This window comes from Oncorhynchus tshawytscha, linkage group LG12 (genome assembly GCF_018296145.1).
Source record: "Oncorhynchus tshawytscha isolate Ot180627B linkage group LG12, Otsh_v2.0, whole genome shotgun sequence".
Lineage (NCBI taxonomy): Eukaryota > Metazoa > Chordata > Actinopteri > Salmoniformes > Salmonidae > Oncorhynchus > Oncorhynchus tshawytscha.
In genome coordinates this window covers 57,331,828-57,393,108 of record NC_056440.1, presented here as the reverse complement: position 1 = coordinate 57,393,108, position 61,281 = coordinate 57,331,828, and the positions used below count along the sequence as shown (strand labels likewise).

Genomic DNA, 61,281 nt, shown 5'->3' with positions numbered 1-61,281 from the left:
TTTTACTAGCATTTAAAAGCAGTTGGAGGCCACGGAAGGAGTGTTGTATGGCGTTGAAGCTCGTTTGGAGGTTTGTTAGTACAGTGTCCAAAGGTCCAGATGTATACAGAATGGTGTCATCTGCATAGAGGTGGATCAGAGAATCACCAGCAGCAAGAGCGACATCATTGATATATATATACACAGAGGAAAGAGTCATCCAGAGAACTGAGCCCTGTGGCACCCCGATAGAGCTGCCAGAGGTCCGGACAACAGGTCCTCCGATTTGACACACTGAGCTCTGTCTGAGAAGTAGTTGGTGAACCAGTTGCTGCATGGGGTGCTGAGGTGTTGGCCGGGGTAGGGGTAGCCAGGTGGAAAGCATGGCCAGTCGTGGAAAAATGCTTATTGAAATGATCGATTATCGTAGATTTATGGGTGGTGAGAGTGCTTCCTATCCTCAGTGCAGTGGGCAGCTGGGAAGAGGTGCTCTTATTCTCATTGTGCCACATGCTTGGTGGTGCCCCTTGTTGAGTGGTGTTGCAGACTCTGGGACTCTTTCAGAACAGGTGTATATGTATATATGTATATATATATATATACACACACACACACACACACACGTTACAGCCTTATATATATATTGAGACCATGTGACACTTAAATACAGTCCACCTGTGTGCAATCTAATTATGTGACTTCTGAAGGTAATTGATTGCATCAGATCTTATTTAGGGGCTTCATAGCAAAAAGGTGAATAACCCTATTTCACCAATTTGGACTATTTTACATGAAATCCAAATAAAAATGAATTTAAATTACATGTTGTAATGCAACAAAATTGTAAAAATGCCAGGGGGGGTTGAATACTTTTGCAACGCACTGTAAGGTCCCATAGTTGACAGTTGGAATTGTCCGTAGAGCTTCGAGACAGGATTGTGTCGAGACACAGAACTGGGGAAGGGTACCAAAACATTTCTGCAGCATTGAAGGTCCCCAAGAACACAGTTGCCTACATCATTCTTAATTGTAAGAAGTTTGGAACCACAAAGACTCTTCCTAGAGCTGGCCGCCCGACCAAACTGAGCAATCGGGGGAGAAGGGTCTTGGTGGTGACCAAGAACCCGATTGTTGCTCTGACAGAGCTCTAGGGTCCTTCTGTGGAGATGGTTCTCCTTCTGGAAGGTTCTGCCATCTCTGCAGCGCTTCACCAATCAGGCCTTTATGGTAGAGTGACAAGACAGAACCCACTCCTCAGTAAAAAGCACATGACAGCCCACTTGGAGTTTGCCAAAAAGCACCTAAAGACTCTCAGACCATGATAAACAAGATTCTCTGGTCTGATGAAACCAATATTGAACTCTTTGGCCTGAATGCCAAGTGTCACGTCTAGAGGAAACCTGGCACCATCCCTACGGTGAAGCATGGTGGTGGCAGTATTATGCTGTGGGGATGTTTCTTTAGCATCAGGGATTGGGAGACTAGTCAGGATCGAGGGAAAGATGAATGGAGCAAAGTACAGAGAGATCCTTGATGAAAACCTGCTTCAGAGCGCTCAGGAACTCAGACCGGAGTGAAGTTTCACCTTCCAACAGGACAACGGCCCTAAGCACACAGCCAAGACAACGCAGGAGTGGCTTCCTGGACAAGTCTCTGAATATCCTTTAGTGGCCCAGCCAGAGCCCGGATTTGAACCCGATCAAACATATCTGGAGACCTGACAACAGCTGTGCAGCAACACTCCCCATCCAACATGACAGAGCTTGAGAGGATCTGCAGAGAATAATGGAAGGAACTCCCCAAATACAGGTGTGGCAAGCTTGTAGCGTCATACCCAAGAAGACTCAAGGCTGTAATCGCTGCCAACGGTGCTTCAACAAAGTTGAATTAGCAAACATTACTAAAAACCTGTTTTTGCTTTGTCATTATGGGGTATTGTGAGTCGATTGATGAGGGGGAAAAAAACAATTTAATACATTTTAGAATAAGGCTGTAACCTAACAAAATGTTGAAAAAGTCTAGGGGTCTGAATCATTTTCGAAGGCACTGTACTTCAGTCACACATTGCTCCCTGATAAAATCTTCTCTCTGTTCTCCTCATACTGGAGGATCATCTTCTGCAGGTCATCGTCTGCCGAAATTACCTGAAAACATAGAAATACAAATACACTGAGTATACCAAACATTATGAACACTTTCCTAAAAATTGAGTTGCACCCCTCCCCCATTGCTCTCAGAACCGACTAAATTCGTCGGAGCATGGAGTCTTCAAAGTGTCAAAGGCATTACACATGGATGCCTGCCCATGTTGACTCCAATGCTTCCCACAATAGTGTCAAGTTGGCTGGATGTCCTTTGGGTGGTGGACCATTCTTGATACACACGGGAAACTGTTGAGCGTGAAAAGAAAACGGCATCGTTGCAGTTCTTGACACAAACCGGTACACCTGGCACCTACTCCCATACCCCGTTCAAAGGCACTTCAATGTTTTGTCCTGCCCATTCACCCTCTGAATGGCACACACACACAATCCATCTCTCAATTCTCAAGGCTTAAAACTCCTTCGTTAACCTATCTCCTCCCCTTCATATACACTGATTGAAGTGGATTTACCAAGTGATATCAATAAGAGATCATAACTTTCATCCGGTTTTGTATCCTCAGTGTATATATCATTAAATGCTGTGAAACTGCCTTTACAGATTATAGTAACATGATACAAAAACAGAACTGTGTTTAACAATCACTTACCTGCATGCCTGCCTTTCTATTGAACAATGGACTATTTCCCAACAATGAAAAACAAGGAATCCTCAACATAGATGACCAATACTCTGGCGCTTATCACAGGAGACACTAGAACGTATAAACAATGTTCCTCATTAATTGACCATTGTCCTCCAAAACGCACGCCTGAAAAAGATTGATCACTCACAAGGACTGGAGCAGGAACATTGAAGGACGTCTTCTTTATCAGCCAGTCTTCATACAGCTGATGGATTGCCTCTAAATATTCCTTTAAAAAAAAAAAAAGCGAGAAAGATAGTAGGATGAGAGAGTAGGGCAAGAGACGAGTCTTAAAACCCCTCTGAAGTTAGACCAAGAACAGCACTGAGAGTTTGTCATTCTTCTACCCTCACCAAAGGAATGATCTTCTCCTCCTCCCTGCATCTCTCTTTTAGCCTCTCATGGCAGGTCTGTGGAGACGACTGGAGATAAACTGAAACAGAGGAGGAACTAAATTAACAAGATTCTACCAAGGACGCAACATCATCAGAATAAAGTAGAAAGCTTGTGTTTCTGCACAGCTTACCGATAAGATCCACAGGAATGGCAATGTTCTGAGTGATCCACTCAAACCACTCACTAAGAACAGCAAAGTCCACCTCGGGCATCTTCCCACTGCAGAGAGCAAAATATTGTGAAGTACATCAAATTAACTAGATTGGGCACAAATGAGAACCAGCTATAAGCTGGTGTGAAATATACCATGTGCATTACCTTCTGTAAAGATTTTCCACAAAGATGTACTTGGCACTGTAGATGGACCTTTCCATCATTCTCATTGGGGCGGACTGGAATCAACAAACACAAAACAGACCATGTTAATTATGCAATGTAAAATCAAAGTCGTCGTACTTGGCGAAAGAGAAATCTGTACTATTGATAGAAAACATGCAACAGTAGTGAAACAGTAGGATATCAGTGCAACCTGTTCTGTGCAATGTTTTAGAGTGCCTACTATTGTTGAGAGGTGTTGGTCCAGCATGGTTAGCTGAATATAGGTCTGTAGAGTGATGCCCCATCGAGTAGGGTCCTGGTACATTAACCCCTGCAGGATGGGAGTAGATCTAACATCAGCATAAAATATGTCATTTTCAAAATGAACCATCTTCTATAGAATGGTCACGTACCAGGGGGTTGTGCCCTCGAACATTCCTCCATTTGGAAACTGGCTCAGTCAGCACCTGAGAATTCAAAACTAAAATTGTGATTTCATTTGACCTTTTGTTTTACACACAGTGCAGCACAAGGGATGAAAGGAAAATGAAGGAATGCAAAATGTTGAACAAGCGTGTTGCATGTTTGTTTTTTGTTTTTTTTACCTCAATGTTACTGGTTTTGCTGAAATACTCCAGGCATGTTGTCTTCCCACTAGCAATATTCCCCTCTATACAGATCTAAACAAAAATAACAAGATACATTGTGTTGACTTCTCCCTCAGGTATATAGGCTTCAAATGTCTTAGTATCAATTTCAAAGATTTTCAAGGATTTAAAATGACAGTGTACCAGTACATACCACTAACTTATTTTTCTCCCCATTCCGCACCAGCTTTCCTTGGGAGGAGTAAGACTGCATTGTGAGATAACCTGACTTCTTGGTTTCAGCTTAAGTCAGTACCTATGGTCAAGGCAAACAGAGAAGGGTGTTAATATGGGTGATGTATGCAGGGCGATAGCATTCTGCCCTGGTTTGGTTAGAGCAAATTGATGAGCAAGTAGCCTCACTGAAAGTAGTGGTAGATAATAGCAGTGCTAATGGATGAGTCTGACAGGAATGGCCATGTCTAATTGGCAATTATTTTTACATTTGTATCACATTTATTGGTGGTAGCTGAAGTGAGCTCAAAGTACAAGTGTATTGTTTCTAACCATTTTCTGTCACATTGTATTGTAAACTTGGCAATTCAAAATGTAACAGTATGAGCAGGCTATGTTGTTAATATGTTCTGTTGTTCTGACGCAACATTGTAACTCACATAATTTGTAACATGACATTGTAACATTAGTCTACAGGGTGTTTCATTGTATCACTCTGTACCGAAACAATGCTTCAGACCAGCGAATAAATAATCCTTGTGCAAGGGCACCTACTTGAGACGAGCTGTGTGTTGTTGCTATGGCCTCTCGTCTGGCAGAGCTCACCGCGCGCATCACCAAATATTTTGCAGGGAATAGCCACTAATCGCGCTGACCTCACAGCAGTGTGGGAATATAGTCGTGTAGCATATCTCCACAAATTGTTAATACAAATAGATGTAAAGGAAATCTCGCATAATTATCTGAATCACACACAGCGTTCGACCGTGAATTGGCACTCCAGTTCCGTGTGTCAAATAACCTCTTCCTGGTTCATGATATGGAGATGTAGTTTTTTTCTATTGGTTGAAGCGCTTTATTTGTTCTGAGACCTGCATTCCCTCCACCAACTGCCATCACCATTGAGGGCAAAGGGACTCGTGTATAGGTAACACTGCTACCGTGATTTATGCCAGACTATCAGTACAGCAATGATGAGGATCATTAAAATATATAGGGCTGCTCATAATGTTTTTACGCCTCTATGTCTGTAGGCCTACATGAGAAAGTCAATCAAATATTTTCTGATTGTAATATTCTATACAGATTGATTGACATTTTCAGATCATGGTTAGTTTGTTTAGTGGCATGCAAGCAGTATGATACGGCCTAGTATGTTTAGAAGTGATTGCAACGAACTGTAATTTCCTGCAACTGAAAGGAAATTGCTTCTTCAGGAAACACAGACTCTGAGCTGGTTCTTTTGAAACGTAACATGACAGGCGACTGTTCCAAAACAACCAGTAACATACCTTCATTACCCATGGAGGTTGATACTGCTTTTCTCAGATCCTTGAGGGGTGTCCTTAAATTAGCAGAGATGGTGAGACATTTTTTCATACTTTGTTAAACCACTGGGTTTTGGAAAGACTTATCACCCCAGATAAAGCCATATATCTGGTGTAAATTTGATAAAAACAGCAAGAATGTATTACACAGTATTGTTACAGGATATTACAATAGCTTACTCTTACAGAGAGATTATGTTGATTTACATTATTTCCTAAATATGTTGTTTATGACAAAGCAGAACTAGAAGTGAATGTCAGAGCTGTAGTTCCTGTGAACTGTACAAACGTTAAACCCTGTAGTTGATGATAAACGGTAAACAAGATACTGCATGCCCTCTAGTGGACATTACATTTTAATCAATAAAAACGACCCTAATTTTCACAGCTTTTGGTGTGAAACAACCATTTCAATTTGTAGGATTAGAGACTGTCCTTAAATATCTTTGAATGGAAACAATCAATTAGCATTTCCTATAATTTCCTAATTGCCAATGCTCTCTGTTTCAGGGGACTATGTTTGTAGCATGTGTGTGTTTTGCTGTAGCATCCAGGCCCAAATACATTGCAGCTACATGCATGGAGTTTGTGATCACATTCTCCCTGCTTCTGCTGTACACACTGAAGTTGAACAAGAAGCTGACTCTGTTCTTCTGGCCTCTCGTTGTAAGGAACCTATTCAATTACAGTACAGTGTTTACTGTAGGTCTTTCACATTGATTAACTGCTGTGAAAATGTCAGGCAGTCAAGCTTTCTGAGTAACTTCCATTATCTTTTCTTCTTCAGGATTTGTTCAACTCACTGTTTGCAGCAGTCTTCATACTTATCCTGAGTCTGATAGCAGTGTCCACTTACACAGTGACAGGGACCCTGGGTGGAGGGGTGAGATAAAAACAAATGTATTCCTTGTTGACCTTCTATTTGGGGGCCTTATAGAACTGGGTTTCTGGGTGAAGCCTCATCTTACACACCGTCCTGTCAATAATGAACTGCCCGGAGGAAATACAATCCTTATGAACATTTCCACTAACGTGAATATATACTGTAATCCCACATTTGGCACCCAGTACAACTAATGAATGAACTATTACAAAAAAATGTCAGCTATAATTCTATCTTGTAGCCTATATCTGATATTAACACTGAGTCTTGTATACTTTCCCTATCCAGATAGTGGGTTTCATAGCAACAGGCCTGTGGTGTGTGGATGGTTGCATGCTTTTCAAGAGGGTCACATTCAATCAACCAAGAACATCAGCAACTGGCACTGTGAAGTGAAGACACCACAATTGTCTCTTCAGATGCTCACTCTCAGAGTTACTCTGTCCAGTGTCTGTGTTCTTTCGACCATCTTTTTTTTTGTGCACCAGGGCCTCCCACTCCTCTTTCTACTCTGGTTAGAGCCAGTTTGCGCTGTTCTGTGAAGGGAGTAGTACGCATCTTCAGTTTCTTGGCAATTTCTCGCATGGAATAGGCTTCATTTCTCAGAACAAGAATAGACTGACGAGTTTCAGAAGAAAGTTATTTGTTTCTGGCCATTTTGAGCCTGTAATCGAACTCACAAATGCTGATGCTCCAGATACTCAGATAGTCTAAAGAAGGCCAGTTTTATTGCTTCTTTAATCAGGACAACAGTTTTCAGCTGTGCTAACATAATTGCAAAAGTGTTTTCTAATGGTCAATTAGCCTTTTAAAATTATAAACTAACACAACATGCCATTGGAACACAGGAGTGATGGTTGCTGATAATGGGCCCCTGTACGTCTATGTAGATATTCCATTAAAAAGCAGCCGTTTCCAGCTACAATAGTCATTTACAACATTAACAATGTCTACACTGTATTTCTGATCAATTTTGTTATTTTAATGAACAAAACATGTGCTTTCAAAAACAAGGACATTTCTATGTGACCCCAAACTTCTGAAAGGTAGTATATGTGTAGGTTTAAAGGGGCAATCAGCAGTTGAAACAATAACAAAGCTTGGCCCTAGCCCATTTTGGTAAAAACCTGAAGGATATGGGGCTGGATAAATGTAACCACTCTCAAATTCATAGACAGAGCTATGTATGCAAGGACTGACCATCAATGAAATCAACATTGTAGTTTTAACCATGTTTCGAGGCTATATAGTGTTTGTTTACACTTAATTTGTTTACAATTATTGGAGTAAAACAAGCTTATATTTTGTGTTCTGATGGGGTATGGCAGTAGAACTAAGCTCATGAGGCATTTATATGAGTACATATATCATTCATTTCTAAATCCAAAAATTGATGTATCAACTGTAGATTGCCCATTTGTTTGTATAGCCTAATCAATGCAATAACACAATTATCATGTATAAAAAAATAAATACACCTTTGAAACCTAGGCCTGTATCATTTTTTAAACAATGTCAGATTACATGTAGGCCCAGTCTATTTCTACTTTATTCTTAAGTAATGTTTCTAATGCATTTTGAGTTGTTTATGACGTTCCCATAAAGTTGGACCATAGCCCTATGAAGTTAAAACAGATTATTTATAAAACTTGAGGGATACATCACAACAATTTTAACAAATACATTACAGTATTTTAGTTTTGACGCATGCACTTAGCCCAGTCAACTAACATCTCTTCTGGAATGCAGATGTTGCGCCTTTGTGAACTACGTTTTCGCACTGTCATTATTTCCGTTTCCACTTCAAGAAGCAACACTCTTTTTTCGGGGCTTTGCATTTTCCACTCTCAACTCTTCCAGCCCGCTGGATCTGTAACCATTACTCAAGTCAAACGTTATCTTTGAAATGGGGGACATCGAAGCTCCCGGTACGACTGGACCGCGCCAAAGTGTCCTTCAAACGATTCTCCCAATCGCAAAAGAATTCGCATCTTCACGGAAAGGACAACTTCTTATTGCAGAAGTGGTAACGTAGCATTTCAAAGAATATATTAGTGTCTTTATTTCCATTGTTTCTTCCGAATACTTTTCTTCAACGCTGCCAAGACAAGCAGATGCGTAGAAGTTTAGTTGGCGGGGGCGGGGTGCACTCGATTTAACGGGTTTGTGCTATTCGGTGTAATGCTTTTGAACGCTCAAAAGTATGTTTTTGTTGGGATTAATATATCCTATCCTAACAAAGTCTTCAAACAGCTGTTTAGGTTAAACTATATGGTAAACACATCCATTGATTTCTGCCCATTTCTATTGAGGTTAATGTGTCCATCACACGGTTCTCATTTAGGCAAGGGAGCGTTTTGTTTTCGTCAAAGGCGCTAAAAAAAGTATTTATGAATTAGTTCGCCACATATATTTTTTTTTTTACTTTGGAAGGTTTTAAGTTTACGACTGACTACCTTTTCATTCAGGTGAGAATTGTGATTTATACCAGTTAAACGAAAGACATAATGCATATGGATCATTTTGGAGACATGTAGCCTGTAAACTATCATTCATATTCATGTAGCCTAGTGTAGGCCTATTCATGTTTACACAAGCAAGCAATAGACCTTACATACAACTGTAATGTGTTCTATACTTCATGTGGTCAGTCTACTGTCGGGGGTTCTGCTTTGTATTACTAGATAACTACTAATAGGTTTTGACATGATGTGCAGTAGCCTATTGTGGGGACACGTTTGCACATGCAATTAAACCAAAATGGTAATGGTAAAAAATACATTTTAAAAGAGGGAGTTTGCTAAAAAAAAAATACAAATCGTTGCAAACAAATGACCTCCATTAATTCTTCAATGAGTATTGATTATTTCAAACCTCAGATATCAGGAAGTGAAACAAGAGTGTTTCTGCTTAGACATCTTCACTGTGGAAGGGGTCATCACCAAGGATTTGAACCAATTGAACACATATGTTATTATCATGGACTCTCCCATGTATGTCATGTGAGATTCAGTTCCTGGATGTGCTGCATGAAACAATGATCAACCCTCTCAGTCTCTAACTAACTGACTCTGCTGGAGGGCATGTAGCCCAAAAGATATACTGTATAGAATAGAGGGCTTTATTAGAGGGCTCTGGCTGACTGGCCCTATAAGGTAACGGAATCAGTCTCCAAGAACAATGCAGCCTCTTTACACACACTTAGAATATGATCCTCTCCCTTGTTAGTGCTAGAAACCACATGGGTGCTACTATGACTTTAAAAAAAACTCACAATGAAATATCCTGGTTTTTAGTAGTGGCTCAAGACAGCTGGAAAACATACATACATAGAGTTTTTCGTGATCGTTAATAGCTGGAATGACAATAATGCTGCTTAAGTCATTTAGTTTGTCGCTCGTAGCATCCAATTGACAAGAAATGTGTTGTGCCAGAATTCTCAGAAGCCAGTTTTAGATTCCAAGATTCATAGAGAATTTACCTTGTTGCTTTACTATACAGAAACATAGCAGTGGGTGTCTGAGATGAGAAACGTTAGCCATGTCGAGGTCAGACAAAATGTCTGATAAGCAGTTCTGCTGTGCGTTACGAAGATATTCAACGTTATTCAACGATGAAACACATTCTAAGTGTAAGATAGATGAACAGTGTGCTCAGGGTTGTATCTATGAAAGCAGCAGTAGCAGTCTGTTGCATTTCGGGGAGTTCCCACCCCAAGGTGAGCCTTGTCTATGGTTTTGATGGCCCAGTGTAACAAATACAAGATGGCTCTGTGGAGATAACAGTGCCTGGGCTTGTCTCGTCCAATGATGTTGACCCGGAGGAAACTCAGGACAAGGGGATGTAGGAAAACATGCACAATCACCAGAAATACGTTTACAAAGAAAAAATAAACTTTGTGATTCGTGGAGAGACTGGATGCTGATATTAAAGACTTATGGGCGTCTTTGAAATCACAAAGACAAGTTGCATCTTTCAGGATTTGTGATCAACCAGACAAACATGTTTCATGATTAGCTAAAGTGAACAGTCATGTTAATACATGTGTGTATAAAACAAGCAAAAACTTTTGAACTCACGTACAGTATAGGCTTATAGTGTGTCTGTGAGAGTCTGTGTAGGCCTGTGTATGTTATTTGTCATTCAACAGCTGCAACTCCTTACAGCTTGAGACAGGAAATGTAACTGCTTCAGGTCACTGCAACATTTCTTGAAAGGGAGATTTTGGACCAAAGTAACTTTAGTACGCCTTGCACTCTATTAGTCACTGTCTCTATCTCTCCCTCCCTCTGTCTTCTCTGTCAGGCTCTGTCCCTCATCGCGTTCATCTGTTTTGTGGCATCCACGGCAGCAGCCTTTGTCACAGCACCCCTCATTGAGTTCCTGGCTGCCCTCTTCCTCCTTTTTGCCTATTCCACCAAATTCAATGAGCGATTTAAGGGATTCCACTTCCCCCTCATGGTGAGTATACACTGAGTGTACAAGACATTAAGAACACCTTACTAATATTGATTTGCACCCACTTTTCCCTCAGAACAGCCTCAATTCGTTGGGGCATGGACTCTACAAGGTGTCGAAACCATTCCACAGGGGTTGCTGGCCCATGTTGACTCTGACGCTTCCCACGGTTGTGACCATGTTGGCTGGATGTCCTTTGGGTGGTGGACCATTCTTGACACAAGCAGGAAATTGTTGAGCGTGAAAAAACATTTCTACCACCTACCACAATTCAAAGGCACTTCAATCTTGTCTTACCCATTCACCCTCTGAATGACACATATACGTAATCCATGTCTCAATTGCTTCAAGGCTTATTTTTTTTTTATGTATACCTGTCTCCTCCCCTACATTTACATTTGTTTTAACCTTAATTTAACTAGGCAAGTCAGTTAAGAACAAATTCTTATTTACAATGACATCTACCCCGACCAAACCTGGACGAATTGTGTGCCGCCTTATGGGACTCCCAATCACGGCTGGATGTGATACAGCCTGGATTCAAACTAGGGACTGTAGTGACCCGTCTTACACTGAGATGCAGTGCCTTAGACCGCTGCGCCACTCGGGAGCCAGAGTGGACTGATTGAAGGGATTGAAGTGGATTTAATGAGTGACATCAATAAGGGCTCATAGCTTTCACCTGGTCAGTCTATCTGATGGAAAGAGCAGATGTTCATAATGTTTTGTACACTCAGTATATTTATAGTCCACTTGGGTACAGTAGGGATGATAGCCAATTTTAAAACAAGTGTGAAAACTACATTTTAATTTGTATTATCTCTCTTTTAGGATTTTCTGCGCTGTGTCAGTGCGTCCATTATCTTTTTTATCATCTCCATAATATCAGTTTCCAAGTTCACAGACGGGGCCTCTAAAGCAGCAGGGGTAAGAAATGCTCTTTGACACTATCCACACATCTCTCATCAAGCCCATGCCACGATCGGAGTTGTATCTCCTCAGCATTTACAGCACAGGCGTCAAACTCATTCCACCGAGGGCTGAGTGTTTGTGGGTTTTCGCTCCTCCCTTGTCCTTGATTGTTGAATTTAGGTCACTAATTAGTAAGGAACTCCCCACACCTGGTTGTCGAGGTCTTAATTGAAAGGCAAAAAAAACAAAACACCTGTAGACACTAGGCTTCCCATGGAATGACTTTGACACCCCTGATGTACAGTATGTATACCCATTGAACTCTGAAGTTAAGGTTGAACTCAGAAGTCATGTCTGGTTACTCCGCTGCATTACTTCATTGTGTCTGGATATCATGTTACAGCTAGCTTCTGTCAGACAATTCACCCCCTTCTGGATTTACTAGCTGTTTCATGTTGATATCAAAGGTTTTCTTTTCTTTCATTCCCTCCAGGTGTTTGGGTTCATTGCCACCATTGTTTTTGCTCTAGATTTTTACTTCATCTTTAATGACCTGGCTAATTTCCTCAAACAAGGAGGGGACTCAGGTGACGAGCCACCAAGAACCTCAGGTAAAGTGTTCTTTCAAATCATGTCTAGTATATAGTCTGATGTAAATCTACATGTCTCAAATGCTGCATACTGTACACTCCTCAGAAACATTCAGTCCTTCCCTGTTCTTCCCACAAAATGGCTACAGGAAATATAGAAATGAGAACTTAGTGCTGACCCTCCATTCAGGGTTTTTGTTTCTGTCAGTTCTAATAAAATTTGTTTGGGCAGTTTAGGAAAACAAATAAACTTGCAGTTTGCTGATAGAAATCATAAGCCACATTGTGGACGACATTGCTCAAGTTCACTCAGCCAAGGGTCCCATAGGTCAGTGGGAGTGAATACTCATGGAGTGTGTTTGGGGAGTCAGCACATCGTCTGTGATAATCTTTGCAGATTGTGCTTCGTTCTGACCATGCTGAGTAGCTAATCTATTCAATAAACAAAACATGGTAACATCTGAATTATGATTTCTCATTTGCCATGAAACTGTATCTGATCACAACCTAGTTGTTACTATGTTAATAACATTTATATTAAATCTTTAATCATCTATGTTGTATGTGTTTTTACCTATCACGATTGGCTTCCACGATTATATAGACTTTTATATTAATCTCTAACTTTAATTCCTGATCATTGCATAAGGAGGGCAGAGACCACAGGCCTTCACTTCCCTCTTTGAAAGGGATAGGCACAGACAGACAAAGACATGCATTGCTTATACCCTCAGTGTAAAAGTTTTTTTTTTCTTCTGTGTTATAGAGTACAATGACTCAGACTCTGACTCGGACTGAAGAGGTTCTAGCCCAGGGTCCATGTGTCCACCATGCCTGGCAGGAAGACATCCATTCTGCAGACGTCAACGGCATCCCGAAGGATTCACATTTCATTTTAAACCGACGTGAAAACAGGTCTTTAGCGCTTTGGAATGTTGGCACATACAAATGATCAATTACAGTTACATTATTCTTTTCCAAATGCTCTAAAATTGCCCAAACCCTGAAATACATTTCTGAAGCTGTGAATGAACTGTGGTATTTTTAGTGATGGCTATTGGTTTACAGTTGCTCAGCCTCCATAATACCAAGAGGAGCATGGGGAACAAAGGCAGATGACACTACATTTTTACACAATTGAAAAGATTGGCAGCTGGTTGGCTGGTTACACCGTCTGTCCGATCATCATACTTGCTTTGCTTGATTTTTCATTTTCTGGTGTCCTTTATTGAAAATGTTGCTGTATCTGATGTGATATCCTAGCGTTTAAATCATTTTGTGATAGATCTATGTTCACTGAGCTGAGAAGACTGACTGTGCATGGCACTTAGCTACTTCCTAAATGGCAACTTCCTGTTTGAATTTGATTTGTCAGCAGAATATTGTCTTCTCTTTTCTTCCAATTCCGAAAGCTTTTAATCACGGAGAAGCACTGGGAGACTTTTGTGATTGTGTTTTGAAATGTAAACTGCAAATGGGGTAGGACTGCATTCAATTATTGAAAATGGTACACCAAAATGTTTTCCTATTCAGAAGGGTTTTCTTACCAGGTTTGTACATCAAACATTTGTCAATTTGCAGGTCATGTAAAGAAAATAAGAAAGAAATCGGTTGATTTTCAGCTATTTGTAAGCTTTAATTTGTTTAATAAAAAAAATGAAGACATGTTCAACAGTATTTCCAAACCCATTTATTTTGAGACAAGTTTGTCACCACAAACTATAGTTTTGTTAAATCGACAGAAAATTCTTTACATACAACAATACAGACTTTAATACTGCTTCCTAGAGTACAATAAATACTTGTATCAGTGACCGAGCATTTAAGAAAATCAAGGTCAAACCTTAAAAAAGATAAAGAGCAGTTAAGTCTTCACTTTATGATAAGCCATTTCAGATGTTGAGTGGTTCAAAACCTTGACACAAGCAATAACCTCTGCACGAAGCACTGTCGGTAAAGTTGTTTTAAGGACGTTACTGTAAGATAAATACACCCATCTCAAAATATTAGGTTATATTTACAGTGTGCTCTGGATTGTTAAGGACATCACGAAGCATTAACTTGTATTGTTCCACTATAGTCACGTCATTTCACTACTAGTTAAAGCAAGGATTACATATGCACTCACATGGCCTATTACTGTATGTTAGAGCATAATGTATTGCTAGATAAAGGAGATGGATCCACTACTGTGAAGTCAAGGCATAATATACGACTTAAAACAATCAACCGAGTCCTGAATAGAGAGACATAAATACACACATTTGATTGTCTATTCTTCACACAGTTTCAATCATAATCAACAGTGATTATGGTCAATTCATTCAAATTAAATCTGCAATTTGAGATGTGCAATGTCCCTGCCCTCACCTACAAAGTCATTAATGTAGTTAGGCCTTAAGTTTGTTCCCACTGTCCTCACAAAGAATATTGGTTCATCAACTCTGAACACAAAATATGATCACTTTGACAAAGATGGCATCTTTTAAAACATTTGTAAGATGTCCCACAACTAGGAGTGGGTGCACTTCAGTACACATAAAGCATCCACCATGAGCAGTTCCTCTGAGGGTATCTTTACCATAATCCACATATACATACGGTATCACCAGCAGGGTCAGTGGGATACAGAACACCCGGAATCACAATGTTGTGTAGATGTCAACACACAATACTATTTAGAACAAAAAATACAAAGACCAGAACGAACACGTTAACATTTCTAAAAGTCCTTCATCCGAGACACATTCAGTACAAACTTGCACATATGAACAGGCTACATCTCCATAAATGTGAATTCAATGTTCCTTGCTCTGTTTGTCTGTACCAAAAAAAAAAAAATCCAGGAAGTTAAATTGACTGCGAGGGTGTTTTATGAAATAAGATATGTGATTATGTATGCTATATAAGATGAATAAGATCACATATTCAACTGAGATACATTGGTGCGCCATTCTGTGAATGAGTATGCCGTGGACCCAATTATTAAGGCGGCCACATTTAAGTTTGAAACAGACAATAGAACATAAATGATGAGTCAGCCAATACCTGAGATGTGCTATGGACGCTGACCTCGACCAGCACCCGTTTATCAGTATTTCGCTCAATTATCAAACGTACCACCATGTTAGTAATGTACCACTGTGCAATTTGTCTGTCACTCACTAGGCCAGATATACTATAGGTACAACGCCTATACACGTCACATTCATACTCTTACAAATAGCACCCACACAAACTACATTGCCTTCAAAAGTATTCACACCTCTTTACCTTTTCCACATATAGTTGTGTTACAGCCTGAATTTCAATAAATTAGCACAAAAAAAAAGTAAAAACATGTTTTCACTTTGTCATTACGGGTTATTGTGTGTAGATGGGTGAGACAAAATCTATTTCATCCATTTTGAATTCAGACTGTAACACAACAAAATGTGGAATAAGTCAAAGGGTGTGAATATTTTCTGAAGAAACTGTCAATCAAAAGTCCTTCAATAAAACAAAATAGTAAAAAACAAATACCTTCAATCTTCCTTCAAACGTCCATGTGGTTCGGTTGTTGTGTATTAGTGAGATACACTGAGGAGGGTTACTTTACATATTCTACAGAGAGAGACAACTGAGCTGTAATGGCATTGTGGAACTGAACTGTGTTGGGAATGTGTTTCAGGAGTATCGGAGTTCATAAAAACTTAATAACCGGTTGATCCGCCGTAACGAATAGGCCTAAGCTTTTGGTCCTTTTTTTTCAAGTTCACGTTACAAAAAAAAAATCAATCAATTGAATTTATTAAATTGTTGTTCTCTTTGTGTGTCAGATCTGTAGTGTTTAAAAAAAATCCATATCTAAACACAGTGCTACCTGTACGTATTGCAAATAAAACAACCACCAAACCCTGTACAGTACGTGCTGGTGGCCATAGATACCAAGTCACACAGACAAGAGCATTTACCAAACACTGGTGCAAGATTTCAAACCACGCTGAATTCAAAACCAGAAAAACACTTCATTCATATCAAATCAATGCTCTTGATGACCGTCGACAGAGGTAGATCTCTGAGCCAGTCTGTGTATTGGTACACTCAGGGGGATAGGGCTCTGGGTCCAGGCCTTGGGGGACTCTCGCCAAGCGAGACCCACAAGTAAAGAGGCTGCAGTGCTCATCCATGGAGTGGGTACGGTGATTGGTTATGTCACTAGGGGGTAGTCGGAGAGAGGGTATGGTAAGATAGAAGCCCTAAATGTCAGTCTTGGTCTCAGAATGTCAACTCCATCAGGCCAGGTCAGGCCGTGCCTCCATCTCTCCCCGGGAGGCAGTGCGGGCTCGCATGTACTCACTGGTCTGGACCGCCACTGAGCGCCCATCACCCATACGCCATCTCTTCACCGCCAGGAAGGTGTTCACAGCGTACACACACGTCACCAGGAAGCCAAAGACCTGCACAGGAAGTTACAGAAACATGAGTCAACACAACAGAATTTCTGTTACTATGATCTTAAAATAAATGTGGGTTTCCAAGTAGTACAGGAGGAAATGACACCTCCCTCCAGTCCTTCCTAATAGTCCCAGTAGTAAATACATCTCAAATGGGGACTACTGTATAATTACAGCAAGACATTTGGCTGATTAAAAAGTCACACACAACGTGTCTAATCCCTTTCCAAATCGCAGCCCTTTATACAGTCTACGCCCCTAAAGAAATAGACAAGAGTGGGATTCAACAAATACACACCTCCCACGGCTCCCTCCATCCCTCCCCAGCAGGAGAGCCCAGGGCTTTTCACTGGCCCCTTCCAGGCCTGAAAAAAGCCCAGGATGTTTAATAGAAACTTCCTGCTGAGAACATCTGTACCATAAACGACTCAGCACAAATCCCCAGGCCACCGGCCGGGCGCCCGTAGTACACAGTTCTGCTGATCCAGCCTCATGCACAACCACAGGAATCAAGGGACCAGCCGTGTGTGCGAGGACTTGCATGCTTTCTTATGTGTAAGGAAACAAGTCAGCCTTGCCAGACAATTCACATCATCTGCAAGAGATCATGGAGTGAGCGGTGCAAGGAACGAAAGGGAGAGACATCAAAATTAGGTTGAGGGTTACAAAGAGGGTTAATAGTCAAAAGAGAAAGAGACCGAGAGAAAGAGAAAAGGTAGAGCGAAAAAGAGAATGAAACAAGAGAGCAAAATGAGAGAGAAACCAATGAGGTGTGACCTCTCTCTCTCTCTCTCTCCAACCAGGGGATTGGGGCTGAACTCCAGAGTAAACGTCCATGTCACAGCTCAGAGCTGACAGGACAGGAATCAGAAATCAGCTCATAACCTCCAGGGAGGGACTGAGTCAGTAAATAGTGTGGATGTGGCAGCAGCAGGGTGGCCAATGGAGCCATGAACATTCACTGTGGCTCTGCTCACACATCATCAAGCTCCCAGCACTTTCCCTGAACATGAACACTTTGCACCTGGGCTGGCCAATTACTGCCTGGCCAACTGATCGTCAAACCTCTCACACTGTCAATTAACTTGATGTAGCAGCAATTCTATTTTGGATTTATTATACCGTAGGTGGGGAGGAAATGCCATATTGACTTGGTGAAATGCAGTTCAGGCTACCTTCCACAGGGGGGCAGCAGTTAACAGGAAATGCAGTATAACATGGACAGACAAAGAAAAGAAAATCAACAGAAAAACTTCAGGGAGGCTTGTAGCTAATCGCTAAATGTCTTGCATTCAATTTGATTATTGAACATACCTCTGAACATCACATTTTGTAGTAAAGCTCCCTGATGTATATTTTAGATACATGTAGGCAACTCTTCAAACAACAGAAATCCAGTGGGTCATGTAACACCAGCCACTGTTCTTTGCGTGGCACAATAACGGATCAAAGAACTCTTTCACAGAGAGCGGGGAGTAAGGGAAGAGAGGACGAGGGGGTGAAAGGAGAAAGACAGACTGATAAACAGGGTGGTCACTCCCGAGAAGGCCCGGGTCAGGGGGTCACGAGGGGAGTGACCAGGATGAGGATGCAGTGGGGCGGGACAGGGGGAACCCACCACTGCTGCGATCTCGGCACCGGACTTGTGGTTGAGAGCAGCCAGGACCACAGAAGCCAGGAAGAAGAAGACGGTGCTGGCTGCAGTGTTGACCAGGTCCTGTGGTGACAGACAGACAGACAGACAGACAGACAGACAGACAGACAGACAGACAGACAGACAGACAGACCACGCATATTAATTAACAGGTCACGTTTAGACTGATAGTTACTGTACATACATACGAGGGGTTAGTACTAGCTTCTCTCGCCATGTCGTGCAGAGACTATGTTGAGTAATGTTTTAGGGTCATGTGATATAACAACTTTACCCATAAAGAAGACAAAAAACAGCAGTGTTTCTCAAAGGAACCTCAGATAACAAGAATAAACAAAAACTCTGTTGGTCACATGCGCCGAATACAACAAGTGTAGACTTTACCGTGAAATGCTTACATACAAGCCCTTAACCAACAGGGCAGTTGAAGAAGAAGCTACCCATCTAGCGGTTAAAACCACACACACATTTTTTTCCACCATGTTTTTGATGTGATAGAAAGTGGTAACTCTGTGGTGTCCAGCTCTAATGGGAGAGAGTGTCAGACGGACGGATGGATGGAGATGAGAAGGGTGGCCTGAGGCTTGGTGGAGCGTGGGTCTTTTAGTGGGCAGGATGCAGTTCTTATGAACAGGAGACAGGGGGTGTAAAATGGCTTCTGTATACCACCCCTGCCTTGTTGCAACACAACTGATTGGCTCAAATGCATTAAGAAGGAAAGAAATTCCACAAATTAACTTTTAACAAGGCACACATTAATTTGAATGCATTCCAGGTAACTACCTAATGAAGCTGGTTGAGCGAATACCAATAGTGTGCAAAGCTCTCAAGGCAAAGGGTGGCTATTTTGAAGAATCTCAAATATAAAACATATTTTGATTTGTTTAACACTTTCTTGGTTACTACATGATTCCATGTGTGTTATTTCATAGTTGTGATGTCTTCACTATTATTCTACAATGTAGAAAATAGTAAAAATAAAGAAAAACACTGGAATGAGTAGGTGTGTTCACACTTTTGACTGGTACGGTATGCTCATGCTGTATTTCAGAATTGTAATATTTAAGTAACATATTAAGATATCATTTTTTGAGTTTCTGTCATATCAAAGCTGCATATTTAGAGTCTCTGTAACCCACATCTTTGTCATACTTGTCAATCCATCAGCTATCTAAATGTTTGGAATTGTTTGTGCTGTTCTCTTGGTCTCTGTTGATAGTAATTGGCGCTGAAGCCAATCACCGAAGGTCCTTGTACAAGGATCTGATTATTCACATGAACATAGGACACTGTGTCTCCGTGAGCTTTCAGGATGTGTTGTTCTGGCTGGCTGACCGGTCCTTCAGTGTATGCTTAATAAATGTCCCAGCATGACTGGGGCAAGGCCCCCCATGTGAATTGTTGTGATGGGAGTCATAACCCACATCGTCTCACATGACACCAACTTTCTCCCACAGACTCACTGGCCAAACCAGACTCAAGACAGAACACTAGCCAAGTGAGAACCTCAAAACCAGAATACTGGCCAGACCAGACTCAAGTCTCCCTATTTTGCACCAACACGCATGTACAGCTCAGACCACCAAACCACACATACACTGGAATCAATCAGAGACAAATCAAGCCTGAGTCTCACACTTGGCTTCAGATCTAGGGCAAATCCTCTCTAATGCCTCACTCCCTGTATATGCAGTCTGTGTGTGTGGTAGGTATAGAGAGTGTGTCTGAGTGTGATCTGTTCGGCAAAATGTGTGAAGAGAAAGCAAACGGTGCTCAGTGGGATGTAAAACTGTGAAAAGTGCTGTTTTTCCTGGGGTTTAATCTGTCTGATGTGTTTCTACAGCGGCGCTAGGCTATCTTGTAGAGCTGGATCTCCCACTGGACACACCACCATCACCAACACAATAGTAACAGCACAGCATACACTGGTCCAACTGGAGTTACTGGACTGATTTATCAGCGTCAATACTGCCATGCTCCCTCTACTACACACACCAAATCCAGCTCACCTTAGATCCATCTCACCCTAGATCCAGCTCACCCCAGATCCAGCTCACACCAGATCCATCTCACACCAGATCCATCTCACCCCAGATCCATCTCACCCCAGATCCAGCTTAACCCAGATCCAGCTCACCCCAGATCCAGCGCACCCTAGATCTAGCTCACCCTAGATTCAGCTCACCCCAGATCCAGCTCACCCTAGATCCAGCTCACCCTAGATCCAGCTCACTTCAGGTCCAGCTCACCCTAGATCCAGCTCACCCTAGATCCAGCTCACCCCAGATCCAGCTCACTTCAGGTCCAGCTCACCCCAGATCCAGCTCACCGCAGATCCAACTCACCCTAGATCCAGCTCACTTCAGGTCCAGCTCACCCCAGATCCTACTCAGCCCAGATCCTGCTCACCCTAGATCCAGCTCACTTCAGGTCCAGCTCACCCTAGATCCAGCTCACTTCAGGTCCAGCTCACCCTAGATCCAGCTCACCGCAGATCCAGCTCACCCTAGATCCAGCTCACTTCAGGTCCAACTCACCCCTAGATCCAGCTCACTTCAGGTCCAACTCACCCTAGATCCAGCTCACTTCAGGTCCAGCTCACCCTAGATCCAGCTCACTTCAGGTCCAGCTCACCCTAGATCCAGCTCACTTCAGGTCCAGCTCACCCCAGCACAATACTCTCTGGGAGAAACCATTCCCACATTCCACATGCACAGCGGCGGTTTGTAAAGCAGTAGCAAAAGATGGAGCGCCTGCCTTTAAATACCCCAGTCAAACCACTGCCTCTCGCTTTCTCTCTCTCTGCAGAGTGACACACTTCTCCAACCCCTCCTTCAACCTCAGCCCGGAGGCAGAGAGGCAGGAAGGCCCCTTAGACTTACTGGCTTCTTTGGGAGACGGGGAGATGTCAGCAAGCTCAGCATTTGGCAGAGCAGTCAGGGACTCTCTGGAAGCCAGAAAGTGTGAGTGTTAGGAGTGGTCTTTCGATGAGGAGGGCTGTCGAGGCTCTAGTAGCTACATCCCCTTCAAATGGCTCTACCAAATGTTTTCAGCTGCGTGTTTATGCTGATTTAGACAAGGATTAAGGCAACAGGAAGCACGCATATCTAGACAAACTCTCTGAAGTGGGAGTAGACTTCATGGAAGAAAAGTCACCAAAAACACATTGCAGAATACATTCAATTCAACAAACAGCAGAGACTACTAACACACACACAAACAGGACGGTATTGCACACTATTTCAACAGATGCCAAGAATCAAGGAAAATAAACCATACGGCTACATATTCAAGAGGAATGCACTGTGTCTCATGTTTCATCAGTAGTCAAGCAAAGTAAATCAGTAATATGTTGTTTGTGATTTGCCACAGGTTCATCCATCTAAACAGAAACCGTCGCTCCACTCAAACCGATGCACTGCCTGATTTCCATAAGGAGCTGGCACAGAAGGATCTGTAGTAAAGTGAGAAAGGGAGAACCTGCAAACCAGATCAGCATACAGCATGCTCTCACACTCAGAAGGGAGACTCTACTTGGCACATTGTCAAAGATCCAGTCAAGGGGCCACTTCAGGTTCTCCCACAGGCTGCTATTTCACTCGTGCGTGTACTGAGATTTCTGTTCCCAGCCTCCTCATTTCTGAGCAAAAACTTTCCCTTCCTTCATTAGGCCAGCACTCACCCACATTGAAAACGGCATTGTGTGTGGTCACCCTTCTCTGTGCTGTCTCTCCCTGGCATGGCAGTTGGGCATTTGAAAGTCTTTGTGTGGAGAGACAACAGAGCAAGCCAGCTGAGACAATGCATGGCCGTTGTAGGCAATGCCACAAAAAGAGGTCCAGTCTCTGCCTAGCACAAGACAGACCAACGCCACAACGCCACCCCATCCAGAGACACGGCGTCACACAGATCACCAGGAGGGCAGGGAGAGAAAAAGAACAGCCAACAATGTATCTGAATAATCAAATGACCTCGAACCAAATGTGTAGTTTCCAGGAGCCTACACTCACCAACTCTTCGTAAAAAGGTTACCTCGGAGAGCTTTATGATGAAGCCCAAGGCTGTGCTCATTTTCTTAGGTGAGGGAACAGCTCCCCTATACTCCCAAGACAGCAATAGAGCATTACCAAACATACCACCGAACACAGGTTTGAGATGACAGGATCAAATAGCACATCATTAGAATGAGATATGGACATATTGAATTATGGAGACACAAAGATGCTGTGTTGACACGGTGCAGTGTTGCCATACTTTTTCAAAGGGTCCAGCATACCCACCACTGACATTTGCTATGACTGCACTTTTTTTTTAAACTCATTTGTCGCCCACATTTTATAGGCAAGTGCACTTTCAGCAAATTCAGTTTACCCTCGGTTCAACTGATCAACTTTTACTTGAACAACCTTCATGTCAAGTTGCTCTCATACCTATAAAATAGCACTGTATTTAAACTAGTCAGTATTTAAACCTGTCGTTCTGCCCCTGCACAGGCAGTTAACCCACTGTTCCTAGGCAGTCATTGAAAATAAGAATTTGTTCTTAACTGACTTGCCTAGTTAAATAAAGGTAAAATAAGAAATCATTGACATCTAAACCAGTAAGAGGATGTGATTGGTCAGTGTGTGTTGGTGGGATACACACCGTCAGGCTCCAGTTGACGTGGGGCACTTTGGTGTGCAGACTCAGGCTGAAGATGAGGAGGAGGACGCCGGTGACTACAAAGGCACTGCAGCTGACAAACTCAAAGAAGTAGACCCCTCCACAGGGTAGGCACAGCATGATGGTCTCTATGCAGATGAAGGCTATGAGGGCCAAGGCCTGCGGAGAGGGAGGAGGAAGAGGGACAGGTCAAGGACAGCCTTAAAATAAACTATAAACATACAGTCCTACAGTAGAGTGGGTAGAGAGTGTGTCGTTATGATACTACCCACATCAACCCATACAAATCCATTCAATCAGAAGGAGAGCCAACGTTCAGGACAGCTTTCTGTTTTTATATTGTTAATTCATCATTTGAGGCATGCCATTTAGTCATGATAACTACACTGCTCAAAAAATAAAGGGAACACTAAAATAACACATCCTAGATCTGAATGAATGAAATATTCTTATTAAATACTTTTTTCTTTACATAGTTGAATGTGCTGACAACAAAATCACACAAAAATGATCAATGGAAATCAAATTTATCAACCCATGGAGGTCTGGATTTGGAGTCGCACTCAAAATTAAAGTGGAAAACCACACTACAGGCTGATCCAACGTTGATGTAAAGTCCTTAAAACAAGTCAAAATGAGGCTCAGTAGTGTGTGTGGCCTCCACGTGCCTGTATGACCTCCCTACAACGCCTGGGCATGCTCCTGATGAGGTGGCGGATTGTCTCCTGAGGGTTCTCCTCCCAGACCTGGACTAAAGCATCCACCAACTCCTGGACAGTATGTGGTGCAACGTGGCGTTGGTGGAGCGAGACATGATGTCCCAGATGTGCTCAATTGGATTCAAATCTGGGGAATGGACGGGCCAGTCCATAGCATCAATGCCTTCCTCTTGCAGGAACTGCTGACACACTCCAGCCACATGAGATCTAGCATTGTCTTGCATTAGGAGGAACCCAGGGCCAACAGTACCAGCATATGGTCTCACAAGGGGTCTGAGGATCTCATCTCGGTACCTAATGGCAGTCAGGATATCTCTGGCGAGCACATGGAGGGCTGTGCGGTCCCCCAAAGAAATGCCACCCCACACCATGACTGACCCAACGCCAAACCGGTCATGCTGGAGGATGTTGCAGGCAGCAGAACATTCTCCACGGCGTCTCCAGACTCTGTCACGTCTGTCACATGTGCTCGGTGTGAACCTGCTTTCATCTGTGAAGAGCACAGGGCGCCAGTGGCGAATTTGCCAATCTTGGTGTTCTCTGGCAAATGCCAAAGGTCCTGCACGGTGATGGGCTGTAAGCACAACCCCCACCTGTGGATGTCGGGCCCTCATACCACCCTCATGGAGTCTGTTTCTGACCGTTTGAGCAGACACATGCACATTTGTGGCCTGCTGGAGGTCATTTTGCTGGGCTCTGGCAGTGCTCCTCCTGCTCCTCCTTGCACAAAGGCGAAGGTAGCGGTCCTGCTGCTGGGTGGTTGCCCTCCTACGGTCTCCTCCACGTCTCCTGATGTACTGGCCTGTCTCCTGGTAGCGCCTCCATGCTCTGGACACTACGCTGGCAGACACAGCAAACCTTCTTGCCACAGCTCGCATTGATGTTCCATCCTGGATGAGCTGCACTACCTGAGCCACTTGTGTGGGTTGTAGACTCCGTCTCATGCTACCACTAGAGTGAAAGCACCGCCAGCATTCAAAAGTGACCAAAACATCAGCCAGGAAGCATAGGAACTGAGAAGTGGTCCGTGGTCACCACCTGCAGAACCACTCCTTTATTGGGGGTGTCTTGCTAATTGCCTATAATTTCCACCTGTTGTCTATTCCATTTGCACAACAGCATGTGAAATTTATTGTCAATCAGTGTTGCTTCCTAAGTGGACAGTCTGATTTCACAGAAGTGTGATTGACTTGGAGTTACATTGTGTTGTTTAAGTGTTCCCTTTATTTTTTTGAGCAGTGTATATATCAACTAGTGACACTAACCACGTTTCTTTCACCTTACACCAACGTTTCAATAACTTTGATGAGACTGGGGTGACTGGTGCTGATGGAGTGGCATTGCCTTGGGAAGTGAGTGAGAGGAGCCCACAACCTCATTGTGAACAGTTAACTGATATATTTTCCCTCCTCCACCACAGTGATGGGGGAGAACTCAGAGGTTAATGTGTTATTTAAGGATTTCCGTTGCAATCAGCCCGGCTCTCCACAAACCTCAGACCAGCAGATTACAGGTTGGTCCGCGTGAGCCTGAGGGAGACAGAACCACCGCCATCACCACGCATACATATTCCAGGCTTTGTCCCATCTGGGCCGGGCTCAGACCGGATCTAGTTGCCTGACAGATCTAAATAAAGAATCTGTTCCTTCTGGAATAATGGGCCCAGTCCAGCTTGTATCATCAAAAATGTATGAGCTCTGTGACAGGAAGTCGGAGAATTACAGGCATGCTAATGCACACACTTAGCACCCTTGCCATGTATACATTCACACCACCTTGAGAAAGCTAAAAGGTGGCTAATGGACCAATCCCTAGTCACATCACTCAGTGCCTGAGGAAGAGAGAAAGAGAGAAAGAGAGGGAGATACAACTATTTTGGTATCATCATCAAAAGTGACATCACACTCTTATGTATGCGCTCGTGCACACACACACACACACACACACACACGGAATCTCTTTCCTTTCTTTCTCTCTCTCCTCCCACCACTTTTCAAAAAGCCTGTTCCTAAGGGGAGCCTTCAGGTGTCTTATGCAGATGCTTGGTTTCACAGCTTTGACAGGGAAGTCACATGACTTTATGACAGTCTACGGCTCCCCACATGGACTTGGGACAGCCAAGCGTCTGAGGATCTGTTTACGGCCAGAACTGTCACGGCCGTTAAAAGAAGAGGACCAAGGTGCAGCGTGGTGAGCGTACATTTCTCTTTTTATTTTGAAAAAAAGACACCGAACAAAACAATAAACACTACAAAAACAAACCGTGAAGCTAAAGGCTATGAGCCATAAACAAAGTCAACTTCCCACAAAGAAAGGAGGGAAAAGGGCTACCTAAGTATGGTTCCAATCAGAGACAACGATAGACAGCTGTCCCTGATTGAGAACCCTACCCGGCCAAAACATAGAAATACAAATAATAGAACATAGAATACCAACCCCAAATCACACCCTGACCAAACCAAATAGAGACATAAAAAGGATCTCTAAGGTCAGGGCGTGACAAGAACTCTAAAAGTACCAATACCAAGTCTGAGATTTAACCTAAAGAATCCATCCCTAACAAACCTTATCAAGAAGCCATGAGACACCCAGATTTGCACACGCGTACACTTCATGATGTTTCTATAATGTAAGACCTGCTCAAATTTCTTGTCTGTTTTCCATGCTCTTTTGAAATGCAGATTGAGCCAGAACTCTCTGTGAAGAGCCGTCTCCTGTTTTGTACTGGTTAAATGGAAAGGGTGATTGACAGACAACGATTTCCATGGCAACAGTGGGACTTGAATATGTAGATTCACCTCCCTTTTTAGCCGTGATATTATCTTTAGACAGAGAAAAACATCTCACCTCTGTACAATTATCTGTAATGGCGTTGGAGACAATATGAATCCTATGATTTATGTGTAAAGAATTACCATAATTATGAAGTTGGACAAAAGACCAATCCATCTGTAATATTAAAAACGTTCATGAAAACAAAACACATTTTCTATAAAATATGTTGGCGCAGTGTCAAGGCCCAATCCAACCTGTCTTTTTCTGGGTGAAACACACTGCTGATCAGAAGCCACTCTTTCTCTCCATCCAAGTCATATATTATCCTGAAGAACAAGTTTGTGATATCGTGAGGATGAGTTAATCATCCATCTGACAACAACAGTTTTCTATAGAACAGAGCAATATTGTCAATGTCAGAATTTGCTGCAAAACTGGCATCTTAGTTGCCTGAGATAGAAGACAACGGACATGATAAGTGCAGGGAGCAAACCAACCAGCATATTGGACCAGATCCTGATGGGAGCAGCAGGGAGGCAGCTGGTCGTGTTCCTTCTGACCTTTCCTCACCTCTTTTCCCAAGCCCCGGGCTGTTTCTTAAACCTGTCAGCCCAAGTTAATGAACAGAACAGGGGACTGCAACAGGGCTTCTCATCACAACACTCCTCTGTTTCTGACACATAGAGTTGTTGAGGCAGGAGAGCGCTTAGGCTACACTCCTGACAGGTTCTCTGGCTAACCACCCTTCACACGTTACACATCTGCTGCAATTACAGCCTTGTACTGGAATTACAGCCTTGCGAAGGGCCAAACACTCAATCTCACGCAGACACACAAGCATGCACACAGTCACGTGCATCCAAAAATATTATTATTTCAGAGCGGCAAATCTTTTTCAAGGCCACACTTGCAGTAGGTACCTCTGCGAGGAATTCATTCGGGCCCATGTCTTTCTCTGTGGCAGCCAACTGAAACCGCATCAGAGCTGTGTTTGCCTGGGTGCACACAGTGTGACATTTACAACATGGACGTGTCCAGACTGGGGGTGGAGGGTGGATGCAGTGGATGAAGTCATCGCCGAGTCGTGATAAAAGCAGCCCTTCCCTGGCCCAGTGTGGAGCAGGTGTCAGACAGGGAGGGGGAGGGGATGGGGTTACTATGCATGCTGGGTAAGTGTGTAACTAATGATTATATGTCAACCCCACCCACCCTTCTCCAAAACCTCCCATTGTTCATCTCTGGGATTAGTTACATTGTGAGTTGCTTGCAATGGCCACTTGGGAGTCAGAAACCCAGTCTTGTTCACCATCTGTTGTGGCCAGAAAAGGAACGGAGGTAGGCATCACAACACAGACTGCACTCCAACGACATTTGATCGGCGGTGTCCTGTGCATTTCGTTCCTGGCCTAAATGGCTCATGGAAATCTGTGCAACAATAACCGTTTTTCTCCTGTTTCTTGAACCCAGAGATGTCTGTAGAGCCAGAAACTCCGCCTATCATGTGTGTTTGTTAAAGACCAGTCTGAGAGAAACACTAGAACAGAACACACAGTCTCTCCAGAATGGGAATTGCTAGCGGACACGGAGCAGCATCTGGTAAATTAATTTAGCTCCATACACAGCCTACAAAAAGGGCCTTCAATAATATTTAACTTTCCCTTGTTAAATCACCACAATAAAATATCTACATTACAAGGTCCATTGACACAATTGAATAGCTATGTAACAACTTAATCCAAACGGCAACACTCTACAAAAGAGATGAAAAGGGAGTTTTATTTTGGTATTATAAAGGCCACAGTGTAAATTACATTAGAAACAGTACAAAAAGGAGGGACTGTCAAAATCTGATTGGTAAGAGCTGATTGGGTTAGAGCTGACTGGGTAAGAGCTGATTGGGTTACATGACTTGAGCTCTGTGGAAATGCTTAGAGGAGATCCACAAAAAGCCTGTTGTCACGAGACTTTTCACACCCGTGTAAAGTTTCCTCATAGACTGACACAAAGAAAGGTTCTCTGAAAGTGATAGTGCCAGTATCCCGGTACTACTGCTTCTCCCAGTAACACCAAGTCAACCTCAGGCCTTCAGAGTGTTTATGTTACAACAACCTCTACGGGACCAGAGACCAAGATGGTGTGGCTATAGGAACAGTTCCCATAGTAAAGTCCTTAGGAGAGGTAAACATGCTGACGGGAGGAGGGTTTCACCTCAACTTAACTAATGTGAAATATACTATACACACAACCCTCCTGATTGGACCAGCAAGGTTAGCACCGAACATTCCTCTTCACTAGCCCATAAAAGTATGCCTTTTGATTTATAGCTGAAATCGTACGTGATTTTACGTAACTGAATAGCCTATTAGGGAAGGATAACTTTTCGTCATCAAGTCCATTATCACGAGTTGAATTTAGTTCAACAATATCAAATCATCAACTCTGAGATAATGCGGATTGAACTGGGATGATCCATTAACATCGAGAGAGCTCTTGTTCTGGGGAAGAACTGGGCACATTTGCAGATGAGTTACAACGAGTGTTCTGGGGGATTAAATAGTAAAACACAAGGCCTCAGCAGTTCCCCTGTGAGGCCCTTCAAGTCAGTCAATCATTGTCCAGTGGCAGTGGCATATATACAATCCAAGGTCAACTGACAGTCAAACCCGAGCCCGAAAGATGGGAGCTCTGCTATCGTAAAACTATTATGGTCAACCTTGAGCATATTTCCTCATCGAGCTGCCGTTAGTAAATGTAAGGAATGTGTTATCAACTCCTCTGTACTATCGTTCAAATGAAACCCCTTACATAGGAAGCATAGCATAGCTGGGCAAATCAAATCAAATTGTATTTGTCACATGTGCCGAATACAACAGGTGTAGTAAACCTTACAGTGAAATGCTTACTGACAAGCCCTTAACCAACAATGCAGTTTCAAGAAAATACCTAAAAAAGTAAGAGATAAGAATAACAAATAATTAAAGAGCAGCAGTAAATAACAATAGCGGGGCTATATAGAGGGGGTACAGGTACAGAGTCAATGTGTCAACGTGCGGGGGGCACCGGTGTCGAGGTAATTGAGGTAATTATGTACATGTACAGTGGGGAGAACAAGTATTTGATACACTGCCGATTTTGCAGGTTTTCCTACTTACAAAGCATGTAGAGGTCTGTCATTTTCATCATAGGTACACTTCAACTGTGAGAGACGGAATCCCAAAACAAAAATCCAGAAAATCACATTGTATGATTTTTAAGTAATTCATTTGCATTTTATTGCATGATATAAATATTTGATCACCTACCAACCAGTAAGAATTCCGGCTCTCACAGACCTGTTAGTTTTTCTTTAAGAAGCCCTCCTGTTCTCTACTCATTACCTGTATTAACTGCACCTGTTTGAACTCGTTACCTGTATAAAAGACACCTGTCCACACACTCAATCAAACAGACTCCGACCTCTCCACAATGGCCAAGACCAGAGAGCTGTGTAAGGACATCAGGGATAAAATTGTAGACCTGCACAAGGCTGGGATGGGCTACAGGACAATAGGCAAGCAGCTTGGTGAGAAGGCAACAACTGTTGGCGCAATTATTCGAAAATGGAAGAAGTTCAAGATGACGGTCAATCACCCTCGGTCTGGGGCTCCATGCAAGATCTCACCTCGTGGGGCATCAATGATCATGAGGAAGGTGAGGGATCAGCCCAGAACTACACGGCAGGACCTGGTCAATGACCTGAAGAGAGCTGGGACCACAGTCTCAAAGAAAACCATTAGTAACACACTACGCCGTCATGGATTTAAATCCTGCAGCGCACGCAGGGTCCCCCTGCTCAAGCCAGCGCATGTCCAGGCCCATCTGAAGTTTGCCAAAGACCATCTGGATGATCCAGAGGAGGAATGGGAGAAGGTAATGTGGTCTGAGATAAAAATAGAGCTTTTTGGTCTAAACTCCACTCACCCTGTTTGGAGGAAGAAGAAGGATGAGTACAACACCAAGAACACCATCCCAACTGTGAAGCATGGAGGTGGAAACATCATTCTTTGGGGATGCTTTTCTGCAAAGGGGACAGGACGACTGCACCGTATTGAGGGGAGGATGGATGGGACCATGTATCGCGAGATCTTGGCCAACAACCTCCTTCCCTCGGTAAGAGTATTGGAGATGTGTCGTGGCTGGGCCTTCCAGCATGACAATGACCCGAAACACACAGCCAGGGCAACTAAGGAGTGGCTCCGTAAGAAGCATCTTAAGGTCCTGGAGTGGCCTAGCCAGTCTCCAGACCTGAACCCAATAGAACATCTTTGGAGGGAGCTGAAAGTCCGTATTGCCCAGCGACAGCCCCGAAACCTGAAGGATCTGGAGAAGGTCTGTATGGAGGAGTGGGCCAAAATCCCTGCTGCAGTGTGTGCAAACCTGGTCAAGAACTACAGGAAACGTATGATCTCTGTAATTGCAAACAACGGTTTCTGTACCAAATATTAAGTTCTGCTTTTCTGATGTATCAAATACTTATGTCATGCAATAAAATGCAAATTAATTACTTAAAAATCATACAATGTGATTTTGGGGATTTTTGTTTTAGATTACATCTCTCACAGTTGCAGTGTACCTATGATAAAAATGACAGACCTCTACATGCTTTGTAAGTAGGAAAACCTGCAAAATCGGCAGTGTATCAAATACTTGTTCTCCCCACAGCAGCGTAGGGTAGCCATTTGTGGGTAGCCATTTGATTAGATGTTTAGGTGTCTTATGGCTTGGGGGTAGAAGCTGTTTAGAAGCCACTTGGACCTAGACTTGGCCCTCCGGTACCGCTTGCCGTGCGGAAGCAGAGAGAACAGTCTATGACTAAGGTGGCTGGAGTCTTTGACTATTTTTAGGGTCTTCCTCTGACACCGCCTGGTATAGAGGTCCTGGATGGCAGGAAGCTTGGCCCCAGTGATGTACTAGGCTGTACGCACTACCCTCTGTAGTGCCTTGCGGTCTTAGGCCGAGTAGTTGCCATACCAGGCAGTGATGCAACCTGTCAGGATGCTCTCGATGGTGCAGCTGTAAAACCTTTTGCGAATCTGAGGAACCATGTCAAATCTTTTCAGTCTCCTGAGGGGGAATAGGTTATGTCATGCCCTCTTCACGACTGTCTTGGTGTGCTTAGACCCTGTTAGTTTGTTGGTGATGTCGACGCCAAGTAACTTGAAGCTAGGGCTGTGTAATATGGCCTAAAAGTAATATCTCAATTTTTTTCAGCGATTTGGACAATTCATGATATATATCTCGCTTTTTTTTGTTTTTCTCTAAACAAATTAATAAAGGCCAAGACATTTTATTCAAATAAAAAAATATACAAGGACTCAAGGCCTATTTGTGCAAAACAAATTAAGTCTATTCTATTGTTTAGGCATGTTTGACCAATAGCTGTTTGAACATGTAATTTATATAATCATTTTGATTGAAAATGTATTAATTTAGTTAATTTGTTATAACTAAAACAGCCTGTGGATGTTTGCTATTGGATTGGCAGAATGACTACTAACACAAACTACTAATACAGCCTACAGCTAGCCTGAACATAACTTTTTGAATGCACTTGAATTATCCAATGTCACACTTACCGATGGTACGGTGAAGCCTGTGCCCAAAGCACTGCAGGCGGGTCCAGTTGTTCAAGAGCAATGCTTTTATCAGGTTACTCCTGTTGTCAGCTGTCATGCACACCTGTCGGTCTTCGCTCATCTTCCACGATGCCAGAGAGTCTTTGAGACCCTGGGCTATTACTTCACCCATATGATCATCAGGAAAGTAAGACGTCTGGAGGCAGACATTTAGCAATTTCCAGTCTTCATTTATGTAGTGGACTGTCAAACTTAGGTATGGCTCTGACGTTCTGCTTGACCATAGATTGGCTGTGGTGGAAAAATATGAAACACTAGCAAGGTTCTCTGCTACTCTTTCGCGGGTAGCAAGTGTATAATCGTGGCAGGGCTTCTTCTGTGAAATACTTGCAGCTTGGCAGCTGATATTTGTGGACAACTGTACCTAGCAGCTTTTTAAGCCTGGCTATGTAATAGGTCACTGCATCCGTTACCTCCTTCCACCTCAAACATTTCTTGTCATAAGGGATTACGTTTGAAAAAGATGCGACTATGGTAGTTTGTCTTTTAGCGTTTTGGGAATCGGGCGACTGGAATTGGCATTGCGTAGTCTCACGCATTCCTCCCATTCCCCCGTGTGTTTCAGTTGCAGGTGATGGGAGAGGTTGGTTGTGCTGCTGCTTTTCGTTGCAATTGTCTTTTGACACCTTTTGCACAGGACATTTGTTTGCTTAACATAAGACCTCTTAAACCCGAACGAACCACTTCCATATTACTGAAAAAACATTGCTGCCCTTTTTGGGGATGATTTCATCCTCATGATCCTGAGCTGGCTTCCTCACTTTCCATTTTGGTGGAACTCCTACCGGCGCTACACTTCTCCGGCGTGGTTACAATTTATGACAGGCTGTCTAGGGTTGTGATTGGTGGATAACCTCGATTCTTTGCGATAGACATTTTCCATATCGCGCTAAAACATAAACCCGAATATATATTAAAAAAACACTTGATATATCGCCCTGCCCTACTTGAATCTCTCAACCTGCTCCACAACAGCCCTGTCGATAAGAATGGGGGCGTGCTCAGTCCTCATTTTCCTGTTGTCCACAATCATCTCTTTTGTCTTGATCATGTTGAGGGAGAGGTTGTTGTCCTTGCACCACACGGTCAGGTCTCTGACCCCCTCCCTATAGGCTGTCTCATCGTTGTCAGTGATCAGGCCTACCACTGCTGTGTCATCAGCTAACTTAATGATGGTGTTGGGAGTCATGCCTGGCCGTGCAGTCATGAGTGAACAGGGACTGAGCACACACCCCTGAGGGGCCCCCATGTTGAGGATCAGTGGGGCTGTGCTGTTACCTACCCATACCACCTGGGGCAGCCCGTCAGGAAGTCCAGGATCCAGTTGCAGAGGGAGGTGTTTAGTCCCAGGGTCCTTAGATTAGTGATGAGCTTTGAGGGCACTATGGTGTTGAATGCTGAGTTGTAGTCAATGAATAGCATTCTCACATAGGTGTTCCTTTTGTCCAGATGGGAAAGGGCAGTGTGGAGTGCAATAGAGATTGCATCATTTGTGGATCTGTTGGTGCGGTATGCAAATTGGAGTGGGTCTAGGGTTTATGGGATAATGGTGTTGATGTGAGCCATGACCAGCCTTTCAAAGCATTTCATGGACACAGACTAGAGGTCGACGGATTAATCGGTATGGCCGATTAATTAGGGCCGATTTCTAGTTTTCATAACAATCGGTACTCTGCATTTCTGGACACCGATCACGGCCGATTACATTGCACTCCATGAGGAGACTGCATGGCAGACTACCTATTATGCAAGTGCAGCAAGGAGCCAAGGTAAGGTGCTAGTTGCATTAAACATATCTTATAAAAACAATCATTCTTAACATAATCACTAGTTAACTACACATGATTGATGATATTAATAGTTTATCTAGCTTGTCCTGCATTGCATATAATCGATGCGGTGCCAGTTAATTTATCATTGAATCATAGCCTACTTCACCAAACGATTATTTAACAAGAGCATTTGCGAAAAAAGCACTCTCGTTGCACCAATGTGTACCTAACCATAAACATCAATGCCTTTCTTAAAATCAATACACAAGTATATATTTTTAAACCTGCATATTTAATTAATATTGCCTGCTAACATGAATTTCTTTTAACTAGGGAAATTGTGTCACTTCTCTTGCGTTCTGTGCAACAGAGTCAGGCTATATGCAACAGTTTGGGCCGCCTGGCTCGTTGCGAAATGTGTGAAGACCAACTTCGCCAAACGGGGGTGACTTAACAAAAGCGCATTTGCGAAAAAAGCACAATCGTTGCACGACTGTACCTAACCATAAACATCAATGCCTTTCTTAAAATCAATACACAGATGTATATATTTTTTAAACCTGCATATTTAGTTAAAAGAAATCCAGGTTAGCAGGCAATATTAAACTAGGGAAATTCTCTTGGGTATATGCAACCCACTTCTCTTGGGTATATGCAACAGTTTGGGCCGCCTGGCTCGTTGCGAACTAATTTGCCAGAATTTTTCGTAATTATGACATAACATTGAAGGTTGTGCAAAGTAACAGGAATATTTAGACATATGGATGCCACCCGTTAGATAAAATACGGAACAGTTCCGTATTTCACTGAAAGAATAAAAGTTTTGGTTTTTAAATGATAGTTTCCGGATATCAGAGGTTAGCTTTTTTACATGGCACATATTGCACTTTTACTTTCTTTTCCAACACTTTGTTTTCACATTATTTAAACCAAATTGAACATGTTTCATTATGTATTTGAGGCTAAATTGATTTTATTGATGTATTAATTAAGTTAAAATAAAAGTGTTCATTCAGTATTGTTGTAATGGTCATTATGACAAATAAATAAATCAATTTTAAAAATCGTCTGATTAATTGGTGTCGGCTTTTTTTGGTCCTCCAATAATCGGTATCGCGATGTGAGCGCTACGGGTCGGTAGCCATTTAGGCAGGTTACCCTAGTGTTCCTGGGCACAGGGACTATGATGTTCTGCTTGAAACATGTTGTTATTACAGCATCACACAGGGAGAGGTTGAAAATGTCAGTGAAGACACTTGCCAGTTGGTCAGCGCATGCACGGTGTACACGTCCTGGTAATCCATCTGGCCCAGCGGCCTTGTGAATGTTGACCTGTTTAAAGGTCTTACTCACATCGGCTACGGAAAGCGTGATCACGCAGTCGTCTGGAACAGCTGGTACTCTCACGCATGTTTCAGTATTACTTGCTTCGAAACAAGCATAGAAGTTATTTAGCTCGTCTGGTAGGCAGCTCTCGGCTGTGAAAGCTAGACTAATAAGGTAATACAGTGACTAGGTCCATGAAGCCAACAGGTCTTGGATCGCAGACATGGTGAAGGTGAGATAATGACATTCAGACATCCTGCCCAGTGCAGGTATTACATTAGACTTGCATGAATAGGAAAGACCTGTCACATTAACACATGTAAAAAAATAAAAATAGTTTACCTTTATTTAACAAGGTAAGTCAGTTAAGAACAAATTGTTGTTTACAATGACGGCCTAGGAATAGTGGGCTAACTGCCTTGTTCAGGGGCATAACGACAGATTTTTACCTTGTCAGCTAGGGGATTCGATCTAGCAACCTTTTGGTTACTGGCCCAACGCTCTAACCACTAGGCTACCTGCCGTAATGTCACTGGGAGTTGTGCTGTCTCCACTGCACATTTACATTTGCCCTGGGTAACAGTGGTGAAAGACATGACTTCCTGTTTGACCTCAGTGTTTTGTTTGTTTTTATGTAACCTCTAGTTGGTCAGCTTTCTCCAACTACGACATTGTAATTACATGCTTATTTTTGTCAGTATCATCTGACCCAAGAAGAAGACATCCACCTCGGCACAGAGAGTTGCTCTCAGCACAGACTTTACACGCAGGCTACAGATGTCTTTCTCATTTCTCAAAGACATCTCCGGTGTGTGTGATTCTCCAGGTACACCTCTCCCCCTGTTCTCCTTGTCAGTCGGGTACTGTGCCTTTTCTGGCATTGAATCTGGTGAATCCTCTGAACATCAAAACTCTTCATACAATGAGTTCACTTAAAGAGTCTGTGTTGACCACTGTACAGCAGAATAGACGCCAAATTATGTTCTATAACCGCTATTGAAGCAATATTCGAACATGGCATCTTCTGAGTAGGCAGCTAAGGTTGTTACCCTTATGCACTTAATTATTCCCTTGGTTCCACTGGTTTCCCCAGTGCTTCATCTGTAGGCTATGTGAGAGCACCATCTCCGACTGAGCAGTTTGGCACCAATAGATGGGAGAAAACTCTGGCTGAGACGTTTCCTCTGCAGCTGAATTATCATAGCTTTGGGTGGCATCATCTTCCTTTGTTGTTGTGTTTTCTCCCCACCTAGACATCTGGTTTTAGGTGTACTGGCACAAACCCCACATTGAACTATTCTGTTTCCCCTTCCTGTAAACTGTTTAGAGAAATGTTGCTGATTTCATGAAAATAAACAATAGTCATACAATTGTTATAAGTGGTTGATATGGAATTCTTTCTAGTAGAGGAATTTGTCATTATTTGGGCTACTTCCATTGCAATATTATGTACTGACTACATGTGCATATCTACCTCAAATACCTCGTACACTGATATGGTAATGTTGGTCCCTCTATATTGCGCCTTTCATGTGTATTTTATTTTTACACTCTGCATTGTTGGGAAGGGCTCGGCCGCAAGGATTTCACGGTAAAGTCTTAAACCAGTTGTATTCGTCACGTGAGACAAATGTGGATTTGAAAACATTTGAAAGTGTAGCATAGTGGACTGTGGGTGAGCCACATGCAAACTGGGTTACTATTATGTCACTGTGCCTAAAGAACCAGGCCATCTCTCAAAAACAGACAAGCACAGGCTACACGCATACAAATGCAAACACAGTAGGTTACAACGCACATCGTTCAATTAAGTTTTTATATGCACATATTTAACACTTCAGTAGCCTAGTCATGCAGTCTGTTGAATGATTTGACTTAATTATTTAACTTACCACTTCAACGGCCTTTAATATGCCAAAGTGTGACTTCAGGTACTCAAAGTCACACCTAATGCCACCCAAAACATTCCTTGAGTGTACGGGCTCGGTGGTGGGCTGGTATGGGCTACTTGCTCCCGAGATCATGGAAGTGTTGGAGGCCTCGCCATGAAACCCCTCCGCCTCCTCACTGTTCCTCATGATTTCACTGTACGCTCCTACACGCACCGGAACTTTTAGTAGAGTAGCCCAGTGGATTTACTCACCGTTTGGCTTTGAAAACAAAAAAAACACTTTATGCAATACGCGAAAGGGAAAAAATAAAAACAGCTCACTTTTGATGCGACGATCACACAAGCTACTTTGTTGTGGCGAACATTTTTTAAAAGGGGTAACAATGCTTATTCCGCGAATATTCCTCGATGATCAAATGCTGCTTCCATAAAGAATGTGATACAAATTGCCTTACAGTTGCGCACTAGTGTAAGGGACGATTCTGGTTGGTTCTGCACGCACCGAAAACACCTATTCATGGAGTTGGAGAAACAGGCGAGCTACATTCCGCTCCTTTGTGATACTTATGTAAATAACAAAAATCCATCATGGCCAGAAATAAACGAGACATGCCGTTTTTACACCATGGCGTTTGTAGCCAAAAGTTCTGAGCTGAAATACAAATTATGTTACGGTTGCTGTAAATGTAAAGTCTTCGCCCAAAAAAACGGCACATTCCTGTATGCACACGCTTTAAACCGTATTTAAATGCTTGAAGACGCCCATCGGATATAGTAACTTCTGGTAGTTTAGGGCCCGGGGGCAGTCTTTACTATCCCCGTGGATCTAATTGTAAATAGTGAAGTGCTTTCCCGATGTGTGTATCATCGTTCGTCGATAGATACTGCGTAGGTTTGCCCATGCCATGCAGGGCGCGGAGTGGTGGTCTATGATCGTGACGTGCAGGTGTACACTGATGACGCTTTGGCAGGTAGGCCCCATCATCTCTATGGCTAGACCTACTGTATAGTGTTTGCAATAGTAGCCCGATTACTGTAACATATTACAGTATTCTGTTCATCCACTATGCAGTGGTCATTTGGAGTGGGCAATAGATACCACTAGGCTACAAATCTCCAAAACAGGCCAATCAACATACATGAAACAGAACAGGCAAAACAAATATGCTCCGACTTTTTAAAAAAGGAGTACCGGTAGTCATAAAATAACCATTGGCTACATTACTTACGCTGACCATCAAAGTAAGTCATGTCTACTAAAAGTGATGACAGACATTTAAAAATAAAAACAAATAAAGACTGATCACTATCATCTGTTCAGCGCCAACGTTTACTTTGGGTGGGTTTGAATGTAGGGCAAGAACAAAAGAATTGCACTTAAGTGTCCTACGGTCTGAAAATGCACTGCACTGCCATCTCATGGTCAAGGTCAATTTGAAAACTTAAGTACTACAGAGTACGGACCCTGAAAATCACTTGTTAACATGGGACAAGTTAGCAGGGTGATACTTTTATTGCACTTCCACTTACAGTCCATTCACTTGCTACTCAGTCACAACCAGTAGGTTGAGGGGTTCGATAAAATGACTAACCAATATGTACCCATTGGTGTCACTTCTAGAATTCACACTGAATACCAGTAAATTAAAACCGCGAAACAGAGCAATATTCACCATGGATTTTACTTGCCTTCTAGACACACATTATCATGATTTGAGACAAAGGGATACAAAAAGGTAACAAAAGTCTGGATTCTTTGTTTTATTGAAGCCAGGGCTGACAGACACTTTTCCTTATCTTTGTCGGCACAAAAAGCGAGATACCACATGGCTGCATCACGTTAAAGCCATACAATCACACGGAATATGTCCAGGGCACAAACACAGTACTCCATGTGGTTAAAAGTTTTTTATATCCTGAATAAAAAGGACTGGAAGCAAAAGCTTTTAAATCTCTTATATGTGTACATTTTCAAGGGCTGAAGGCATAGCACTAAGATGATGTATAGAGAGAAAAATGATATCCAATCATCAAAAACTTGCAATTTGGAAATCAAGCAGCGTGATGTACTAGCCAAACATACAAATGTCTGTTTGGCTAATGCAGATGTACAGTAACTATGTGGAGACAAACATCAGAGGAGTGAACTAGTTCATGAATTTCTAGGCTGTTACCACCCTAAAGATATCAGTCTTATATCATTTACGCAAAGTAATGCTTGCAAACAGCAACCATTGTTGTGCAGAAAAATCTAACAGAAAAATACCAGAGATGCGCTGCAATGGACAGGTGTACCAGAAATGCACATGAAAAACTAAGGAGCATTGACATGCATTTTAGTTTATTTTGATATTTTCTTAAAATCTCCAAAAATGTCTAGCTTTAAAAGTCTGGAGCAGATTTGACTGCCAGGGACATGTTTGTTATACTGCTAATCCCAAAAATATGAATGCAATATTAAGTACATCATACTTGTAATTCATCAATACACGTTCTAAGCAGGCAGGTAGAGTATGCATTCTCTAGTTTAAACAATAACATCTGGGGGTTCACTACAACTCTCCCAATGAAAGTGATTATTTCAACGTAAAATGAATACGCCTTCCTGACTGTCACAATATTGTGCTTGAATTTCAGCAACAGATCTTCGATGCAAATTTCTGCCCAATGAAGATAAAAAGAAAAAATGGAATCAAAATCCAGCCAGTTCTTATTCTTACAACAGATTAGTTAACACAAAATAAAGTAGACTGCACACCTCTAGGTCTTGTATTTTTTTCCCCTTACAGAGTAAAAAAAAAGTTAGCCTGGCAACTCAAGTAAGTATATGGACCTCCTTAGAATGTACTTTGGAATGACAGGTGTTCCACGTAGGGCCAGGGGAGATGGTCACCTGGGAATCAAACCAGACTATTCTACACAAACAGAACACACTGATTGCTGCATCTTTGGTTCCAGGTTCCAATTCTATGTAGTTTCCGTTGTTGTTATAGGTGGTTTTAAAAGCCAAGTCGCTGCTCTTACAGTTTATTAAACCGATGTTACAATTGCTGATCTGCAAATTAACCATAGCTAAGACTGTAGGTAGATTTGAGGGTGATCAATCTAGTTATTTGTGATTAATCAAATAATCTTACGATTTTTTACAAATGATTTGATATGGTACAGTAGAGTGGATGTAAATTAACAAAAACATTGGCAGAACTAGGACAATTTTTTTTTAACTACTAAGGACACAAGTAAAGGCTGATAATATTGACTAAGATCTACCCTGAGTGAAGGCAGGGTGCACAGATGGACAAATTGTGAACTGTATGTACACTGAAGGCAAAAAGTCAACATTGCAAATGGGCACTGAAGATTACACAAAAGATCTGTGGACATTGCAATTTCCTACTGGGCCACGATTTTTACACCGACGTCATGTAGAAATCGGGAATGTTTAACCTAACCTGCCATACAGCTTGTATAAAAACATTTGAAACTGAAAAAGAACAGAGCTAAATTTCCTTTTTAAGGATAACCCATTTCATTAAAACCGTAGTATTTGATTTCCATATGATTTGGCCACGCAAGTGAGTGGTTTAAACCATGCAAGTGTTCATCTGGGGGACACAAATACTCTAAACTTGTGTTTGCTTCTAAAAATCTGCATCTAGATACCTCTCAATATTGCTCAAGTGAACAATGTCAGCTACATTTCTTTTGAAACCTTATGCAAAGACCACAAATTTGTTATACAACAAAAAAAAATAACAAAATAAATTACTTGAAATGACCAAATGGACAACTTTTTGCCGTTGGTGGTACAGTGCATTTCCTCTTTAAGTAGACAAGCAGCTCCACTATGACACAAACAGTTACTGTGCCAGGCACTTGGGAGTTATAGTAGGAAAGATGCTGCCCCCAAATCACCCCTAGCCAAAAGAGTGTTCCTTGCTAACTCTACACTTGCCAATCCCAACAATGCTCATTTTATCCCAGACATTTCTTCACAATCTTGTGAAAAAATTGCATTTTTGTACAAAATAAGACCAAAAGCTTGAATTGCAATTTCGTTGATATTTACAGAATCCTTAGATGACTAGTTGGACCTGCCATTTTGTGGGCAGGCCACTGTTTGCTGTCAGCTATCTGTATTTGTCACATTAGTGTCATGACATCAGTGGAGTTTAACATGTTATGAGATATAGCTATCGCAAACAGTGCAGAAAAAAATAGAAAATAACATTTTTTTTTATATATATATAAATACACCAGTATCATATCTCTAACCTTTTCTTTTTTTTTGTACATACTACATACGCTTGCAAGTATTTCATTTTTTTTAAATGAATATATTTAGGGTTTAATTGTTCTTATCACAACCGCTTTCCTTCCATAAGATTAGCTGAACAAGAGGCTGCGGCACTTTTCTACTCTTTAAGCTTGTGAGGGAGGGTGTATCCCCTAGCTTACGGAGGGCTCGCTGACCAGGGGATTTGGCTGCCCCCCAAGGAGTGTGCACGCATTACTGAACCGGACATCCCTTGCAAAAAAAACAACAACAAAAAAAACAATTACAATTGAAGTAATAAGGATAGATACAGCCAAGTACTCAACTTCCTCCTCCTCCTCCACCTTTTGTTCTTTCCCCATCTTACCAAAATAACCAAAAATATCTGATCGCATCTCAAATTCATTTGGCAAAACTACTGTCTGCTGACTGATATACACATTGGGAATTTGGTCATATTTCGTTTTTTTTATGCTTGTGTTAGTTTTCCAGAGTATTTGCAGTGGACATTGCGGTTGTTGCGTTCACGCTTCGTTCTCTGTCGGTGTGTTGTTAGCTGTAACCATGGAGTCCGGTTTACGAGTCATTCTATCCAACTCTGCCTGGACGTCAGTCAAAACCGGCTTCTGCCCTTGGAAAATAAAAGAGAAAAGAGAAAGTAATATCCTGTAGCTTCTGTGCCTGTACTAGAAATACGACATTGACTGTTATGGCCAGGCCAGCAAGCGGAAGGAAACTGATGAGATGTGGCCCCATGCTAAATTACTTCAGTTGCATCACATGGCAGGTGCACACATGCAAAACCAATCATAAGACACTAAAAAAAAATTCCATGCATATTCTTTCAGTTTTATGTCATTAACCGAACGAGGCCAGTAGGACACAAGGCCACGCAAGTATGCTGGGACAATGGGTTAATTACAACTTCATACTGAATGGACAAACAAAAACGAGAGATGAGCAGTGAGCGTTGGTATGTGCTTGGTGTCATTTAGGGTGGTATTGTGACATTTTGCAGCCAGACAATGATACATTGTTAACAACTGTTGTCCCATGCATACAGGCCTTTCACCAGTTCCTCCAGTGGCAGAGGAGTCGAGTGGAACACTTCCCCTCCTCTAGGACCTGCCATGAACTCCCTTTTCACCCTCTCTTTCTCTCAGGTTCTAGGGGTAAACTTCCAGACAACAGCATGGTCCAAAGGCAACAACATGAGGCAGTTAAACCAGAGAGAAGCCAGTGACGCCCTGGAGGGCCAGGCCAGAGGAGACCTTACCTGTTTTCTTGACTGATCCTGGAGATCCTGCTCCCGCAGCTCCGGTGCCTGGACTCCCAGGGGACCCAGTCTTTTTACTCAAAAGGCTGTTAAAGAAGTTGGCCAGCACTCCCTCGTTTGCTGCTGCTCCTTAGACACAAACACATGCAACGAGCATCCCTTAGGATCACAACCATGAGATTTAAAAGGAGAGATCTATTTCTTCCATTCAATTCAGGCACGCAACAGTTATTCCTGTATGATCACGGTATTCATCATTTCATCATAAAAAATAAAAAAACATGAGCACACACAGCATCATACTTTAACTGGAACACGATTTACATAATTCAATTCGATGCAGATGCATTCCTAGAGGATTAACTGTCCGTTTTCATATAGCGTATCCAATTCCTTTCCTCCCCACATGTCCTTGCCAACATCAACCAACTACAGGGTAGGGGTTACAGGTCTCAATTAAATTTGGCTTAATTTAAGCGGATCTATTCACACTGGTATGCACAGCTCCACCACTGAGCTTAATGGCGAAAATGTCAATATTTCTCCCCAAGCAAGGCCAGCTGAGGGAGGACTGCAGGAATCCATTGTTTATGGAATTATTTCAATAGCTACCTCAGGGGGGCAGTGGTTACACAGCAGTCACACACTTCCAATAGCCAAATGAAGTGTTGCCCAAATGACTGCCAGTTCTCATACAACAGTTTCCATGATGCTCTGTAAAAATACAAAAGAAAGGGAGGGCAGTAAGTTCCAGTGGTCCAACTTACCCTTCATGTTGGGGTCAGGTTTCTTGACCGCGGTCATTGGCGAGACGCTGGCCACGTTGGTAGGGCCTGTACGGCCAGTGGGTCGAGGCGAACCAGAAGCGGTCCGTCCAGGAGATTCCTGAAACAGACAGAAGACAGAGAGCAGAGTACAGTTGAGGCAATTCAAATTAATCATGGCTCCTATTGATGAAATGATTGTCATCCAACACTTATTTGTCAAGAAAAAGTGGCCATGAAAAAAGTGTGGTTGATGTTATCACACTTACTGTTGATCCTCTTGTTGGTGTGGCCGGCTGCTTGGCCAGCAAAGACTTCAGAACAGACAAAAAGAAAAATGGTGTGAATTCTATTTTCACTGAAATAATTGGGCCCCATAAAATTCAGCATTTTTATCTTATATTTTACAACCCTCATAACATTCCCAGAAACATTTTCTTCCATCACAGATTATGGGCATAGTAGAAAAACATTGCATGGATGGATACTGGTAGCTTGATCTAACAGGGACTGACTGAAGCCCAGTACAAAAAGGAAGCGCTCTTTGCCCTAAGGCAACCACGTGATCTCTCAGAAACAACACCCTTTCAACCAATTAGGCTAAAGCCCTTGATGTTCTCAGACTCCTGATTGGCCCGGGAGGAAGTACAGAATAGGAACCTCAGGCTTTGAAGCCTGGGAAATGCTAATAAAATTAAACTGGCTCCACTATCCACAATCATAGCTTTGAACAAAACCAATCATTTTATTCTCAGCTCACCACCATCTAGTGTGCATCTTTAGAAGAGGAGAGAACATGGAATTGCAACCATGAAAGGCAACCCAGAACTGTGCGATCTAGAATGTAAACAACCATACCTGTTGTTTCATAAGGAACACCTGCTCGTCCTCCGCGTTGACCTCCTTATCATGAACCAGCTGGAGAGAGAAGGCATGAATGTCCAACCAAGGGAGATGCATAAGGGACATTTGTCAAATGCTAAATGTCCTAGTCATGTCTCTTATCCGTAGAAGTCTCATGATCCTACCTTTCGTACTGGAGGCTTCATGATGAAGTCTTCAAAGGGGTCTTCAGGTCTCACCGTTGTGAAATTTTCATGCAGAATTGCAATCTTCTTCTCATTGTCCCATCCAGATGGACTAGGAAAAGGAAAACAGTTTTGTTTGGTACTCGAGCACTGACCAATAGTTTGTTACAATAACCATCAATGACAATACAGTACACGTTTATATAACTTCAGAACTCTCCACCAGTCATATCTGGGGGGTGGGCAGGTATCCTAGTGTTTAAGAGCGTTGGGCCAGTAACCAAAAGTTAGCTGGTTTTAATCCCAGAGCCAACTAGGTGAAAAATCGATGCACCCTTGAGCAAGGCACTTAACCCCAATTGCTCCTGTTAGTCGCTCTGGATAAGCATGTGTGCTAAATCAGTGGTTCCGAAACTGTGGGGTTGTGCGAGGGGTCGGTAGGGGGGCACGGGCACACACACACACGGGTTCCCCCCCAAAATGTTAACATTTATAAATGTTCAAAAAAATTTAAACCCAGTCCAGCTCTAAGCTTAATTTTGAAAGTTGTAAGAGTAGAATGCACAAGGTGCAATTTCACAATTGGGTAGTGCATCATCAGTTCCTCTTGTCATGTTAGTCATTGCATACCTTAGAGAGCCACTTATACCTTGTCAGAAATGTCCAGTTCAACTAGCCCATGTCAGCTAACATTCTTTAAATTTAGTTTCTCTTAGCCCATAGATAATGCATTTTTTTTGTCACTCAAATACCCACAAAAACAGACATGGCAAAACGTATATATAGAATTGCATTTTTTTTTAACGGCAAAATGTTCTTTGCACCACATAAAATGTGCAGAACTGTTGAAACGTTTGTGTCATGAACAGTAATTGTGCCCATAGAAATAGACGTGGGGTGTGTGCAGGGAGAGCATGGGATGTTCCCCAATGCAGGAAGGGGGCGTGTTAGTACATTACATTTGAATGGATTCTTGCATTCTCTGGCATTGTGTTGCCATTTTGTACATCGAACTGTTCCGTCTTTTTTGTTTGAGGCAATTAAAAGGCCAAATCACAAGATTAAAAATATTTACCTCAATACGTGGGCACCTAACAGAGCATAACTGAGCATTCACTTACATCAAAATAGCATCCTTCTCCACCACTAAGGCAGGCGTGGTGAACTGGAAGTCGTATATTTTGTGCACTATGTATTTATATAGGAGGTCCATGTTCTTCTCCTCTTTGACAGAGGTGTAAATCAATGCAGCTCCATCTGTCAGGTGGGTTTAAGGAACATGCAGACATGATAGGGCACAAAAATTAAATAAAAACACTTACAGTTGAAGTAAGAAGTTTACATAAACTTGTTTTTCATGACTCCAACCAAGTGTTTCAACCACTACACAAATTTCTTGTTAACAAACTATAGTTTTGGCAAGTCGGTTAAGACATCTACTTTGTGCATGACAAGTCATTTTTCCCAAAAAAGTTTAGACAGATTATTTCACTTATCATTCACTGTATCACAATTCCAGTGGGTCAGAAGTTCACATACACCAAGTTGACTGTGCCTTTAAACAGCTTGGAAAATTCCAGAAAATGATGTCATGGCTTTAAAAGCTTCGGATAGGCTAATTGACATCATTTGAGTTGTACCTGTGGATGTATTTCAAGGCCTACCTTCAAACTCAGTGCCTCTTTGCTTGACATCATGGGAAAATCTAAATAAATCAGCCAAGACTTCAGAAAATAAAAATGCAGACCTATACACAAGTCTGGTTCATCCAAGGGAGCAATTTCCAAATGCCTGAAGATACCATGTTCATCTGTACAAACAATAGTACGCAAGTATAAACACCATGGGACCACGCAGCCGTCATACCGCTCAGGAAGGAGGCGCGTTCTGCCTCCTAGAGATGAACGTACTTTGGTGCGAAATGTGCGAAACAATCCCAGAACAGCAAAAGACCGTGAAGATGCTGGAGGAAACAGGTACAAAAGTATCTATATCCACAGTAAAACGAGTCCTATATCCACATATCCTGAAAGGCCGCTCAGCAAGGAAGGAGCCACTGCTCCAAAACTGCCATAAAACAGCCAGACTACGGTTTGCAACTGCACGTGGGGATAAAGACCGTACTTTTTGGAGAAATGTCCTCTGGTCTGATGAAACAAAAAAGGAACTGTTTGGCCATAATGACCATCGTTATGTTTGGAAGAAAAAGGGTCAGGCTTGCAATCTGAAGAACACCATCCCAACCGTGAAGCACGGGGTGGCAGCATCATGTTGTGGGGGTGCTTTGCTGCAGGAGGGAATGGTGCACTTCACAAAATAGATGGCATCACGAGGAAGGAAGATTATGTGGATATATTGAAGCAACATCTCAAGACATCAGTCAGGAAGTTAAAGCTTGGTCGCAAATGGTTCTTCCAATTGGACAATGACACCAAGCATACTTCCAAAGTTGTGGCAAAATGGCTTAAGGACAACAAAGTCAAGGTATTGGAGTGGCCGTCACAAAGCCCTGAGCTCAATCCTATAGAAAATTTGAAAAAGCGTGTGCGAGCAAGGAGGCCTGCAACCCTGACTCAGTTACACCAGATCTGTCAGGAGGAATGGGCCAAAATTCACCCAACTTATTGTGGGAAGCTTGTAGAAGGCTACCCGAAACATGACACAAGTTAAACAATTTAAAGGCAATGCTACCAAATTCTAATTTAGTGTATGTAAACTTCTGACCCACTGGGAATGTGATGAAAGAAATAAAAGCGGAAATAAATCACTCAATTATTCTGACATTTCACATTCTTAAAATAAAGTGGTGATCCTAACTGACCTTAGACAGAGAATGTTTACTAGGATTAAATGTCAGGAATGGTAAAAAACTGAGTTTAAATGCATTTCGCTACGGTGTATGTCCATTTCCGACTTCAACTGTATAATTTTGCATCTATGGTGGGGCCTGTCATTCTAAGAAGGGAGAGTTGTGTTTGAGTGGAAAGGATACACTGTAAGCAGAATCGTCGGATGTGGGACTGGATGAAGTCGAAGTGCTCCTCTCGGAAGTCGTGCTCCTTCTCTAAAACACTGACTGCATCACACTGTGGAGAGAGACATCATTGTAACACTGTACATATAGCCATAATGACATTTGAAGTGTCTCTATTCCTTTTAAACTTGTGAGTGTAACCTTTACTGTTCATTTTAGATTGTTTATTTCACTTGCTTTGGCAATGTAAACATATTTTTCCCACGTCAATAAAGCCCTTTGAATTTAACTGACAGAGAAAGAGCGAGGAAGAGAAGAAAGCAGACAGCAATTAGGCTACAACTGGAGCAAGTAAACCATACCTTCCTGAGGGACATAAAAATGACTCGCCTTAGCTCAAGCTTAGCTCACTTCGCCATGCCTCCCTTTCAGTCTCAGACCCTCTCTCACTTCCTCTCTCCTCCCCTCTGCTCCACTCCACTCGCTTGCAAGTTCCCCTCCTCACTCCCTCCGGGAAGGAGCAGTAAGACCCTGCAGGCAGGCCCCACCCGGTCTCTCACACACACATATACACTTCCCCACAGTGACCACAAGATGGTAACCTTGACAACAACAAGGCTGACTGGCTGAGCATGACTCAGGGAATGCCAGGCTAGCTACTTCCTGAAATAAAAAAAATGGCAGTTGCAAAGACAGCAGGCCTGGTTAAGTATGCAGGATCCCTTCATTAAATATACATACCCAAGTGCCACACTCAGTGGGACTTAAAGGGATATTTTGCCATTTGAGCAGAGGTTCTTCATCTACTTCCCCAGAGTCAGATGAACTTGTGGATACCATTTTTCTATGTCTCTGTGTCCAGTATGAAGGAAGTTAGAGGTAGTTTTGAGAGCCAATGCTAACTAGCATTAGCACAATGACTGGAAGTATATGGTATATGCTAGCATGCTTAATCATTTAACCTGTGTATCCGTGTCAGCGAATAAACTGGCATTCATATTCCTTATAGCTCTGTAAACGGCAGCAATGTGGTTCACTCAATTATCAAACTCAAATGACATAATTAATTTAGAAAATACAGCAAATGGCCACCAGAGTGGCGCAGCGGTCTAAGGCACTGCATCTCAGTGTTGTGGTGTGGTGTCACTACAACCTGGGGTTCGACCGGCTGTGTCACAACCTGCCGTGAACGGGAGTCCCATAGGGTGGCACACAATTGGCCCAGCGTCATCCGGGTTAGGAGAGGGTTTGGCCAGAAGGGCTTCACTTGGCTCACCACGCTCTAGCGACTCTTTGTGGCGGGCCAGGCAACTGCAGGCTGACCTCGGTCGACAGTTGAACGGTGTTTCCTCCAACACATTGGTGCGGCTGGCTTTTGGGTTAAGTAAGCGGATGTTAAGGGCGGCTTTGCGTGTAATGTTTCGGAGGACGCATGACTCGTCCTTCACCTCTCCCGAGCCTGTTGGGGAGTTGCAGCGGAGCCCAGACAGTAATATCACGAAATTGGGGAGAAAACGGGGTAAAATTGCAAAAACAAAACAAATGAAAGAAAAAGAAAATACAGCAAATTGTCTGAAAATATGGAACACGTAATGACAGCAGACCAAGACATACCACACTTCAAATCCACAAAATCCATATGTATCGTGCCTGAAGAAAGGACACTTCACTAATGCTCTGAGAGTATATTCAACAAACTGCACTAAAGACCCATATGAATTCCCCGGGAGTGAAATAAGCCTTTCCTCCCTAAAGGCAGAAAAGAAATAGAAAAACAGTGAGCAGTGAAAAGAATACATTCACTCGTCCTCGTCATGACTAGCATGTGAAGTACTGATGACTGACAACATTGTGTTCTTTTAAAGCAGCCATTTGCCAGAAGCTCATGGACATGGAACAATGTGGTGCTTTCATGGGCTGAAGATGCTGCCTCACGGGCAACACTAAAAACCAGCAACTCAAGACGGGAGATGATCAGGCACCAACCATGAAATGGACTGCCAGAGTGGAGCGTCAATGGTGTACTAGTTAGTTGTGGGCCCATGAAGAATCTGAGGATCAGTGTTATTTAAATCTTTCAGTACAAAAACTGTCTATTAATTTAAAAACTGGTGCCTAAAAATGGCAGGCTACTTCTTTCAGGTACCTACAGTACCAGTCAAATGTTTGGGCACAAACGTACTCAAGGGTTTTTATTTTTACTATTGCCTACATTGTAAAATAATAGTGAACACATCTACTATTATGAACTATTAAATAACACATATGGAATCATGTAGTAACCAAAAAAAAGTGTTAAACAAATCAAAATATAATTGTGATTGTTCAAAGTAGCCACCCTGTGCCTTGACAACGTTGCACACTCTTGGCAGGCATTCTCTCAACCAGCTTCACCTGGAATGCTTTTCCAACAGTGTTGAAGGAGTTCCCACATATGCTGAGCACTTGGCTGCTTTTCCTTCACCTCTGTGATCCAACTCATCCCAAACCATCTCAATAGGGTTGAGATCAGGTGGATTGTGGAGCCCAGGTCATCTAAAGCAGCACCCCATAACTCTCCTCCTTGGTCAAATAGCCCTTACACAGCCTGGAGATGGGTTTTGAGTTATTGTCCTGTTGAAAAACAAATGACAGTCCCACTAAGCGCAAACCAGATCTGATGGCGAACCAAACCAGATGCATCGCTGCAGAATGCTGTGGTAGCCATGCTGGTTAAGTGTGCCCTGATTCTAAATAAATCACTGACAGCATCACCAGCAAAGCACCGCCACACCATCAGAACTCGTCATCGAAGCTTTACGGTGGGAACGACACATGCGGAGATCATCCGTTCACCTACTCTGCGTCTCACAAAGACAAATCTCATTTGGATTTATCAGACCAAAAGATTGCTGCAAAGAAACATTTAACCTTGAAGGCCTGATTCACGCAGTCTCCTCTGAATAGTTGATGTTGAGATGTGTCAGTTACTTGAACTCTGCGAAGCATTTATTTGGGCTGCAATCTGAGGTGCAGTTACAGTAACTCTAATGAACCTCTGCAGCAGAGGTAACTCTGGGTCTTCCTTTCCTTTGGCGGTCCTCATGGAGGTTTTTGCAACTGCACTTGGAAGAAACTTTCAACGTTCTTAAAATTTTCCAGACTGACCGAACATGTCTTAACCTTTTGTAACTAGGGGGCAGTATTTTCATTTTTGGATAAAAAACATTACCGTTTTAAAAGGGATATTTTGTCACGACAAGATGCTCAACTATGCATATAATTGACAGCTTTGGATAGAAAACACTCTGACGTTTCCAAAACTGCAAAGATATTGTCTGTGAGTGCAACAGAACTGATGTTACAGGCGAAACCCAGATAACAATCCAATCAGGAAGTGCCCCATATTTTGAAAGCGCTGCATGCCAATGACTCCTTATATGGCTGTGAATGAGCTTACGCTTTCTACGTATTTGCCATGTTTCTGTCGATATTATGGAGCTAATTTGGAAAAAAGTTTGGCATTGTAGTGACCGCATTTTCCGGTCGATTTCTCAGCCAAACGTGAAGAACAAACGGAGCTATTTCGCCTACAAAAATAATATTTTTGGAAGAAAGGAACATTTGCTATCTAACTGGGAGTCTCGTGAGTGAAAACATCCGAAGTTCTTCAAAGATAAATGATTTAATTTGATTGCTTTTCTTATTTTTGTGAAAATGTTGCCTGCTGCCAGCAGGGCATAATGCTATGCTAGGCTATGACAAACTTACACAAATGCTTGTCTAGCATTGGCTGTAAAGCATATTTTGAAAATCTGAGATGACAGTGTGATTAACAAAAGGCTAAGTGTCTCAATACATTTCATTTGTGATTTTCATGAATAGGAACATTTGTGTCAGCTGCGTTATGCTAATTAGTTTGAGGCGATGATTACGCTCCCGGATCCGGGAAGGGTAGTATCAAGAAGGTTAAAGTAATGGACTGTCATTTCTCTTTGATTATTTGAGCTGTTCTTGCCATAATATGGACTTGGTCTTTTACCAAACAGGGCTATCTTCTCTATACCACCCCTACCTTGTCACAACAACACTGATTGGCTCAACTGCATTAAGGGAAGAAATTTCACAGATTAAATTATAACAAGGCACACCTGTTAATTGAAATGCATTCCAGGTGACTACCTCATGAAGCTGGTTGAGAGAATGCCAAGAGTGTGCAAAGCTGTCATCAAAGCAAATGGTAGCTATTTGAAGAATCTCAAATATAATTAGATTTGTTAAACACTTTTTTGGTTACTACTACTACTTGGATTCCACTATTGATGTCTTCACCATTATTCTACAATGTAAAAAAGAAAAAATTGTACAAATAAAGAAAAACCCTTGAATGCGTAGGTGTGTCCAAACTTTTAACTGGTACTGTATATTTCAACCAGACAGCCTCAACTTACCTTTGTGCAAACTATTAGCACTGGAATGCCCAGGTTGTGTGTGAGTACGTTTTCCCCGAGCGGTAGCACCACGCCCTCGTCATCCCCCCCTGCTGGGGGAGCCCGTCTCTGGGGAGAGGCTGGATCGGCTCCCTCCGGCTCTGTGTACTCCTGGAAAGCCTTCACCACTGTGGGGCAAACAGGGGACGGCCGCATTGGTTAGGCCAGTCGCAATGCACCTTTTTCATTTGGAGGATCAATAATCTTTACAAGATTTATTAACACAGGTTGTATAGAGTAGAGGTCGACCGATTAATCGGAATGGCCAATTAATTAGGGCCGATTTCAAGTTCATATAACAATCAGAAATCAGTATTTTTGGACACCAATTTTGGTCTCTTTTTTTTAACACCTTTATTTAACTAGGCAAGTCAGTTAAGAACACATTCTTATTTTCAATGACGGCCTAGGAATGGTGGGTTAACTGCCTTGTTCAGGGGCAGAACGACAGGTTTTTACCTTGTCAGCTCGGGGATTCAATCTTGCAACCTTACAGTTAACTAGTCCAGCGCTCTAACCACCTGCCTCATTGCACTCCACAAGGAGCCTGCCTGTTACGTGAATGCAGTAAGCCAAGGTAAGTTGCTAGCTAGCATTAAACTTAACTTGTAAAAAAACAATCAATCATAATCAATAGTTATTACTACACATGGTTGATGATATTACTAGTTTATCTAGCGTGTCCTGCGTTGCATATAATCAATGCGGTGCGTATTTGCAAAAAAGGACTGTCCTTGCTCCAATGTGTACCTAACCATAAACATCAATGCCTTTCTTAAAATCAATACACAGAAGTATATATTTTTAAACCTGCATATTTAGCTAAAAGAAATCCAGGTTAGCAGGTAATATTAACCAGGTAAAATTGTGTCACTTCTCGTGCGTTCATTGCACGCAGAGTCAGGGTATATGCAACAGTTTGGGTAGCCTGGCTCATTGGGAACTAATTTGACAATTTTACGTAATTATGACATAACATTGAAGGTTGTGCAATGTAACAGGAATATTTAGACTTATGCATGCCACCCGTTAGATAAAATACGGAACGGTTCCGTATTTCACTGAAAGAATAAACATCTTGTTTTCGAGATGGTAGTTTCCGGATTTGACCATATTAATGACCTAAGGCTCATATTTCTGTGTGTTTTTATGTTACAATTAAGCCTATGATTTGATAGAGCAGTCTGAGCGATGGTTGGCACCAGCAGGCTCGTAAGCATTCATTCAAACAGCATTTTCGTGCGTTTTGCCAGCAGCTCTTCGCAATGCTTCAAGCCTATCAACTCCCGAGATTAGGCTGGTGCAACCGATGTGAAATGGCTCGCTAGTTCGCAGGGTGAGCGCTAATAGCGTTTCAAACGTCACTTGCTCTAAGACTTGGAGTAGTTGTTCCCCTTGATCTGCAAGGGTAACACTGCTTCGAGGGTGGCTGTTGTCGTTCCTGGTTCGAACTCAGGTAGGAGCGAGGAGAGGGACGGAAGCTATACTGTTACACTGGCAATACTATAGTGCCTATAAGAACATCCAATAGTCAAAGGTATATGAAATACAAATGGTATAGAGAGAAATAGTCCTACAATTCCTATAATAACTACAACCTAAAACGTCTTACCTGGGAGTATTGAAGACTCATGTTAAAAGGAACCACCAGCTTTCATATGTTCTCATATTCTGAGCAAGGAACTTAAACGTTAGCTTTTTTACATGGCAGATATTGCACTTTTACTTTCTTCTCCAACACTTTGTTTTTGCATTATTTAAACATGTTTCATTATTTATTTGGGGCTAAATTGATTTTATTATATTAAGTTAAAATAAGTGTTCTCAGTATTGTTGCAATTGTCATTATTACAAATAAATAAATCTATTATTATTAAATATATATATATAAATAAAAAATTATTGCCCGATTAATCGGCATCGGCTTTTTTTGGTCCTCCAATAATCGGTATCGGCGTTGAAAAAAATCATAATCGGTCGACCTCTAGTATAGAGAGCCTATATTTTCTTCTGATTGAAAAAAAGCAAATGGGTACTCTGCCCTGAGTTATTATTATTTTTTTCCCCCCCAATTTCATGGTATCCAATTGTTTTAGTAGCTACTATCTTGTCTCATCGCTACAACTCCCTTACGGGCTCGGGAGAGACGAAGGTTGAAAGTCATGCGTCCTCCGATAAACAAGCCGCACTGCTTCTTAACACAGCGTGCATCCAACCCGGAAGCCAGCCACACCAACGTGTCGGAGGAAACACCGTGCACCTGGCAACCTTGGTTAGCGTACACTGCGCCCGACCCGCCACAGGAGTCGCTGGTGCGCGATGAAACAAGGATATCCCTACCGGCCAAGCCCCCCCTAACCCGTACGACGCTAGGCCAATTGTGCGTCGCCCCAAGGACCTCCCGGTCGCGGCCAGTTGCGACAGAGCCTGGGCGCGAACCCAGGGTCTCTGGTGGCACAGCTGGCGCTGCAGTACAGCGCCCTTAACCACTGCGCCACCCGGGAAGGGACCTGAGTTTTTAAAGACCAAGTGACCTGACATGGAGTAAATGCAGTCCCTGTTCCCCCGGACCCAGCCATTCTCACTGAGCTCCAGAACTCGCTGCACCATGTCTATAGAGACATTAGCTGATCTGACAGCCGCTCCTCTCCTGCCTGCTCCACTACCCAGACTGGAGAATAACTCCCAATGTGTTTTACACACATAACTAACCGTCTGCCTTAGTCAAGCAGACAACAGCCCAACCGTCATCTAGCTATTCATGCCACTATGTGCTGTTAACTCCAACTAAACAGAATATCAATGACAATTAGCTTCTCCTGGACTTTCTACAGGATTCAACCCTAGAGACTGTAGTTGGTAGATATGTAAACAAGCGCAAAAGCTTTCAGAACGACTCGATAAGCTTTTAGTACGACTTGCTAATATATTTACACTCCAAAGAGCTTAACTAACATGATGGATCCATATATTGCTACAGCAAAATAAAACAAAGGCTAGGTCTATTTCGGTATAAAGGAGAAGCATAACTCCCAATAGGGCACTGCTGCAGGCATCTGTGCTGGCAGTCTGTCCCCTGTATGCATCCCAGAACAGCAGCTGTGAGCAGTGGTCTGGGAAGGCACTTCCCCTTCCTCAGGAACCTTAGGAATGTGGTTACGGCTAACCCAGAGAGCCAATGTTGCTACAGCACTTCCCTCCCACCAGGAACAGAACAACCCTTAGGGTGCTGGGCTGCCTGGCCTGGGCCCTGTGATGTAAAATCCAGCTGATTGGGAACAGGGATGGGATCAGACTCCCTGTTCAGGCTCTGATCTGTGCCAGCTAAAGCTACAGGGGGCCAGCAGAGCCTAGACGCAACAGTCTCAACTAACAAAGACAAACCAAAAGATGCAAATGTGCAATTGCTCTAGTGTAACACTACGGCATTTACTCTCTTGGACAAAAAATTGTCTCCAAAGAACTCAAATAACTGTGTGTACAAACAAATTGCCTGGCTCACATTGTGTTATTCAAGGAAAACATTCTTAGGCAAGCACTTCTCAGCCATTGAGCTTTGTTTTTTTCTCCTTGGATATTTTGGTAGACTGCCTTGGTGGGAGTGACATACATAGCTTAGGCCTACATTTCTTACATAACCCGGCTGAGCAGCAAAACATCTTTAGTAAGGTAATAACAGTAAAGTGCCTGTCAGAAAGGTGCAGTGGTCACACTTCTAGCCTTCATCTGTACAGTTATAAATCCAGATTTCTCATCATTCAGACACCACGTTAAATCAGAAGGACAGACAGAGACAAGAGTGCGAATCGTCCATCGTTCGCCTTTGCCCACTTAACCATTCCAGTACAAACATGGGTGGGGCCAAATAGCTTTACAGTATAAGTATTAGCCTAGATATGATAATGACCAATTTGAAGCGTAATTTCCATTTTTTCCCCTGTGGGACCCTACAGCTTTGTGGCCTATAATGCAGAGACATATTCCTGAATCCTGATAATGACAGTTGTTAATAGAAAAACTGTTGATCTGTGTTATTTCAGTGCATGATACAGCAAGGAATGGTTCTGCTACAGAGCACCACCAAGCTGCTCCAGTTTCAACTGAGCCAGAACGTCCTGCCCACTCTATATCCCTTCCATGCTTAGACTCAATCTGGTGTCAGAAGAAATCATGACGCAACACTGCTGTAAGGGCGCCTGGACACCCCTCCTCCCTTTCAGATATGTCGCACTAGTCTGACATGTGCAGTGATGACATCATTACCGACATCCTGAAAGGTGAACACTGTCTGGATGATATGCTACTCCGCTAGATTGTAAAAGCTGTAAATGTTTGTGGGTGGGAGTGTATTCAACAAAAGAGTTTAGCAGGGCGCATATGCCAGCCTGGCTACCTGTGTTGGATATCAGCAAACACCACTTGCCAAAATCAGGCCTCCACTATTGAACAAAGTAAAACTTATTTACTAGTACAACACAATCCACAATGAAAAACAAGGCTTGACAACTATGCAAAGGCTTTCCTCACTATATTGAGAAAGAAAATGCAAACCATGTCTTCATCTATCAAAATTATGTAATTTAGCCTACAGTATAGATTCAGTAAATCACTGATTATTGGTCCAGAAGCGTTCAGATTACGCAAAATATTCAATATTTGTGTAGAATGCAGTAATGTGCTACGTTACCTCAAAGCTTTTTTGCCTACAGAAACATCATCCTTCTGCCACTTCCCCTTTCACACATTTTAGTTTGTAAACAGTTAGGCCTAGTGGTTCTCCAATCATAAACCTGACACTTAAGCCCAGAGTAGTCATAGGCCTACAGTTGAATGATGACAAAAACAATAGTGAACCTATCCACTGGGATTATTTGAGCACATTAAACATGGCATTGGTTTAATTTTGGATTGCAAAAATCAAACCAATCTCTAAAGCATCTCCAAGTAGAGTAACCTTCAGACAGCCTGCTCAAGAGAACCTCAGATAACCCCCGGCTCTTGTAAGAGCATGCAACTTCAGAGCACAAAAGAGCACTTCATGATCATTTCTAAAATTATCAGGAGGGAGCATTCAGTACTTAAGACAGTGATCAACAGACTAGGCTTTTGGTCATCATGACTGAACACAGCTGATAATCATGGGCCTTTCTGATGACCTACAAACTACCATGACCATGAGTAATTTTATACTTCAGTGTCTGCTTTCTACTGCCATTCCCTTTAGTTTAAATGAAAAACCAGCCAGCATCCAAACTGTAGCCTAAATGTGTTATGTAAGCATACATCTCATTGGCTCTGTCTGGGGATGTTCACTATACTGCAGACACTTGACAAACAAAACCCATATCAGCTCCACAAGCATCTCGCAACATAAAGGGAAGCAATTATCACCACCTCTACTGTCTGATTGCCAAACAAACACAGCTAAATGTTGGGACTGGCCTTCGCTTGGACAATCGTCCACAGACACTGTCGCAGCAGCCAAGGTGAAGTAGATGATTCAGCACTACTTACTCCTCTGCTCCATCTCTCTCATCTCCTCCGGCGGGATCTTGAGCTTGTCCACATGATCACGCAGCACGCTGGCCCACTTCTGGAGCGACTCCATGATGGTCCAGGGTCTTGACATGTCTGCCACAAACACTGCCAAGCTGTCGTTCAGCGACTCTGCTGTCACTGCAAACTTTAGCAGGCCTTTGTGATACAAGTCCCCATCCAGGATCCACACGTTACAGCGTGTAAGGTCTGCCAATATTCAGAGATTTACAGTCACCCAAAAAATAACATGTAGCCTAACCCATGTACAGTTGTATTCTTTTGCCACTGGAACAGGGAACTTACCATCTATGTCCTCATCGTGGACGTTCAGATACAGATACTCCAGGCCTCTTCCTTTCTTATTGTGCTCTGCTCCTTGGAGTTTTGCCATAATCGTTGTCTTTCCTGACCCATCCTCACCTGAAACATTTCCGAACAAACGGGTTATTGTCATGTTATTGTTATGATTTGGTTTATTTGACTTAAGACAACATTTATTATCTGTATAATGTTAAATGCAACCTCTAATGAAAATAAGCTACTTCTCCCTTTTGATGTGATTACAAGTTACTGAAGGCTATGGATTTACACTTACCAAACACCAATATGTTCTTCCAGGATGGCAATTTAGAACTTGAACGTGTTGAAACCTCACTGAGAATTGAAGTCCTGAAGAGAATAACAATGCATTTAGTTTGCTTGCTTGCTATCACATTATACAATTAAGTAGCCTAGGCTTAACACATAGCCTACTGGTAGGTGTCTGTCTGCATGCCTGTCTTGCCACCAAGACCGTTACCTAAGTTGGCTATCACTTGTTACGCTAATTAGCCTACCTTGTCGAATGAGCTTTTGAGTGTCAGCTGTCACTGATCATACATAGCTAGCTAGATCGTTTCTTAATTTTGAATATTTTATAAAATAAGTTTGACTGGCTTGGCAATATTATAGCATAGCTAGTTATGTAGTTGTAACTATCAAGGAACAAAAATGATTGTGGCTACGGGGCTAGCTGGAAAGCAAGCTAGTTAACGTTACATTATTTGGTCCTGCACAATCAGACGACAATAACTTGGCTAGTTAACGCGCCTGTTATCAGTATTGATTTGGAGTGGATATTGGTTAGCTTGTCTAGTTAGCTATAAGGTTGGTTGGTTCGTTTGTTATTGAAACTGGTTAGTTATGTAGCCACACTAACTAAAGCAAAATGTTGTAGCTGAACGAACGTTTGTTAGCAATAACGTTAACTGTTTTGAAGGCATCCGGGACCGTTTTGATGAGAGCACCCGGCAGTGACAAAGCACATTAAACAAGTTAGTAAAAAGCTTTTCCGTTACAGAAAATAGCACATTGTAAATCACGAGTACTTGAACTTGCCATAGGTTTTGTCCTTCCTCGTCTTCGTTGCTATTTTCCATAGTGTCGCCTGCCCCGGCTGCGCCCAGGAACTTCTTCTCCAGAACGGGAGCCATCTTCTTTCTACAGCCACAAAGAGAGAGGCGCGACTTGGGCGCCCTAGGACCTTGTTAAAACTGTGTGCACCCGATTTACACCGCAACAAATCCCGGAATGCGGCTCATCATTGATGGTTCAAAATCTATAGCTAAACAACACAGAGACGTATGATACCTACCACATCTTGCTATCAGATAAAGACAAAGGGTCAATGCTGATGATAACTTATGGTGATGATACTCAATGCCTCACTATTTTTCTGTGGCCCAATCAAAATATCTGAAGTGGGCTAGTGTACAATATTTTGCGCATACTAAACCCAGTACACCGACACAACTCAGTAGCCTCCTCCCAAAAACTACATCTGATTATATCATAATGATTTACTCAATGATTTACTGTAATCATGAAAGGGGGGCAAAATAAGACAAAGGAAAACAACACTTTACCGTGAAAGTGTTGTGTACGCTAATTGTGATCAGGCATAATAACAGAGCGCTCAGTACGCGTTGGCTTGCATGATGTCATCCTGCAAGGCTGACTGACTTATTTTTAATATTGGGCATTGTACACTTAAGAACTGGTCCAGAATCAGTTGTGCAGCTAGGCCATAATACATTTGGGTACGTTTGGGGTGGAAAGAGGTGACTGCACATCATTTGCAAAACCAAAGAAAATTAACTGGAGCAGACGAGTAGACCGTGTAGCTGACAAGTAAAGTGATGCCACCTAGTGGAATCATAAGAAGGCAACATGTAGATGTATATTTAGAGTGTATTAGTCACATGCACATGGTTGCAGATGTAAATGCAGGGTCCAGTGAAAATCTTCAACTCCGAGCTCCGACAGGAGGGGTAGATGATTGGCAGGTGGCTGATTGGGTGGCTATTCAGCAGCCTAACCGTCTGGGGATAGAAGCTATTGGCCAGTCTATAAACGAAAGGATAGGAACATCATGGAAAATGTAAACTGTCATAAGAAAAGACACATATGACAGACAAGACAGGGAGTTTATATTAAAAGCCACCAAGCATCGAGCTAAAGGCTAAAGTTAGCAAACAGGTGTGTGTCTAGACGATCCGATCCGTGTACGGTTCTGTTCATTCAATCAATATCCGAATTTAAACTAAGATGTGTAAATAATTTCAACTGCTTGGAATCATTTTAGTTAGGTCTTCCGCAAGATGTAATTAATAAACAGAGACCGTGTGTGCGTAGAGAGGAGGGGATGCAAGAGGATTGATACGATTACATTTAAGCAGACGCTCTTACGCAGAGCGATTTACAGTAGTGAGGGCATACATGTTCATACGTATGCTAACTGTTTTCACAGTAAAAGCTGTAAGGTGTTAACGATTGAGGAAATCATATGATTTTAACAATTGCATTGTTAATGGGTTCCTGATATTTTTTTTACATATTTTTTTTTAAACATATTTTCCACGAAATGTTAAAGGGTTTCAATGTCCTTAGTCAGTGCCTCTCAGTTGCACATTACATTGTTAATGTAAACGCCAACACACACAATCGTTAGATAATAATCGGCCTTTACAAGACAAACCATGTAAACAACATAATGACCGAAACTTGCTTTACACTAGTTCAAACCAGAATGACGCCAATCAATAATTAAATCTGGGCCCCAAAAGAAATAGGAGCAATCCCGTAAACCTGAATCAATCACTGTGTGAAAAAGTGCACCCAGACTTGAATAGAGCTGTGCTGGTAATTCATTTTGAGATTACTGAGGGACTCAGAGTCCCACCTGCTCCGCTATAGACCTTTGAGACAGGAAGGCAGGGCAGACAGTTGAACTGAGGCATCTACATTATTGCTGTAGGGAATTCCCTTAGGACTCCCTATATGGCTTTGGGTTTCCCCATCTATAGATCCAGGGTAGATTAGGGATATTGGCTGAAGTGCATGCCAGAACTGTGAGTCATGTGATACTTGGCCTTTCTACTCTTACTCCCATTCTTGGTGTGGTGAGGCCTACTCCTGCTGCCAGGAACATCTAATAAAACAGGTTTTGTATTTGTCAAAGGCTTGAGGGAAACAAGCCTTCTGCTTTTCTGCTCAATGATACTGATTTTGCTACACTGCAATACAATATATTTC

At 42.5% G+C, this 61,281-nt stretch overlaps 5 protein-coding genes across 9 annotated transcripts; 2 read left to right on the top strand and 3 right to left on the bottom strand.

Annotated features, from left to right (window-relative positions):
- Positions 1 to 1,913: 1,913 nt before the first annotated feature.
- On the bottom strand, positions 1,914 to 5,094 carry LOC112263531 (thymidine kinase 2, mitochondrial-like). Of its 2 annotated transcripts, none has more exons than XM_042330836.1 (10): positions 4,858 to 5,089; positions 4,283 to 4,384; positions 4,087 to 4,161; positions 3,895 to 3,948; positions 3,723 to 3,812; positions 3,482 to 3,555; positions 3,294 to 3,382; positions 3,121 to 3,200; positions 2,916 to 2,996; positions 1,914 to 2,123 (listed from the first exon to the last, which is right to left on the bottom strand). In XM_042330836.1, the coding sequence occupies exons 2-10, from the start codon at positions 4,340 to 4,342 to the stop codon at positions 2,037 to 2,039; spliced, it is 690 nt and encodes a 229-aa protein (XP_042186770.1). In that variant the 5' UTR covers positions 4,343 to 4,384; positions 4,858 to 5,089; the 3' UTR covers positions 1,914 to 2,036. The 2 variants fall into 2 exon arrangements, with proteins under 2 accessions (XP_042186770.1, XP_042186769.1); XM_042330835.1 differs by lacking the exon at positions 1,914 to 2,123 and adding an exon at positions 2,180 to 2,369 and having other exon boundaries at positions 4,858 to 5,094.
- A 54-nt stretch (positions 5,095 to 5,148) lies between these two features.
- On the top strand, positions 5,149 to 7,061 carry LOC112232230 (chemokine-like factor). Its single transcript, XM_024439923.2, has 5 exons — positions 5,149 to 5,230; positions 5,520 to 5,665; positions 6,141 to 6,296; positions 6,418 to 6,513; positions 6,802 to 7,061. Exons 2-5 carry the CDS (start codon positions 5,558 to 5,560, stop codon positions 6,907 to 6,909), a joined length of 468 nt encoding a protein of 155 aa, XP_024295691.1. The 5' UTR covers positions 5,149 to 5,230; positions 5,520 to 5,557; the 3' UTR covers positions 6,910 to 7,061.
- Positions 7,062 to 8,266: 1,205 nt separating this feature from the next.
- LOC112263527 (CKLF-like MARVEL transmembrane domain-containing protein 3) lies at positions 8,267 to 14,145 on the top strand. Its single transcript, XM_024439918.2, has 5 exons — positions 8,267 to 8,539; positions 10,819 to 10,974; positions 11,803 to 11,898; positions 12,377 to 12,494; positions 13,240 to 14,145. Exons 1-5 carry the CDS (start codon positions 8,420 to 8,422, stop codon positions 13,269 to 13,271), a joined length of 522 nt encoding a protein of 173 aa, XP_024295686.1. The 5' UTR covers positions 8,267 to 8,419; the 3' UTR covers positions 13,272 to 14,145.
- Positions 14,144 to 38,247, bottom strand: LOC112232235 (CKLF-like MARVEL transmembrane domain-containing protein 4). The gene is made up of 4 exons (XM_024399060.2): positions 37,385 to 38,247; positions 23,208 to 23,384; positions 18,528 to 18,626; positions 14,144 to 16,912 (listed from the first exon to the last, which is right to left on the bottom strand). The coding sequence occupies exons 1-4, from the start codon at positions 37,568 to 37,570 to the stop codon at positions 16,748 to 16,750; spliced, it is 627 nt and encodes a 208-aa protein (XP_024254828.1). The 5' UTR covers positions 37,571 to 38,247; the 3' UTR covers positions 14,144 to 16,747.
- Positions 38,248 to 39,046: 799 nt separating this feature from the next.
- LOC112263525 (cytoplasmic dynein 1 light intermediate chain 2-like) lies at positions 39,047 to 59,226 on the bottom strand. 4 transcript variants are annotated; one of them, XM_024439914.2, is made up of 13 exons: positions 59,086 to 59,226; positions 58,304 to 58,377; positions 58,012 to 58,128; positions 57,685 to 57,915; positions 52,132 to 52,298; positions 47,720 to 47,813; positions 45,849 to 45,984; positions 44,728 to 44,839; positions 44,558 to 44,617; positions 43,969 to 44,013; positions 43,703 to 43,820; positions 42,936 to 43,064; positions 39,047 to 42,290 (listed from the first exon to the last, which is right to left on the bottom strand). In XM_024439914.2, the coding sequence occupies exons 1-13, from the start codon at positions 59,178 to 59,180 to the stop codon at positions 42,184 to 42,186; spliced, it is 1,485 nt and encodes a 494-aa protein (XP_024295682.1). In that variant the 5' UTR covers positions 59,181 to 59,226; the 3' UTR covers positions 39,047 to 42,183. The 4 variants fall into 4 exon arrangements, with proteins under 4 accessions (XP_024295682.1, XP_024295684.1, XP_024295683.1 ...); XM_024439916.2 differs by having other exon boundaries at positions 39,047 to 42,285; XM_024439915.2 differs by having other exon boundaries at positions 42,936 to 43,058.
- Positions 59,227 to 61,281: the final 2,055 nt, after the last annotated feature.

What these genes read in the sequence shown, in the direction of transcription:
- LOC112232235 (XM_024399060.2), bottom strand. Translation starts at nt 37,570, where the DNA reads ATGAGGAACAGTGAGGAGGCGGAGGGGTTTCATGGCGAGGCCTCCAAC. An exon ending in TATTAAAGGCCGTTGAAGTG is followed by an intron (nt 23,385 to 37,384) that starts GTAAGTTAAATA and finishes CCCTCTCCGCAG; the next exon opens with GCCTTGGCCCTCATAGCCTT. An exon ending in GTGCCGAGATCGCAGCAGTG is followed by an intron (nt 16,913 to 18,527) that starts GTGGGTTCCCCC and finishes CTTCCTGTGCAG; the next exon opens with GTCTTTGGCTTCCTGGTGAC.
- LOC112263525 (XM_024439914.2), bottom strand. Translation starts at nt 59,180, where the DNA reads ATGGCTCCCGTTCTGGAGAAGAAGTTCCTGGGCGCAGCCGGGGCAGGC. An exon ending in GAGAGAGATGGAGCAGAGGA is followed by an intron (nt 52,299 to 57,684) that starts GTAAGTAGTGCT and finishes TTTGCCCCACAG; the next exon opens with TGGTGAAGGCTTTCCAGGAG. An exon ending in TGTTCCTTATGAAACAACAG is followed by an intron (nt 44,014 to 44,557) that starts GTATGGTTGTTT and finishes TCTGTTCTGAAG; the next exon opens with TCTTTGCTGGCCAAGCAGCC.
- LOC112263531 (XM_042330835.1), bottom strand. Translation starts at nt 4,342, where the DNA reads ATGCAGTCTTACTCCTCCCAAGGAAAGCTGGTGCGGAATGGGGAGAAA. An exon ending in GGGAGAAAAATAAGTTAGTG is followed by an intron (nt 4,162 to 4,282) that starts GTATGTACTGGT and finishes ATTTTTGTTTAG; the next exon opens with ATCTGTATAGAGGGGAATAT. An exon ending in CATTCCTGTGGATCTTATCG is followed by an intron (nt 3,201 to 3,293) that starts GTAAGCTGTGCA and finishes CCTCTGTTTCAG; the next exon opens with TTTATCTCCAGTCGTCTCCA.
- LOC112263527 (XM_024439918.2), top strand. Translation starts at nt 8,420, where the DNA reads ATGGGGGACATCGAAGCTCCCGGTACGACTGGACCGCGCCAAAGTGTC. An exon ending in AACTTCTTATTGCAGAAGTG is followed by an intron (nt 8,540 to 10,818) that starts GTAACGTAGCAT and finishes CTTCTCTGTCAG; the next exon opens with GCTCTGTCCCTCATCGCGTT. An exon ending in CGAGCCACCAAGAACCTCAG is followed by an intron (nt 12,495 to 13,239) that starts GTAAAGTGTTCT and finishes TCTGTGTTATAG; the next exon opens with AGTACAATGACTCAGACTCT.
- LOC112232230 (XM_024439923.2), top strand. Translation starts at nt 5,558, where the DNA reads ATGACAGGCGACTGTTCCAAAACAACCAGTAACATACCTTCATTACCC. An exon ending in TGTTCTTCTGGCCTCTCGTT is followed by an intron (nt 6,297 to 6,417) that starts GTAAGGAACCTA and finishes TTTCTTCTTCAG; the next exon opens with GATTTGTTCAACTCACTGTT. An exon ending in CAGGGACCCTGGGTGGAGGG is followed by an intron (nt 6,514 to 6,801) that starts GTGAGATAAAAA and finishes TTCCCTATCCAG; the next exon opens with ATAGTGGGTTTCATAGCAAC.